The sequence below is a fragment of the Ochotona curzoniae genome, unplaced genomic scaffold (assembly GCF_017591425.1).
Source record: "Ochotona curzoniae isolate NIBS_2020 unplaced genomic scaffold, NIBS_Ocur_1.0 scaffold_2453, whole genome shotgun sequence".
Lineage (NCBI taxonomy): Eukaryota > Metazoa > Chordata > Mammalia > Lagomorpha > Ochotonidae > Ochotona > Ochotona curzoniae.
In genome coordinates, this window is record NW_024467094.1 from 582,400 (window position 1) to 653,512 (window position 71,113).

General features: G+C 50.3%; 1 protein-coding gene and 1 non-coding gene across 2 annotated transcripts; both read right to left on the reverse strand.

Annotated features, from left to right (window-relative positions):
- Positions 1-24,038: 24,038 nt before the first annotated feature.
- Positions 24,039-58,165, reverse strand: SLC47A1 (solute carrier family 47 member 1). Its single transcript, XM_041000465.1, has 17 exons — positions 58,037-58,165; positions 55,770-55,871; positions 55,036-55,104; positions 52,625-52,773; positions 52,016-52,058; positions 50,401-50,445; positions 45,264-45,361; positions 44,901-44,998; positions 44,681-44,794; positions 44,519-44,586; positions 42,742-42,850; positions 42,528-42,603; positions 40,706-40,775; positions 39,844-39,976; positions 29,000-29,094; positions 27,542-27,620; positions 24,039-24,763 (listed from the first exon to the last, which is right to left on the reverse strand). Exons 1-17 carry the CDS (start codon positions 58,163-58,165, stop codon positions 24,552-24,554), a joined length of 1,689 nt encoding a protein of 562 aa, XP_040856399.1. The 3' UTR covers positions 24,039-24,551.
- Positions 58,166-65,686: 7,521 nt separating this feature from the next.
- TRNAW-CCA lies at positions 65,687-65,758 on the reverse strand. Its single transcript has one exon. It is a non-coding gene; the product is annotated as a tRNA-Trp (tRNA).
- Between the last annotated feature and the right edge of the window lie 5,355 nt (positions 65,759-71,113).

Sequence of the window (71,113 nt, forward strand, 5' to 3'; positions counted from 1 at the left end):
CGGGTTATGAGTATCTTTTAGCCACGGTCACTGAAAACTCTTGCAAAAAATTCCCACCAAAAGGACAATAACAGCACCAGCTAACGCCACACCACGGTAGAAAATCAGCTGTCTCACTGTCAAGATCTCCCTGTCGGGGGCACCACGTACTGCGTGCTTTCTCCCAGGCCCATCAGCCTGGTCATCTGGCTCTCTGGTCTGATGACATCAGGCAAAATCACTCCATCAGGTTCTTCTGTTTCCAAAACTGGTACAACTGTTTGCAAAGAATGAGGGTGGGGGAAGACGTTAGCTCACAGACCGCTCAGGCACGGAACTGCCAAAAGAGCGTATGACAAAGCCTGGTGAGCAGCGGTCACCAATCACCACTTAGTATGCATGCAATCCCGTCAAGAAAACCTTTCACAGGAGAACCCAGAGTCAAGCCAGCCAAGTGTTAGGACAATGCCAAGCACCGTCCAACAAGAGAGTAGGCTTTTGCAGAAGAAGCAACTCTGGCTACACTAAATTTTAATCTTCCAAGAGAAACAGAGGGCACTAAAGAAACGCTGCCATTACCTGTTGGGGCAGGTATGGTCTCTTTATTCCCTTCTAGCCCAGTTCAAACCTGTGCCTAAAAACAAGTGTTGAGTACAGGGAGTGTGAGTTAGTCAAGCTAGTCGTCTTTTGTTTCCGTTTAAAGCTACTGCTGGTGGATGACATAGGGACTTTCTTAGTCCTGAAAATACCTCAAGTCAATAGACCACAACACCTTCAGCAATCCCTCCCTTGGCTCAGCATACAATGACAACCCACAAAACTGGCTGCTGGGCATTCCAAGTACGCTTGTACTATCAGTGTTCCTAAACCCAGAGCAAAGGAATCAGTTCTATCGATGAATGGTGCCATTGTGTAATAGTCAGCTGATGGCTCAACTGACTGTCCTGTACACTTGACTCACCCTGGACACAGGATTGACAAAAATAGACGTCAATTAGGCAAACCAAAGTTTCAAAACTTGAAACTAGGTACAGCTGATGGTGACAGCTATGCCCCAAACTTATCCCCAATGTTCCTGACAACAATCCTACCCGAAACCCACGACACACTCCCTCCCCATCTTCTCTCGGGCTTCAAATATTCAAAGGGCTACCAGGTCATCACAGATGCATTCCCCATGATCTTGACCTTCCATCTCTACACTGTGGGATCCTCCGAAGTGTGTTCCACAAATCACAGAGAACATGCTATCTTTTAGTAAGGAAAAAAATCAGAGAAAAAAAAAAAACTAAAAAATAAGTAATCTGTGTACATAGGCACACACTGCAATTTTTCCGACACTATTACACTGAGACAGGAAAATATTTGCTAAGCTAATTCCTTTTGTTAGTTGTTGCTCATTTGTAAAGTGTATTCCCTGGCTCGTAGGTGTACACGGTAGGAGCAGGGCCTGCTGCGACATTCTTCTATCTATTGCAGCCTATGCCAGGTGTTTCCCACCCCAGAGAGAGTCCTCAGTGTGTGTGGAGATCAGGCAGAGCCCCATTTTCAAAACAACACCACCTGTTACCTGCTGTGCAACTCGAGTCCGGTTCATACACCAGGTAGAAGAGGGCTTGAACAAACACACACCCCGTGAGTCCTGCCCAGAGGCCTGCGGGTGGGAAATGCGCATGCCCATTAGATGTTCTTCAAACACGTTGGGCAAAGCAGTGGGTAGCCAGGGACTGGCCATGGGCCTACCAGTGAGCTGTGAATATACCTGCACATTGCTGATCCATGGAGAACAGCACTGGAGCACAATGCACTGGGATGCCTCTGCTTTCATAGCTGTGAAATTACTAGCAATTTTAATTTTCTTTTTTATATTTTCATGCAATTTCCTCAAACTTTCATAGTATCAGTGTTTAAATAATTGTTTTAAAATCCATTTATTTATTTTTGATTGAAAAGTAGAGAGACGGGACCAGCACGAAGGTCTAGTGGCTAAAGTCCTTGCATTACATGTGCCGGGATCCCATATGGGCATCAGTTCATGCCTTGGCTGCTCTACTTCCCATCCAGCTCCCTGCTTGTGGCCTGCGAAAGCAGCAGAAGACGGCCCAAAGCCTTGGGACCCTGCACTTGCTTGGAAGACTTGGAAGAAGCTCCTGGTTCCTGGCTTCAGATTGGCTTAGCTCTGGCCATTGCGGCTACTTGGGGAGTGAACCATCGGACAGAAGATCTTCCTCTCTATCTCTCCTCCTCCCTGTAAATCTGGCTTTCCGATAAAAAGAAAGAAATATTTAAAAAAAAAAAAAAAAAAAAAGCAAGCAAAGAGACAGAGACGCATCAACAGAGTTTCTGTCTTGCTCAACCTGGCTTTTCAGAATCTGTTCTGTTCCCTGGGGACAGCTTTCATGTCTGTGTCCCCCAACCTGACTAGTGAGAACTCAAACACTTATCTGTGATCCCTAGCTTGCAAACGTCAGGGATACGCCCAGGGGAAAACCAAAAGCATAGTAGCCGATGGCTTTCAGGAGAGCACCAATCTTTAGTTTGCCATACCCCTCAGGACTCCACCAGAGGGGCCCTAGGGAGAAGCAAAGCAAGGCTGGTGGCAGGGAGCTTGTCAGCCTACCAACTCGCAAGGCAATGTGAACATCCCGTTGGCTTGGATATGACCACAGAACCCCGTTTCCGACTAAGAGAGAAAGGGTAGCATGTGGCATCTGAAGTTATGTTAGTGACACCTACATTGTTAAAATACAATCAGAAACCCCTCATCAGACACTATTGAAATCTATTTATGTTGGCTATTTAAGAATATTTTGTGAATGTCCGTGTTTTTTTTTTAAAGATTTATTTTTATTATGTTTTTATTGGAAAGGCGGATATACAGAGAGGAGAGACAGAGAGGAAGATCTTCCGTCCGATGATTCACTCCCCAAGTGAGCGCAACGGCCGATGCTATGCTATGCCGATCCGAAGCCAGGAGCCTCTTCCGGGTCTCCCGCACGGGTGCAGGGTCCCAAAGCTTTGGGCCGTCCTCGACTGCTTTCCCCGGGCCACAGGCAGGGAGCTGGAAGGGAAGCAGGGCTGCTGGGATTAGAACCGGCACCCATATGGGATCCCGGGCGTGCAAGGTGGGGACCTTAACCATTGCACCATCGCGCCAGGCCCAAATGTCCATGTTTTTAAAAGAAAAATGATGTCAGGGCAGCCTTTCGTCTGGCAGTTAAGCTGCCCGCCTCCCACATCAGAGTTCCCCGGATCTGATGCCTGCCTCTGGCTCCTTGCTCCAGCTTCTGACAGGTAAAAAACAGTGATAGCTTAAGTAAAGTGTTCCCACAAAGCCGCCTGGCCTCAGCTGTCGCAGGGAGAGTGGCCCAGAGGATAGGAGCTCTCTCTGTCTCTCTTCCTCTCAAATGAAGTTTTGTTTGTTTGTTTGTTTGTTTGTTAAAGATTTTCTATCTATTTATTTGAAAGGTAAAAAGATGCATAGTGAAGGGAGAGCTCCCATCTGCTGGCTCAGTGCTCACAACAGCTAGGTCTGGACCAAGCCAAAACCAGGAGCCAGGAACTCCAAGTAGGTCACCCAGGCAGAAAGCAAGGAGCCATCACCTGCTGCCTAGATTTCCAAATATTCCCAGTAGCTGTGGCTGGGCCAGGCCAAAATTAGGAGCCAGAAACTCATTCTGGGTCACCCACAGGGTCTCAAGTCCTCGAGCCATTGCCTGCTGCCTCCTGGGGTGCCCGCTGGTGGGAAGCTGGACTTCAAAGCAGAGGCGGGACTTGAACCCTAGAAAACCAATGTGGGATGTTGCAGCTGTCGGAGACTCAGACACCAGTGCCAAACGCCAGCCTCTTCATTAATTACTTTTTAGTTTTTTAAAAAAAGGAAGTGACATAGAAGTTTCATCGTTGAGATAGCAACTGAAATTGTTCTCATATCATGGCGCCAAATTGAAGAAATCCCACGGGGGCAGAGAGAAGCAAATGACAAATGGTCTAGAAGCCGTGCTATGAAGAGTAATTGCTCAACTGGGAAGGCACATCAAGCAGCTGATGTGGAGGGGGCTTCAGATCCCTGGCAAGCCACCAAAGCCTGCCTAGGGAAGGAAGCACCAGGTAAAGGCAGAGGGGTGGAGCCTTCGGAGCTCCTGCAGCTGGAGAGGCTGCATCCTGAGGTTAGCCCATCCTATTCTCCAAGGAGCAAACCGCTCACTCCAAGCTGGAATTCCCTCTTGTCCAAAATGAAATCACCAGGCATTCAATGCTGAACTCACACCAAATACTCACGGCCAGTGCGTCAAACAGACGAAAGGGAGCAAAAAGAGCCATCACTTGGCTCACCAGGGAAATAATCTCGCTGTTGGAGGAAAAGCAAGCAGTCAGTGACCTGAAACAAAGCCATGCGCCATGCTTAATCACCGCTGGTGAACTTAAACGGCTGATGTGACACACTTGACAACGGCTCATCCGATTTGCTCAAAGCAGTACCTTTCTTTTGTGCAAAGTGCATGGTAAGACATCACTCCACGGGGAGGGTATTTGGTGCTGTGGCTAGGTCTCCATGTGGGACTCCCACCTACCACATTGGAGTGCCCGGATTTGAGTCCCAGTTGCTCCACTTCTGATCCAGCTTCCTGCTAATGCGTCCCCTGAGAGGCAGCAGGGGACAGCTCAAGTTCTTGGCTTTCTGACAGCCATGTAGGCAATCCAGGTTGAGTTCTGTGCTCTCAGCTTTGGCCTGTCCCCTCAGATGAGCAGAACCAGAGGATGGAAGATCCTCTGTGTCTGTGTGTTTTGCTCTCACTGTCTTTCAAGTAAAATGAAAATAAGAGACATTTTATTCCTTAAGACATTTTTTTTTTTTAATGAGACGTGAATCATTACAAAAAAGTCTCCATCAAGGTGACATTGTAGAAGCTCCAATCACCAAAACGATTTTGAACTGGCAAGAATTGTCAAGAGTGGCTATTTTAGAACCCTGACTCTACTAAAAAATCTGCAGTTGGGACTGGAACTGTAGTTTAGTAGACTACACATCTGTCTGTGGCACCAGCACCCCATATGGGCGCCGGTTCTAAGCCTAGCAGCTCCACTTCTCATCCAGTTCCCTGCTTATGATCTGGCAAAGCAGCAGAGAACGGCTCAAGCCCTTAGGCCCCTGCACCCATGTGGGAGACATAGAAGAAGCTCCTGGCTCCTGGCTTCAGACCAGTTTAGCTTTCATCATTGTGGCCATTTGGGGAGTGAGTCAGAAGATGTGAGATTGTCTCTCTCTCTCAATCTGCCTTTTAAACAAAAATAAATACATCTTTAAAAAAAAAAACTTGCAGTAAATAAAAGGAGTGAGGCTGGTAAATATTAGGGATTCTGGCATTTCACGTCATGCTGATAGTCCATCTCCCGGCCCACAGCAGTCGGCTGGCTGCAGGGACAGCTGCCAACATCCCTGATGTGACTCATGGTGCCCGATTGGGCAACAAGGACCTTTGTCCTCCAGAAATCAAGATTGTGTCACTTGATCTGCCTGGAGGATGTTGGGGGACTGGCACAGGGCCTAGGGCTGTGCCCAGAAAGGTATTCACACAAACAAACAAAATCCAAAGTTCTCTTGTTACAGCAAAGAAAACTAGCAAAATCTCTATCAGATCATTTCAGCTTTGATTGAACAAACAACTGTAGCCTGAACAAGTAAAGACCATCATGCAGGGGTTGGAAAGGGTCGTGTTTCGCTGGATGCCACACAGGATGAATTTCACTTTGCTGAGGACTGCCCGGCCTTTGGCTGTTTGCTGAGCACTCCTAAGTTTTGATGCAGTCAGGGTCTGGCATGCAGTTCTGGCTCCTGGGATCAGCTTCACCCTCTCCAGGCTTGCTGTCAGCCCTTGTTATGTAGGACCAGGACACATCTTACTTCTAGAGCTAATGACTTTTCTCACTGCGGAAGCCAGACACTCTGCTGAATCTCCCAGCTGCCACGCGTCTTACGAGGCTGTTCCATGTTCTGGTGGGTGGCAACGAAACCTCCCTCTGGCCCTGCTCCTTTCAGCATGCTCCCCTCCTGACCTGTGGACTGGAGACCCTCTCGCAGGAACAAGGGGCCATCAAGACTCTATCAGTCTGCGCTGCCTACAGTCTGATGCCTGAAAGCCATTGGGAAAAATGTGTGTGTGTCCCAATCCTTTATTTATACCTAGGGCGACAAGGTAAATAAAGTCCCTCTAACTTTGTCTGATCATCTTCTTAGTGCTAAACTTTCCTAAGAATGTGCTGGGGCATTGGCTTGTCTAAAAGCATCAAGATCAGAGGAAACTAGGAGAGAACACTTAACACAAAATAACCAAAGCAAATGTTCTCCCAAGAGGAATCGGAGGTAGCCGGTACAAACTATTGAAACTCTTATTTATACGTAAAAGATTTTAAAAATTAAAATAATATATATTCAAATGGCACCTTATTGTATCTAGCATGGAAACAGAAAATTGGCACAGAGAGCAGAAATGTTGCCTAAAGTGGAAGGTAATCCCGCCTATGGCTACTGGCTAGGGTACAGCAGGCAGGAAGGCAGGCTGCACATGCAGTGGGGCTAGGACTGCAGTGGGCTGCTTCTGGGGGTCTCCAAGCAGAGCCAGCACTGAGCATGGAGAGGCTTCTCACAGGCTGGGTGAGGAGATGGGGTAGCTGGCTGGTGGAGAAGAGGCACATGACCATGGCCTTCATCCTCCCGAATGCATCCAGCTTCCAGCTGCACCTGCCTTCCCCCGCTGCCTGGGCAGTGAGCTGCTCCTCCGCCCGCACAAGCCCACAGAGGGCCTCAGGTACCTGTCACCGGTGAAGATGTAGGCTACCACGTCCTCCAGAGCCACCAGCAGAGTGCCCACCATCAGCGAGCAGGCACCTATAAGACATGGGAGCAGTAAGAAGTGACCATGTATTCAGGGTGTTCAATCCCACGGATGGACTTCTTGTGAAATTTTGCATCGGTGGCTTCAGAGCTCTCACACTGTGGGATAAGAGCTTCATCTTAGTGGCTACGGAAAAGGACGAGCAAGGTTACTTGGCTCTGTAACATTATTCAGTTGGTAGATAGTGACAGAAAACCAATTAGAAGCTTTAACTTCTAAGGAAGTTAAAGGGGAAGAACATTAAGGAAAGAAATTTTAAGGACCAGCATTTTGGTATAGCGGGTAAAGTTGTCTCCCCACAATGCCAGCATCCATATGCATGCCAATTCAAGTCCAGTTGCCGTCTTTGTCACCCAGCTCATGTCCCACCTGAGAAAAGCAGCTGATGAAGGATGACTCAAGTGCTTAGGTCCCTGCCACCTGCATGGGAGACCCAGAAAAAGCTCCAGGATCCTGACTTTGGCCTGACCCAGCCCTAACCACTGTAGCCATCTGGGGGAATCAACCAGTAAATGGAAGATACCTCCCTCCCACGCTCCCTCTCCAACTCTGATTTTAAATAAATACATCTTTCACAAAATAAATATTTTATTTAAGGATAGAAAGGTACTTCAAAAAGTTTGTGGAAAATGGAATCAAAAGGGAATTCTGCTTTGGTGTATAACCTTTTTGAAAGCTGTATAGATTTTTCATAATTAGGCATTTTTAATGGACTTCTAAAAGGACCTTCCTGGGCATGAATTTCAAATTCGAGGTGAGGGCTGGGAGCTTGTACGGAAATTCAGATACAGAGATTCTTGACTTAGCTACTCCATCCAACACGAGCAGCAGCACCACTCACTGGCACACAGGAGCGCCATGGTACGGGAGCACCCGGCTCGTTCAGCGTTCCCAGCTCCCAGGACGTTGCCTACTCGGACACTGTAGGCAAAGCTGAAGGGCACCTGGGAATCAGCCATCAGAAAACACAGACACAGACATGACAATTCAGGCCTGATGCACTAAGGTCCACCGACATGGAAACTCCAGACGCAAGAGATTTGAATTCTAGAACCTTCTATTTCATCTTCACTATGTGACGGGGTAGGAGGGAGGGAGCCACAAAGGGCTCAGCCTTGCCAATACACCATTTCTTCACTGTTAAGAAAGTGTCGTGGCCACCCTGGCTGCTCCCCGTTACCGAATGAGTCAGAACTTCTTGCTGAAGCTGGATTTGAAGGTTAAACTTAAGTCCTGACACCTTCTAGCTGTAGTGTAAGCTTTAGCTTAACGTAAAAAATGCAAATAGCTTGTGAGAATTAAATGTGCCACGTGCAGAAGGACTGCAAGCCAAGCCTGGTGCTCGGCTGGCACTGAAGCCATCTGATTCCCAGCACCCCCTCACCTGCAGCATGGATGAAACGTCCCATGCGCCCAAGTCAGACACCTCTGCAAGTGAAGACTGTTTAATCACTGATTGCAGAAATCTGAAACAAATAATCGTTCAGTTTGCAGAATCGGCCTTTTGGCTCTCAGCTACCATGGCACACAAACTTTGGCTTTGGCACTCCTGTTTGCCTTTCCTGATTTACATGTCAACTTGAATGATTCCAGAAGGAACACCCTTCCTATGGCTGCAGATGTGCAACCATTCTGAAAAGCACCCGTGTTGCTGAAAACACACAGTAAGTTGTAAAATGTTGGAAAGCAGTGGAGTGGAGTACACAAGAAGATTTAAGACGTGTTTGGTCACAGTATACAGAGCCTCAGCTTCTGGCTCAAGAGGAATGACTGGCTCACGTAAGAAACTCCCCTCCCTCTCAGAATGTCACTAACAGAAAATAAATGTCCAAGCTTAGTGGGAAATAAACTCACGGTCAATACTGAAAATGAGAGCGGAGGAGTTTCGGCAAGAGGGGAAGCAGGTGCCACCATCCTGGGGTAGAGTCCCTGGAGGTCAGAGCCTACAGCACAGGGACGGTCATGTGCTGGGACAGTACCGGGGGCACGTACAGAGGGTGGGCGGCAGTACCCTAGGGGGGCACATGAGCGGGATGGCCGTAGCTGGGGGTTGTATCAGAGGGGTGGCAGAAGGGATGGTCAATCCGAGCCAGTCACATCCTTACACTTGATCAAATGCTGGTTTCCAGTTCCTTTCCAGGTCAATTTTCTCAATTGACACTGTAGAGAGGGGGTCTACGTGAATGCCTGGCCCCAAGCCTGGGGAGGAGGGGGGGGGAGCAATGAAAAGCAGGATGGAAAGAAATGCAAAAACGCCAGGTTCCTTGTCCTGTAGCTTAGCAAGCCGAGCTGCAGGTGGTGGATCAGGAACCAAAGGTCTGTGTTTATCATTTAAAGTCATATCCACCAAGAGAGTGAGAAACAAATGACAAAACCACATGGTTTCAGATGATACTGCCGGAAATGAGCTTTCCCTCTGCCTCCCCCAGCCAGCAGCTGCTGGGCCGCGGTGAGTAGGAGGCTCTGGGGACAATCACCTGAACTAAAGGCAGAAGGAGTTAGAAAGTGGGACAGCGCTGAGAAACCGAAGTGAAGCGGGTGGGGGGGGGGGAAGCAAATTGATTTTTCATTTTTGCAAACTTCAGAAAGTACGAAGTACACCAAAAAGCTTGTACAGCATGGAAAACAAAGACAACTTGATGCACAGCATTTGGAAGTCCACGCACAGGCTTTTCCTAACACCTGCTTTCCACGAACTTTTTGAAGACCCCATCATATGCTGTTTAGCGTGAACTGCTTGCAGAGAAAAACCCGAGCTGTTTTTATAATAAAGCATTTTAAGAACACACAAGGGCCCGGCACGATAACCTAGTGACCACACCACCAAGTTCAGATGCTCACCTGTCAGTTTACTCCTGAGCTTCTAACAATTTCATGCATGATAATTTTCTGTTTCCTGTCTAATTAACACACCACCAAGTTCAGCTTCTGAACTCGAGTGCTCTCCCAAGTGCTGTGTCTGTTAACCCCGGCTTATTGTGGACTACTTCTCTGTCATTTCTATATGAACTAATCCAATAAGAGGCCTTCAAAGCTCTAGGCAGAGCTGTCTACTGCACTCCCCTCTCTGCCCGGAAAATCAGCCACTCCCCACTCCCTCTCACTCATCATTCTAGCATCCACAGGCTACACCGAGTGTCGGGCTCAGTAAGTAAGACACCTCTTGGGATGCCGGGGCTGGAAACTAAGCTTTGCTTTGAAATCAGCTGCTGCTCATACATGCCGTAGCAAGCAGCGCTTGAAGGCTCAAGTAGTTGAGTCCCTGCCATCCACAAAGGGGACCAAGATGGCGCTCATTCCCAGCTTTGGCCTTGACCCAGACCTGGTTGCCAAAAAACAACCAAACAAAACACCTGCCCCATGGTCCCACTGCCCTGTGCTGACTTCAACACAGAACAAAACAAAGGCAGTCTTTGTCTGGGGCTGGTGTGTTCTGAAGGCACCTGAAGGCAAAGGGAGTCAGCCCACACTGTGGTCCGAGACGACAACCCAGCTGCAATTCTTCTCAGTGTCTGGCATCCCACAGGCAAGCCCTGACCACGGCCAGGAAGCCAGGCCCCCACACACAACCAGGGTATCCTCATCTCCGCCTCCTCCTGCAACGTCCTGACACGCTCCCCCACCCCACCCATACCGCTCCCCCACAGGCCCCCCTCCTGCCTTCTGTGACTCCCTGTTAATCCTTCTGTGGCCTAAGTGGGTTCCTCTCATCCTTCAAGTTTCAGTTCAAAGCCAGACACCCTGCTAGAACCCCCCCCCCACTTCTCTTTCTGCACCTCAAATCTTGTCTGCTTTTTAAAGATGCTTACCCTCTAAACAAGGGCACTTCAGGAAATTCACAGATAATAGAGTTGCAAGATGTGTTTGCTTTCGCTCAGGAATACCAAACACAGTGGGGTTGTCAGAGAGTGCATGCTATGAAAGAGACCACGTCTGAGCTTGCTTCAAACTTTTGCTGGGGCGGAAGGGGTAAGGAGGTCGGGCACTAGGGGGTGTAGCACCATGGAGTAGCAACTAAAGCTGCTGCCTTCGGCACCAGAATCCCATGTGAATGCCAGTTCGAGTCCTGGTTGCTCCACTTCCTATCCAGCTCCCTGTCAACGCACTTCGGAAAGCAGCTGAAAATAAATGCTTGGATCCCTGAATTCATACAGGAGACCGGAAGGAAGCAGGAAGCTCCTGGTTCCTGGCTTCCAAACGGCCCAGCCCCAGCCATTGTGTCCATCTGGGGAGTGAACCAGCCTGTGGAAGATCTCCTTCTCCTCTCTCTTTCTGTGTAAGTGCCTTTCAAGTAAAGTAATAAAACTTTTTAAAAACAGACAAAAAAAAGTTTATTGAAAATGGAATTAAAGAATAAATTTCTGTGCACCAAAGTAGACTTATCTATGAATTCCATTTTTTCACAAACTCTGCTAGTTCTCTATGATATGCGCAATGCGTTTATCCACCTGGTGTTTTGTTGACCTCCGGCCACAAGAGGACAGGACTGTCTTCACCTCACCCTCCACAGTAACACAGCATCAGTGTCTGGCTGGCTGAGGACACTGTCTTGGGCATTCCTCACCTGCATAGGGGAGCTCTCCCCATTTTGTATGTGGAGACACCGAAGTTCAGAAAGGTTAAGAAAGGGCCTACTGGTCACATGGCAATGGCCGGGACCCTGACCCCGCTGCCCGCAGCTCGCCACCTCCCCCCTCTACCATGTCCTTCCTCTCCTGTTCTCCTCCCTCCCTGCCCCGCAGTCTCACCTGAGGTCCTTCCCATGAAGGCCACAGAGGTCGGCTCATAAATGATGGCCCGCGCCCCCAGCTCGGTGACGTTGATGAGCCCTGCAAGGCCAGCACACACAGGACAGTGAGCCCAAGCAAAGGCTTTCCATGTGACACGAGAGCATGCGCCAAGAGAAGCTGAGAATACACCCACGGGCAGAGCAGGATGGCAGAATTCATCATTCGTGTGGAGAACCACAAACCTCCTTGCCCCGGAGTCACCAATGGGAGACCCAAATCTGATACCTCGAACTCTCGCTCCTCCTCCACAGAGGACCCCTGCAGCGGGGGGCTTCTTGCAGGAGAGCTGAGATTACCCCGTGGGAGGTGACAATGAGGCTGTGGAATGACCAGGCAGCAGTGCCATCCATGGCTCTAGTGGTGGCTCCGTTCCCATGGTACCACTCACATGGCTAAGGAAAACAGCTTACCAGTAAAATGTCCACAGTTCCAAAAGAAAGTGTCACTGACATGTGTGTGAGAGTCTTAAAAATATGGCGAGAGGCCCACATTGGTGGGTCAGCCACAACATGGGATGGCTCACGGGGCTGTGAAAACATAACTGGGCTAACTCCATGATACGCCACCCCTCAGCAGCAGTGACCCACCCTTGTTCCCAAAAGGAAGGAGGACAGGGTAGGGGTGTGGTGTGGGAGGATGGTGAGGGGCTAGTAAACAGGTTCAATGCCTTGGTTCCAAGGGAGGAATCCAGAAGTGGCACAGCTGGATGACTTGAACTAACAAGATTGTCCTGTGTCCTCCAGAAGAGCCCAGAGAGGATTTTTAATGTTCTCACCACAGGAAATTGGAAATGCTGGACACCTGTACCAGTGACACTCACGGATCCACGGACAACATATATGGGTCTCAAAACATCACACTGCGTCTCCGAAGTCCATATGTGCAATTGTGTGTCAATCCCAAATAGATGAAGAACCCAAAGCAAACAATGGGTGCTATAGGAGCGCTATAGCACGCCCATCCCCAACCTGAAACTCTCCTGAGAAGTCTTCCCCGTCCTGGGGCCTGGTGGAATGGGGCAGGGCAGAGGGGTGAAGCTGAGCCTTCTGGAAAGCTCTGGAGATGGCACATACCTGCAAGCCAGGTGCTGATCTCAAATGTCTACCACTCGATGCACACCATGAACATGCTTGGGATGGCCAGGCGGATGTAGGAGCCCCACCCCTGCAAGCAGTCCAGGCTCCAACCTAGACAAGAGAGGGACAACAGGTGGCCGAGGCCAGAACTTCTATGCACACAAACGGCCAGAGGCCAAGGTGTCCCCAACTCCCCCAGCAAAACATACAGAGGTCTCGGGAGGATAGAGTGTGGGATGGCAGGCCCTAAGCTGGCAATCCCTGGTGAAACCCATAGGCTGCCATCTGCGTAGACCCAGGGAGATGTGCAGACACAGACACACACTTGCACAATGCAGCTACAGCCACACACAGAGGCCACACAGAGGGTCTTCAACTACAGGGCTGGCACCATGGCGCACCAGGTTAAGCCTCTGTCCAATGTGGGCGCCCGTTTAATTCCAATCCAGCTTCCTGCTTAGTAGCCTGAAAACACAGCAAAGGATGTCCCAAGTGCTCGGGCCTGGGCGAGTCCTGGAAGAAGTTCCAGCTCCAGGTGTTGCAGCTGCTTGGGGAATAAGCCATAAACCAGCATATGGAAGACCTTTCTCTTTCTCTCTCTTCCTGTAAATCTGCCTTTCAAATAAAAATAAAATCTATTTTTTTAATTAAAAATGCATGTTCCTCCTAAGCAACAAAAAGAAAACTACATCGTTAAAAGATCCCCACCCTGCAAAAAAAAAAAAAAGCCAGACCACCGAATGTCCAAGGATCCCGAATCTCAAACTCAAAGGTTCTTAGCAGACTGGGAATTATGTAGCAAGCAAACTTCCAGCTGAGACCAGCTTGTTGACAAAGCATGCCTGGGAGGTGTGAGGCGTCTTCACTATCATCTCTCCCTTTAGTGATTGTGGCCTGAAGGTATCTGAGTGCAAAGTTCTGTTAGATTCCTTTTCTAGTTAAATCTGTTTGTTTACTGGTGTTGATTCCTGTAACTCATGTTTGCTCAACACAGCACTTGAAGTTGAACTTGATTGTTTCCCCTGGTCTATGATCAGAAGCAGCTTGTATGCTATTGTTTAACTTATAACTTTTACCAGCTTACTTGCTTTGTAAAAAATTGGTGCCCCAGAGAAATCCAATAAAGTGTGCACTGGTTCATCTTGCCTTTTAATCCCCTGTGTCCCAAATTTCTTCTTGGCACAGTCATCACACCTGGAGTCCTGGTCCTCACTCGAGGGACCCCCAAGACTGCATCAGTTGGGCTTACGTCAAACTTCTGTGCATCAAAGTCAGCAGTGTGGAAGGGCAGCCCACACAGAGGGGACAGTTGCAAGTCACAGATCTGACACAGGTGCCTGGAGAGTAATGTCCAGGATACGCAAAGAACTCACGGCTCAACTATGAAATGCCTAGTCAAGATCCCTGCAGGGACATCCCTCCAAAGAAGCCTGACAAACTCCCACAAGCATGTGGAGAGTACAAGGCCAATGTCTTTGATTATTAGAAATCAACTCAAAACCATAGAGTTACACATCATACCTATCAGGATAGCTACTATCAAAGACAGAGAGAAAAAAAAAAAATCACCAAAGTTAGCAAGGTTGTAAAGAAACAAGAAGCATTGGTGAAGTGTGAGTTAGGGCGTCAGGTGGTATAGCCACCGCAGAAAAACAGTCCAGGGGTCGCTCAGAGGACTACAGGCGGAAGGAACTTACAGCTGTCCCACCTGTATGAGCGTACTTTGAAAAGTGCATGGAATGCTTGAATTTAAAATTAGTTTATTTGCGTGTGGAAAACTTTGAAATCTACACATAGTTTTCTCATAAAGTCCTTTTTTTTTTGGCATGGCATTTTGAAAATTCCTTCCTATGCATGAATTTCAAAATTTTCTGTGCTAAAATGCTTATCTAAAATATCTCAAGTATGAAGCCCTAAAACGTAGAAGACAAAGCAAAAAACAGACCAACCAACAAACAAAAACCAGAGTGGGATGAGAGGAAAAAGAGAAAGAGACAGAGAAATATCTTCTGTCAACTTGGTCACTCCCCAATGGCCACAACAGCCAGGACTGGGCCAGCCAAAGTCGGGAGCCTGGGAGCTCCTTCCAGGTCTCCCACAGGAGTGACGCGAGCCCAAGTAGTGGAACCATCATCTGTTGCCTCCCAGGCTGCTCAGCAGGAAACCGGACCACAAAGTGAGGAGCCAGGACCCAAATGGATGCTCCAATATGGAATGCTGGAATCCCAAGCAACGACTTAATGTGGTGTACCACAATGCCTACCCCGCCACAAGCTTTGTGGGGTATCCTCATGCACCCAGAAGGGCTGAAATTGGAATAAAGAGATATTTGTGCACAATAAGCAACCCAAATATCAACTGATTGACAGAGGAATCAATCAAACGCGCCATCTAAACAGAGTAGAAACTTCTTCGGCCTTAAAAAGAAAGGGGAGCATGACACGTGCCACAACCTGGACGAACCTGGAAGGAAGATGTGACACTAAGTGTAGTGGGCCACTCACAAGGTGACCAATCCTGAAAGACTGCTACTGAGTGAGACAGGAGGGAGCACAAGAGAGGGTGAACTAGAGCAGAATGGTGGCTGGCCATCAGCCGGGAGCTTTCCGGGGCTGGAGGAACAGGGGGGTGGGGAGACATAGACAAGGTGGAGAGTTCCTGGACTGACCGAATGTATGATGAGACTGCACCCAGTGTCACTGAACTGTGTGCAGAAGTCGCTGACTGCCGCAGCAGCAGGTGCGGTGGGAGCTGTTGGTCCAGGAGTTCTCAGGCACACAGGCACAGCAGTGAAATCAGTTATCGTCTCCTGGCGCCCCCTGGTGTACCAAATGAGAAAAAGGGGCGGGGGAAATATGTGAAAATTGCTGGTCTGCATATATTGTGTGGCTGTAGATTTTGAGATGGGGGAAAAAAAAAGTGTGGCTGGGGAGATTTCTAAGCTCTGGCCTGGGCGTCTACGGAGGCAGCTGTGGAAGCTGAGACAAAAAAACAAAACAAAACAGGAGTATGGTATTGTATTAATCAGTCTCCCCAGTCCCCAACAACGTGAGATCTGCACATTGGTTGGGACACCCTAAAGAGAAAACTTAATGTTTTTTCTTTTATGAAATGACTTGTGTCAAGTTGTGGTGCCTGTAGCTCCAGTACCGTGGTTTTGCTTTGTAGGATTCGTATTCTGTATTATTGCCTCAAAAACGCTTTTATACATTTTTGCACTTGCTGACTGTGAATTTACGAGAAAGGAATGGGCATTTTTGCATTCAGAAATGGAACTTTTTATAAAAACCTTCTTTGGATTATAAAATCTGACTTATTCCCCAAATTGATACTAAATTACTTAAAATCTTATTAAAGTAATATGAATATATATTTGTAATTTATAAATTACTCCATGATAAGTTCAATTACAATTTATGTCACATCACTTCACAGGCAATGTATCCCATATGGGTGCCACCCTGAGTCCTGGTTGCCCCACTTCCCACCCAGCTCCCTACTAACGCTTTCAGAAAGCAGCAGAGGGGCCCGGCACGATGGCGCAGTGGTTAAGGTCTCAAGCCTTGCATGCCCGGGATCCTCTATGGGCGCCGGTTCTAATCCCGATGGCCCCACTTCCCATCCAGCTCCCTACTAATGGTTTCAGAAAGCAGCGGAGGATGGCCCAAGTGCCTGATTCCCCGTATCCATGTGGGAGACCTAAGAAAAACTCCTGACTCTGGCCTAGCCCAGACTTCGTGTAAACCAGCAGATACAAGATCTCTCTCTCTCTCTCTGTTTCTCTCGCTCTAATTCTGCCTTTCAACTAAATAAAATAAAACTTAAAAAAAAAACAGCGAAGAAACAAAATGTTTACCTTTTTACATTAATAACGAGCATGATAAATTTTGACTAGCTTTTCATCATTGCACATGTGCCAAAAGCATTTGTGAGATTGACGCCCCAGGCCCAAAGATATTAGTCCACCATTTCACAGTGATTGTAATCAATGCATCCACTTTGGGGAGGAGTTTAAATTGCTCGTTGCTGCAGTTTTGGCTCTCTGTTGTGTAAGTCCGGCTGACTCTTTAGAAGAAAGATGATGAATTGAAGAAGGTTCCACGGTTAATACATTCACTTAGAAGACACACATCCACACTCAGAGTGCCCCTGGCATTAGAGGATGCAGCAGTCTGCTGTGATTAGCCGGACTTTGAGAAGGCCCAAACGAAACACTCGCGTTGACAAAAAGCAATGGGGACGGGCGTGTTCGCTCTGCCGCCAAACCCAAGGCTGAGGGAGAATGAAAATGAAGAGTTGGAACAACGAGACTGTGGTTTCTCTGCGCGGGCATATTCGTGACAAGCAGTAGCGACTCCCCAGCTGCAGACAGCCCAGTGTACACGTCTCGGAGGCAGCCCTCCCCGCCGAGGGCCCGTCTATGCAGCCTGGGAGCAGCCTGGGGTGGGAATGGACCCTGTGGGTGACCTGTGGGTGATGAAAATACTCTGAAACTGGACTGTGGCGATGATTGTGCACATTCCACAAATCTGAAAAAAAAAATCTTTATGTTGTGCATTTTAATGAATGGATTTTGCGGTATGTAAATTCTACCTCCACACGCCTGTAAAACATTGCGGGGATAGTGTTTCTTTCTTGTCCTTGAAACCCAAATAATCTGGAGGATGAGGAATTGTGGACTGACGAGAGGAGACGAAGGAGCACGGTTATTTAACTTCATGGCATTGTGCATTCTTATTTTTCTCCCTGTTGTTGATTTTGTTTTGTGGCTTTTCATTTAAAGGGATGAGTAGTAACTCTGTAATAGAGACTATCATATCCAGATGTGAAGGTACAATGCAGTATGCATCTCTACTTTCAGATCAAAGAGGGACTCCCAATGAAATTGTGAACTATATCTTGACGATAGGATGCTGGACTCTGCCATTGTCCAGTCCTCCCACCTCAGAACACACTTAAATAGCAGAATGATGGATTTAGGACTCTTTATGAAGAACTATACTATTGGAATCATGAAGGGGGAATCAGTTGGGGGTATGTGGGGAAGGGTTAAGGGAAATCCCAGAGCCTATGAAAATGTATCATAAGATAATAATAAATTGAAAAACAATTATAGTAATAAAAAGGCCCTCTAACGTGTTTAAAAAAAAAATTAAAGAGAATCCATTTCCCTTTCACAGAAAAAAAAAAACGGCATTGTATTTCAGAGGCTAGTTGTACATTTCTTAAAGTTTTTTGCATCCAAGTGAATAAATGCTCCCGACGAAAATCAGAATTGGTGAGGGCAACATTCAGGAAAGTTTCTTTTTTTAAAAAAAAAGGCTTATTTTATTCATTTGAGAGACAGAATGAGAGAGAGAGAGAGAGAGAGAATCTTCTAGTTAGCGGCTAAGTCCCCAAATGGCAACAGTGGCTTGAACTGAACTGGGCCGTCATTGATGCTTTCCCAGCTGGATCTGAGAATCAGGCGGGACTCCAAGCAGCGATCCAACTTGGGCTGCTGACATCAGAGGCCGCACTTGCCACACCGCAATGCCAGGTCCAGAGAAAGTTCTCCAAGAGTGTGTGGGGGGGGACTCTGCTCTCTCTTTACTAACTGGAATGTGGGAGCCCTACCAGAGCCATGCCGGTACATGAGGTGAGCTTGGGAATAGTGGAAAAACAAAAGAAAGTGACTGTGGGGGTCAGAGGTGGAGAATGCAACTCTGTGGCCTAGAGTTTGGCCAGATGATGAGGCAGAATGTGGCACACGCGGCTAAGGGCTACATCCCAGCCCCGCTCCTGCAGGGCACACATGACTCCACAGCAAGGACAGCCCTGCCTGGAGCCCTGCACCTGGAGAAGGGACAGGACCTCCCCCCCCCCGACTCAACAGCTCTATCAGTTATCCTGGGTGAGAAAAAATAAAATTCAACCTTCTTGGGCCCGGCGTGATGGCGCAAGTGGTTAAGGTCCTCGCCTTGCACGCCCGGGATCCCATATGGGCACCGGTTCTAATCCCGGCAGCCCCGCTTCCCTTCCAGCTCCCTGCCTGTGGCCCGGGAAAGCAGTCGAGGACGGCCCAAAGCTTTGGGACCCTGCACCCGCGTGGGAGACCCGGAAGAGGCTACTGGCTTCGGATCGGCATAGTATCTGCCATTGCACTCACTTGGGGAGTGAATCATCGGACGGAAGATTCTCCTCTCTGTATATCCGCCTTTCCAATAAAAAAATAATAAAACTAAATCTTTTAAAAAAATAATAATAATAAAAATAAATCTTTTAAAAAAATTCAACCTTCTTCATGGATTTATTAATTTTTTTCCTGAGATTCACAGCATAATGTAGTCCTACCATAAGCTCTATCTACAGTGTTTAATTTCTGTTTTGAAGAAAATGGTAGACTGAAGTGTTAGTATTATAAATCACAGGTGTTCATTATGTTATTTTTCATACTTTCCTGTAACTATTAAATGTTCAGTAATCTGTGGCTGTAATGATATGTCTTCAGGGCCAAAGACACAGACTCGAGGTAAACACAGTTCAAACTCATGACACCTCTCCTGACTGATGAGTCCTTAGCAGCAGACCCATGGGAAGCTCAGCAAGTTCATCAAGATGCTCAACATCACCACTCATTAGGGAAATGCTGGCTGAAAGCACGAGCCGTCATCACACACCTGCTACACGAGCCATCGCCACACACCTGCTACATGAGCTGTCACCACACACCTGCTACACGAGCCATCACCACATACCTGCTACACGAGCCATCATCACACACCTGCTACACGAGCCGTCACCACACACCTGCTACATGAGCTGTCACCACACACCTGCTACACGAGCTGTCACCACACACCTGCTTCACGAGCCATCACCACACACCTGCTACACAAGCCATCACCACACACCTGCTTCCCAAGCCATCACCACACACCTGCTTCCCAAGCCATCACCACACACCTGCTACACAAGCCATCGCCACATACCTGCCACAATGGGCCATCATCACATACCTATTACACCATCACCACATACCTGCTACAACCGGCCATCATCACATACCTATTACACCATCATCACACACCTGCTTCACAAGCCATCACCACACACCTGCTTCACAAGCCATCACCACATACCTGCTACACAAGCCATCATCACACACCTGCTACATGAGCTGTCATCACACACCTGCTTCACAAGCCATCACCACACACCTGCTACACAAGCCATCATCACACACCTGCTACACGAGCCGTCACCACACACCTGTTACACGAGCTGTCACCACACACCTGCTACACGAGCCGTCACCACACACCTGCTACACAAGCCATCATCACATACCCGCTACAACAGGCCATCATCACATACCTATTACACCATCACCACACACCTGCTACACGAGCCGTCACCACACACCTGCTGCAGTGGCTTCACCAAAAGGAGGAATGCTAACAAGTGCCTTGCCCACTGCTGGTGTGGAGCAGGAGTTGGCACAGCCACCGTGGGAAGGAACACTAAGAAGGCCTCGGACGGCTGCAAGCGGCCAGGCCCCATGATCGCCCTGCTAGTCCTGCTAGCAGGGACTGAGACCAGTGTGACAGACACCTGCAACCTCACACCAAGTGCAGCATTATTTACAATAGCTGGGATAGGAAACCTGCTTGCATGCTCATCGCATGAAAAGGTGGCTAGTATATAAAAGAACTTCAAAAGTTGATGGGAGGGCCCGGCACGATAGCCCAGTGACTAAAGTCCTTGCCTTGCATGTGCTGGGATCCCATAGGGGTGCCAGTTCTTATCCCAGCCGCTCCATTCCCTTTTATCTCCCTGCCTGTGGCCTGAGAAAGCAGTGGAGGATGGCCCAAGACCTTGGGACCCTGCACCCGCGTGGGAGACCTAGAAGAAGCTCCAGGCTCCTGGCTTCAGATCGGCTCAGCTCCAGTCATTGCAGCCACTTGGGGTGTGAACCAGTAAATGGAAGAGCTTCTTCTCTGTCTCTCCTTCTCTCTGTAAATCTGACTTTCCAATAAAAATACAATAAATAAAAAAAGAAAGCTACCTCTCTTGCTGTCCTTTTTTCTTAAAAAAAAAAAAAAAGTTGGTGAAAAACCGAAATGAAAAGACAAGTCTATTGTGGTGCAAAAAAATTTTTGAAATCCATGAGTGGCCTTCACCTAGGATGCAGTTTTTTTTTTTTTAAGAACTTTTGGAAGTGCCCTCAGATATACACAACGGAATATTATTCAGTCTTCAAAAAACAGAATACTGTCATTTAGTCACAGATGAAATGAAAGGACATCGAGCAAACTGAAATAAACCAGGTACAGGAAGATAAACACCACTGAAATCTCTTTGGTGGAATCCTCAATCAATTGGATAGTAGCATGATGAAAAAAAAAAAAAAAACCACAACGGAGTGGGAGGGGGCGCTGCTGGTCAAAGGGTACAAACTCGAGCCATGTGCAGGGTTAAGTTTTGAGACACACATACAAGATGCAGACTACCGCTTTAATACCATAGGTCAAAGTAACAAACAAACCCGGTTCCAACCAGATCACCACGGAAACGGTAAATAAGTTAGGTGATGGATATGCGAATTAGCTTGATCCAATCATTCCACGTTGTGCTGGTTGACCGCATCAAATCATTTCATTTCATTATATACGCAATCAGTAGATGGAAGGTCTATCTTTGTCTAACCTCCATCTCTCTGCCTCTCGAATAAACAAAGCAACAAATGACCCTGAAATTTTGACTTTTTAGGAACATTTTTCATAACTGTTGGATTGCCTAACAGATAAAACAAAAACCTCTGGTTCACTCTCCAAACGCCCAAAACAGCTGGAAGTGGGGCCGGGAAGAAGCCAGGAGCCCAACTCCACGCAGGTCTCTCCTGCGGGTGGCTCTGCCTGCTCCCAGGGGGCCATCAGCAGAGCTGCAGCCCAAGCCCGGACATGCTGTCACAGGAGGAGGACAGCCCCTCTCTTTCATTAACTTTTAACTTCATTTTTTTCCCCTGCAAGGCTGCGATGTGAGAGAAGATAGACATCTTCCTGACTCCAAGGGCAGGTGGGGCCCCCGACGCTGCTGAAAAGAAACCAGGCAAGGGAAGCTCAAAATTCCCCCATGGGCCCCCATGGCAGGAAGAGAACAGGAGGACGGGCTGGCGATGCAGTAAATTGGGGGTTCCTGGAAGGCAATGGAATGGTAGGGGTTTGAGCCCAACCCTAAGAATGGCAATAGAGACCAGTTGGGGGGCGGGGGGGAGCCACCATACGACATCACCCATCAGCATGACAAGACACAGGCCTGGATGGGGCTGTCCAGAAATAAGCGCTGGGGTAGTCACAGCTGGACCCCACTCCTGGTCTTGGATCATCGTCATCACCCCTGCCAATGCACGCCTTGTGTGGGGAGAGGAGGGGATCGTTGCCCTGTGCCATGCAGGGGGGGTCTGGTTTATGCCACACCCCTAGGGAGCGCCAGGAGCCTTGTGGGGTGGGGGGAGGGGACCACTGCTCTGTGCCATGCAGGGGTTCTGCAGGGGACCCAGTATCAGTGTATGAAACTCCTCCTCCTTCCCCACGCTTGCTAGAGGCTCATCTGAAACTTCCAAGCAAGCAAGAAAATAAAATGTCCCTTAACGTCAATTAGCTCATTAAACCACAGCAACAGATCTAAGGTCTGTTCACCATGCGGAAACTCAGGCCCCTTTGGGATCAGCTTAGCGCATCCCTCACCTCACAGGGTGGGAATTTTCTGAGACAGAATCTAGAAAAAAAAAAAAAAGGGCGGGGGGAGAGGGGACAAAAAGACTTGAGAGGGTGTCGTTTCAGTCCGGACAGGAGGGTGCAATAAGGCGATCAGGGTGAATGGGTTAACTTGACTAATAATGGCAGATAACCGCGATTAATCTACAAGTGAGCTGGTGTCATCTCATCATAAAGAAAAACACATGCAGTTTGGTGCTTCTCTGCTCGCCTAACCCACCGCCTCCTCCACCATCAGCCTAGCACCAAAGAGGAGAGCCCACGCAGGAGCCACGGGGCGGGGAGCCACGCCGAGACCTACAGGGCAAGGGCAGCACCTCCCGAGATGGCCAGGGTGACGGCGTCCAGCTCCACTTTGCTCAGGTGTCCTCAGAAGTGGAGCTGACCAGGCTGATGAGAAAGATCACCAACTGGGTCAGGGACTGCAAGGGAAGGACGGCGAGGAGGTGCGGCGCCGTGGACATCAGCCTGGACACCAGCAACTCCCACGGGCCCCGGGGGAGGAGCGGGGAGGAGCTCCGGACACCCCAGGTTCTCTGGGGAGCCTGCGGTGGGAAGAAGAGAAGCTTGTGGGGTGGCCCAGAGAGGGCAGAGGGAGCCACCCCAGCCTCCACACCTGCCACAGGTGTTCGGGACTCCTGGGGCGGCGTCCCGGCGTGGGAGGGGTTGGAGGAGCCTTGGGGACACGGGGAGGAGAAGGAGTGTGGTGTGAGGGCCCATCACACAGATCTAGGGCAGCGAGCGTCCATGCCCCCAGGTGGGAAGAAGACAGCTTCGGGTGACCCTGGTCACAGTGGGCCGGGTGTAGTTTCTCTCTTCTCTGATTTTGGTCGTTATCTTGTTCTTTTCATGGCAAGGCCATGCCTGGCTCTGGTATCCACCACAGCACCGGGCCTGCCAGCATCCTTGTAGCCTGCTGAGGGAGTCCAGGGGAGGGGGCTTGCTCCAGGAGACAGGGGAGCTGGGCTGCTTGCACACTCCTGAAAGAGTTGCATGGGGTGAAGCAGTCCCAAGGGTGGGTTCAGGTCGGATTTATGAGGGCGTTTCTCCTCTCCCCAACCCTTTCTCCTGGACAGAGGTTTGACTGGGTATGAAAGCAGAGCATTTCCCGTCAAGGTCTTGTTACACAATGTGACCAGACTTGCGGGAGGGGAGAGACTGAAGTCGCCTGTAGTTACCAGGGTATGAAGGTCAGATACGGTCGAGGGAGCGACCCCAGCCTCCACACCATACCGTTGGGCTGTTCCTCGGCAGCTACGTTCCCTGCCAGAGGTGTTCTGCTTTCCGTAGGCACCCCCGAATCTGCCTTCCTACCTCACAGAATGACGTAGGAGTCCTGGCACGTGGGTGTCATCACACCATCCTCCCAGGCCACCCTCCACCGTGACGTCAGAAAGGACCAGCCCTTGCTCACACCTTGTGTTTCCGGAGCCCACAGCCCCTGCGAGCTAGATCCCAGGGGAAGATGGACAGATTGGGGGGGGGGGCGCTGCAAAAACCATCCAAGACACAAGGAAAGATATTTTGTAAAATGTATTTTCAACACATTCACACATCAGGATTTTTCTTTGTGAAGGGCTTTGTCTATAGGTTCGGAACTTAAAACACAGGAAGCAGAAATGCTAAGTCACACGTCACTGCCCGTGACGACACAGGAGCGGTCAGCGGTGGGTGAATGTCCCCTTTCAGAGGTGGCCTGAGCCAGAATGAAGGCTTTCTCTTTCCGGGGAGGAGAGGGGGGATCTAGGACACAGCTGGATTACATCAAGAAAATGACCACCCCTGTGCTTGCGAGTCGGAAGCTCAAAGCAAGGCTTGACCTCATAAATGCAAGCACGAAGCCTTCTGTCGGGATTTGGACCTTGTTGGAGACACCGGGCAACCCACATCACAAGTGAGATTCTGGGGCATGCTGTGCTACACACAGTCCCATTGTTGGGGGATGGGCTTCAGGCATGTCCACCTACAGTCTTGTCAAGTGAAGATAGCTTTACTGGGACAGCACCCCAGGGCAAGTGTGCCTCAGGCGGCCCCGCCCTCTCTCCTGCCCCATCACTGAATTCTGACATACACTTTCACGAGGATCCCCGCCAGCAAGACTAGCAGGACGCCCAGCAGCAGGAGCCCCCGCCGCAGCAGCAGCTGTTTCACCGACAAAGGAGCACTGTCCACCGGCTGGGCAGGACGAGGGGGCTCCTGGGGCACCTGCTCCTCCTCCGCTTTTCCGTCGGCCAGCACGAATCCTCCATCACTTTCGGCACCTGCTATGGGGGCGGGGCGGGGCGGAGGGAGACACACAACAGCAGCTTCAAAGGAACTAGCTCAGGGAGATGTGCGCTAACAACCAAGAGTCCAGCAAGCAGCTGCTGCGGTGAATAAACCAGTGTCCTGCCGCCCACTCCTCCCCACACAGTCACCATCCCACCGTGTCCTAGGGTAACAGTCATAGGTGAAATGTTCAAGGGGCCAACACTCATAAGTATTTCAGAAACACAGCAAAGTGAATGGAGGGACTCTAACTGTAGCACAGTGGGTTAAGCTGCTGCCTGAGACACAGGCATCCGTATAGGTGCTGCTTCTACATCCCAGCTTCTCTACTTCCAATCCTGTTTCCTGCAAATGCTTTTGGGAAAGCAGTGGGAGATGGTTCAGGTGCTTCACCCCAGCGCCCACAGGGGAGACCTGGGAGAAGCTCCTGGCTTTGGTCTGGCCCAGCCCTGGTCTTTGCAGCAAGTCAAAGATTCTAACACTGCCTTTCAAATATCTTTTTTAAAAATTTTCATGGAAAACTCACCTTAAAAAAAAGTGAATGCAGGGAAATAAACTAAGCAGCAATTTGGGGCTTTTCACAGAACTGAAGAAAAATACCTATCTCCACATCCAAGGGCTTATGAGGCATCGAGCTAGCAGGACACACAACTCTACTTAGTGTCAGGACACTTAGGCAAATAAAATAAAAACAAGGAAGTAAGTTTACCAAGACAAAAATGAAGGACTATGTAACAGCACAAGAGTACAATTGGTACACTTTCTCTGTTGTTCTAAATCGTGTTTATGTGACAGAGAGGCGGGCAGTCTCCATCTAGTGGATCTGCACACGGCAGGCACCGGGAGTCGGAGCCGGGAACAGAACCCGAGCCCTGGGCTGTGAGACAACGTCCTTCTAATCTCCAGGCTAAGTGCCCGGGAGTCCTCTTCATGAGAAAAACTGGCATTAGGAACATTAAAGTGCTCTCAGAGTTCTGAAGGAAAAGTAATTTTTAAAAGATGATTTTTATGCAAAGATTTACAGAGAGAAGGACAGTCAGAGAGAAAGATCTTCCATCTGCTGGTTCACTCCCCAGGTGGCTGCGATGGCCAGAACTGAGCGGATCCAAGACCAGGAGCCAGGAGCTTCTTCTAGGTCTCCCACACAGGTGCAGGGTCCCAAGGTCTTGGGCCATCCTCCACTGCTTTCTCAGGCCACAGGCAGGGAGCTAAAAGGGAATGGAGCGGCTGGGATAAGAACTGGCACCCCTACGGGATCCCAGCATATGCAAGGCAAGGACTTTAGCCACTAGGCTACCATGCCAGGCTCAGAAAAGTATTATCTAACACCTGGACAGCAAGAGGCTGCTTTTAGTACTCAGCACATTGGTTTAGCTGTGGTCGGCGACCAGCTTTAATTTTCCCAGTTTTCATTCTGGTGTCCGATCTCCTGAGTGCAGGTTATCTTTGATGAACCTGCAGACTTATTTGAAAATTGTTTCAGAAGTCATTTGAGATGGTACCAGGGTTGTGGTGCAGAGGGTTAACCTGCCCCTTGGACACCGATGTTCCATGCTGGTTCAGTCCCGCTGCTGCCCTTCCCAGCCAGCTCCCTGCTACTGCACCTGGGAAAGCAGCAGAAAATGGCCCCCGGTGCCTGGGCTCCTGCACCCACGTGGTCTCTCTGGAAAGACTTCCTTGCCGCAGACTAAAGCATGGCCCGGCCCTGGGCTGTTGAGGGCATTTACAGAGTGAAGCAGAGTGGAAGTTCTTTTTCTGTCTATCCACTGCCTTTCAGATCTTAAAAAAAAAATAAAATAAAAACAGCCAGTATGCAAACTCACAGGAGATTAAATTATAAGGAGGAATTGGGGCTCATGACACATCACCCCAAAATACAGCTGTCAGAGACCATAATATGCCATTCCATTATGACTGATCCGGCATAGCTCCAGCTGCCTACTCCGAGACAATGCAGATACAGGAACGGCTCTGCAAAGCTGCCCTCTTGTAAAAATCCCTAAGGATTTTTTATCTGGACAGCAAGATTGCCTTCATTCCTCTGCATCTCTTCTCTTTACCTTCCCATAGCCTGGGTCACCACCGCTACTCAGAAACCCCACCCGCTCATCCTTCCCGCAGCTCTGGATCTCGGTGTCAGTAACCCCAGCCCTCCCTGAGCCTCTTATTTTGTATGAGATACATGTGCTCAATCTATCTTTTGTCAACTTACTGCATCCTAGCCAAAGGACCTAGGAAGGTGAGGGGGAGGTCATGAAGACAGAATGCTCTGACCGCTTGGCCAGAGACCCAAGGGCCTCGTGAGGCAGGTGCGAGAATTTGGTGAAACCAACAGAAGGAAAGATCATCACTCCCCATGCTGCTCATCAACACCCATGGCTGTTTGCCTGATGAACATGAGAGACTGGGTTAAAACAAACACGCCAATGGCAGTTTCCCAGGCAGGCTCACAGCATAGGACACCCAAGTAATCGGACATGCCTACAGCTTCCTGACACAAAGTGCCACACATTCCTGGAGGCTTGGCAATCCTCGATGGTCTATAGAAACTCCTGGAAAACTGTTGACCCTTCAGCCTCTGTAGTGACCTGTTCATGTGTGGCATTGAAGCAAACACAAACAAGTTCCAACTGGGTGTTACTGGACATCTGTTTCTAAACACGCCTGCCCTCTTGGAACGAAAACTCACAGCAGCGTCAGTTGCATTCCATAGAGCGCCCCTTGAGGGCCACCAAGCAAGGTTGACCCAGAACCCAGACAGAACCCGTACCAACCTGAGTGAAGCAGGTCTGAGAACACAGCAGAATTCCCGCTGGAGGCCACGTTCACCACCACGTTGGCATGGATCTGAGCCTACAAGTTGAAACACAGCTAAGTCCACAAGGCTCGAGAGCAGTGCTGTGAGTATATGTGACTCCACCACCCAGGTTAGCAACAGCCAGGCCAGGCACCTTCAGACAGCTGAGACAGAAGCTCCTCCAGGTCACAGGTGTGGAAGCAGCCTGCGCAGCGACTACAGTGTGGTCGCAGGTGGGAATGGCAGTGCGGAGGGAGGGCAAAAACAGGCACGGAGCTCACCGCAATTTTCCCTTCTTTTTTCTCCCATCTATGGCCGGACCCCACAATGACCCCCAGAATGCTAAGGAGAAGGATAACGCACACAAGTATCTTAACAAATTATTTTAGCATCATAAATAAACAGTAGGAATAGGAAGCCTTGCTTCCTGTTTTTGCTTCTAGAGTCAATACTTGTGTTTTGTTTTCGTGTTTTGTTGTTTTTGCGATAGACACAGATGTGTGCAGAGCTCCAATCTGTTGGTTCACTGCACAGGTGTTCATAATAGTCAAGGGAGCAGCGAGGAGGGGTGCCTGCAGCTGGGACAGCGAGGAGGGGTGCCTGCAGCTGGGACAGCGAGGAGGGGTGCCTGCAGCTGGGACCAGGTCTCCCATGTGAGGGACAGGAGCCCAGTTACATTAGCTAGCAACGCGGACTCCCAGGGGCTGCCTGGAGTTGGGAGCCAGAACAAAGAACCAAACCACAGCATCCAACCTGGAGGAGCATCCTAGAAACAGCTCAGGTGCAGGGCCAAATGCCTGCCCCCGATACCGATTCTTACCCCGAGACTGGCCTTTTTGGCACAGGGGATAAACCAGCATGAGATACAAGGAAGAAAAGAACCTTCTCTTTTTGTTGTTCAATGACAAAAACAAAGGGAAACAGATAAGGTTAGGGGCATCTGGTCCTTCACATCTGGATTAAATCTACTGAAAACAGGAGCTAGCACGCCACAGTAGGCTGAGCTGCCTCTTACAATGCCAGCATCCCATGTCTGAGTGCCAGTTTGAGTCCCAGCTGCTCCACTTCTGATCCAGCTCTTTGCTAATGTGCCTGAAAAAACAGCAGTAAGATGGCTCAAGTTTTTGGCCCCCAGCCACCTGCACGGGAGACCTGGACAGAGTCCTAAGCTCCCGGTTTCAGCCTGACTCAGGCACCTGACCACTGTGGTCCTCCGGGGAATGAACCAGCAAATGGAAGATCTCTGTCCTTCCCTCTGCCATTGCCTCCAGAATAAATCTTTTTTAAAAAATCGGCTAACATAGCAAACACACACACACACAACATTGGTGATGAAAGAAAAAAGTGCCTTCCAAAATGAGAGAGGGCACCGAAGTGGAGCCCACCTGTTTTCTGGAAAAGCAACTTTAACAGGGACAGCAGTGAGTGTAGTTACCTGTTGGCAGGCCTTCGTCCAGTTGAGCCGAGCAATAAAGCCTAGAAAACACACAGCCTGAGAGACGGCGCAGACCACGATCCCTAACCACAGGCCTGGGGAAGGAAAGAGCAGTGGTTACTGCAGCGGGGAGCCACTCGCCACCCTGAGAATTCATCATGCCATCCTACAGGCCACAGAGAGGAGCTACTTTCAAGTCTGAGGTGGAACCCACAACAGGCTTGCTCATTGGGCTTCCAGAAGGTTCTGGAGGCTCCCTGAGGACACCCCCTGAAGGAACAACTCATACGGTTTATGATGTCTGAAGAAATATCCAGAAGCCATTGATGGCCTTTGTAACCATAATGTTTGGATATTATGAGTTATGAGGAAATAAAATTTCCCAGAATAAACCATTGTACTCTCCTGTCCTCCCTTTTCTAGCAAAAGGGGGAGAAAAGGATGGGGACAATTTGACACCATCACTGAAACACCTCTTAGGATGTCCACAGTCGGTATAAAGTACCTGCGTTACAGTTTTCTGCTAATATACACCCAGGAAGGTGGCCCTAACGGCTCAAACCTGTGGGTCCCAGTACCCGGATTGAGACCGAGGCTCCTGACATCAACCCAGCCCAGCCCTGGCTATCACACGCATTTGAGAAGAGAAGCAGCAAATGGAAGATCTCTACCCTTCTGTATTTCAAAACCGATCAAGGCTTATAAGAATATTGCAAAGGGGCTGGGAACTAAGCCTTCACTCGTCACATACAGTGTAGCTCTCCCTCCCCCCTGCAGGAGGGCACCTGCCGGGCAGGTGCAGGGCAGACCGGTGCTCCCAAAGCTGACCCGGCAAGCCTGGAGAGGCTGACTGGGAAAAGCCTCACGGATCTCAAAGCCCCAGCCCAGACTTTACCCACGCATGGCACAGGGAGACGCAGCTGACGGGATCAGAGGTGGAGCAGTGGTAGAACACAAGGCTCTGATGCTAAAGATGCATATAATGACCAGATGATGTATAAAGCAGATCATGCAGGGGCCGGTGCTGGGGCACAGTAGGCTAAGCCTCCACCTGTGGCATGGGTCCCATATGGGTGTCCGTTTGTGTCCCAGCTGCTCCAATTCCAATCCAGCTCCCTGCTCATAGCTAGGGAAATCAGCAGAGACTGGCCCAAACCCCTGGGCTCCTGCATGTACATAACAGACCCAGAAGAAGCTTCTGTCCCCCAGCTTCAATCAGTGCAGCTCTGGCCATTGCACCCATTTGGGGAGTGAGCCTACAAATGGAGGGGTGTCCCTCTCTCTATCTTTCTCTCTATAAACCTGCCTTTCAACTAAAAATATATATTTAAGAAAACCTTATCTACGTAGGAACAGAAATTGAGTTACCTAAAATGAAGAGAATCAAAAGTTGGTGGAAAAGAGAATTGGAAAATAATTTTGATGTAAAAGGAAAGTTCAAATCTGCATAATTTTTGTCATAATACTTCTTTTTCAAACTGGGCAAACGGAGACTCTAAGATGGATTATGTCGATCAGAGGATTCTTCAGCGACCTCATTGTGCTTGGAATGGCAAGACTGGCAGCAATTCAGAACAGTTGAACTATCAAAACCACTTGAGCGGAGCCCTCGGAGCGTGCCCCACATCGGGGACCTGGGATGGGTGGGAGACTGGGTGGGGCTTCTCCCTTTACTTCCCCTATACCCCAGATACAGGGGGAAAAAATGTGGAAATAATAGTCTTACCCACTTTCCTGTAGCCCTTGAACCTTTTTACCCTAATTAACTATGTAAAGATTGTCAAGAATTAAAAAATCGAAAAAAAATTTTTAAAAATACTTCTTTTTCATCATTTTTTGTATGACTCCTCTTACACCATGTGCATGGATTTCAAAACCTTTTGGCACCAAAGGAAACTTCTAGTTCCACTTTCCATAAACATGGCAAGCATCCACGCATGTCTGTGCTCTGTGGCATGATTTGGTTCTTTGGAAAAACTGTACACCTGCAGACGAGGGAATGAGTCCAAGAACTGTCCTTCTGTTGGTACCTATCCACATGAGTAAAGCAGAAGACAGGAGCAGAGTCTTCTCCATCGCACAACACCCAGACACAGGCTCTGTCTAGGAAGACTCCACAGGAAGGAAAGCTGGGGCTCCGACAGGTGCCCAGGCAAAGACCACAGGTGGCTGCTGCCTGGGAGTCGTCCCCTGCACCCCAGGGTACACCTGGCTCCCTGTGAGCTCCCCCCCAAAACCTTGTAGGGCCTGGGTCACCTCCATCGCCATGAGAAGTCCAGACACTCTCTCCTTGTCAGGCTGGACATGAGGTCCCTCTATCAGGCCAAGTCCAAGACGCTCACACCGTAGGCAAGAGAATTTAAATGTTCTCTTTCCTGTTGTGTGTGTTCACAGATTATGTCACACACTAAAACTGTAGAAACATCAGAAGGGAGAAAGGTACACCTGTGCATCCACAACTACTGAGCCAGCCCAGGAACACAAGCCCTTCTCCACACCAAACGCCCCAGTAGACCAAGCTGTTGCCAGGAGGGGAAACCCAGCGGGACCTTCTATGACATTCAGTCCCTAAGTTTGGTCCCTACTTACAACTTACATCCACACAGAGACTGTCAGCTCTAACCAAACACACAGGAGACCCTACTTGCAGTCCACAGCCGTTTCCAGTGAGGGCCCCCTGAACCAACCCTCTGTTGCCCCATGAAGCTCTCCGCTCCTCTGCCTTGCACCGAGCTTCTGACAAATGGAAATGCTGGCCAACAACTCGCTTCCTAGCGTAAGCCCAGGACATACGACCTCTGTTTTTCTCCTCTGGTCCTTATCTCCACAGCTGCTCAGATCCACAGGGGTCAAGGTGGCTAGATTAGGCTTTTGGTTTACACACAGCTCTGCTCGTCACCACCCATCAGCCTCATGTCATGTTTTCATGTGTGATCAGCCTGCCCTTTAGAATAAATAATCAGATTCTTCTTCTTCAGGCTCCAGGGTCTTTGGGAACCAAAGATGACAGTGCAAACATTGCCAAGTCCAACAACCACAGCCAAACACACCACTCCCACAAAAATGACATCAAGAAACCCCAATCCCTACGTATCTCTTAGTGGGGTGAACTCCAAGTTCCTGAAGTATAGGCATTTAGCCAATGATGCCTAGGCACCTGCTGTGGTTCCCAAGGCCCTTTGCGAAGGCCAGGGAAGTTAAGCTCACGACCCCAGAAGGTGACAACATCAAGTCCTATCCACTTGCCTACATTGTCTAACTCATACTCATGACCAAGGGTCCTAGGCTGCCCCCCGGAGAACCACCAGGCAAAGGCCACAGCTGAACATCACACCAAGAGCAAGGCCAAGACTAAGTCACAGCCCAGGCCTGGTTACTGCACCTGCAGCCCCAGTTCCAGCTTAGGCTCCTGCTCCCAAGGGTGCCCGGGCCCCCACAAAGGCTCCACAGTAACAGCTTCTGTCTGCCAATCCAAGGGCAGGAGGACTGGCGTGACCTCTGCACCTGTCTGTCTGGGCTTAGTGTCCTCCTGTGCTGTATGTCCAGATAAACCTGAGGAAGAAGGAGGAGGAGGAGGAGAAAGTTCTGAACTAGTAATCCATTAGTAAAGCAAGGCACTGGTACACTCATTTGAGTCTTTTTCTAGTGACACAAAAACTATACACTTGCCCTGATCAACTTCACAACAAAAAATAATCAGCTATCTCCCGCTATGATTTAAACATTTAGAATTGGCTTTCTGTTCATTTCACCATACATCACTTAAAAGATTCTCTTAAGGACAGGTATTCGACCCAACAGTTAAGAGACCAGCAGGCTGCAGCAGGTAAAGACTCCAGTACTTGGGTCCCAAGCATCCATGAGGATACCAAGTTGAGTTTCTGATTACTTGCACATCTCTCTCCCTTTCTAACAGATAAGATATAGGTAGGTAAAAAGAGAGGTAGCTATATCGATGGATAATTTTTTAAAATATTTCTATCTCATGCAACCAAGGAACCCCAATCAGACAAATTTTCCATTGTCACTGTGCATTTCTTACGCACAACAACTATAAGGAAACTGACTGGATTCATATGTAGTATCTCATGGCATTTAGGAATTTCGTAAGATTCCGGAGCCAAGGTCCAGGGGTCTGCAAGTTTGAAGACCCCATCCCCACCCCAGGGAATTTTGATGACTGTTACGATGGTCAGTGCCTGTGAGAGCCTTCAGCATCCAGCCACCCTTCCAGCACTGGACACCCCACCACAGCCACACAGCCTTCAAAGCCAGTTTTGACTATGCTTTCTCAGAAAGATGGGTGGAGGCACTGAGCTGATCTTCTCACAGAGCCCTCGTCTCCCCAGGATCCTTCCCGCCCCAATTCTCGACTCCCTCAATGCTGAAGACAGCGGGCGTGCTTCTGACGATGCATACACGGGTGCTTCGGGTACAGAGGGTTCTATAGTTTAAAACAACGCCTCTTCTTCGAAAAGCTGAACTCGTAGAAACAGAAACTAGGAGAGGGCGGCCAAAGGGGGATGGGGGCAGAAGGAAGAGGAGGTGACAGGAGGACTAAGTCAGGAACTGTACTGCTCAGCAGGGCAACTGCAATCAGTGATAATGTGCCTTATATTTCAAGTGAACTAATGTGTGTGTGTGTGTGTGTGTGTGTGTGTGTGATATAGTGAATCACTAGTTCACTCCCCCCACCCAAAAAAAGGGTACAACAGCTGGGACAGGGCCAAGGCCAAAGCCAGAAGCCTAGAGTTCCATCCAGGTCTCACACACACAGGTGGCAGGGCCCCAAACATTTGGGGCATGAACTGGATGGGAAGTGGGGCAGCTAGACTTGAACCAGCACTCCTATGGGATGCTGGCTTCACGGCAGGCAGTGGAGACTGCTGTCCCACAATGACAGCCCCCTAACATTTCAGATGTGTCACCACAGATCCAGCAAGACAGGGTGACAGCTAATGACTGAGATCTAATCATTCTGTGTGTGTCAGAGGTACACAATGTTAATTAAAATGCCAGAGGTCTTCAAAACACTAATGAAAAATTCTATGGTAAAAGAAATATTTATGGATTTCTACCTTTTTGTACCAAAACAAACTTATCTTTTATTTTCCATGGACTTTTGGAAGGACCTTCCCATAAAAGATATAAAATGTAAAGTATCTCTTAATATTTTTTTACTGATTACATACTGCAATGTAATACTTTGGATATACAGTGTTAAATGAAACATATTCATCAAAAAATAAAAGCAAAGGAGATCACACTAATATTTCCATTGGCCACACCATTGGCATAGCCGACTTAAGAATAATGCCAGAAAACTCAAATTAAATAATTTTCTGAACCGTGAGGCAAGTCCAGTGAACTCTGGGAATTCCATCCTGGAAACACGTCCCATATTTTCAATTAAAATATTATTGAACTTGACAGAAATCTGTAACCTCAGTAAAAATCCACGGGCTGGCAGTCTTCTTACGGGTTTCAGATGACTTGAAACCCATCCAGCACTGCTGGGTCAAAACAAGCCAGACTTCATCCCAGAGATAACACTTGGGTTTTGAGATAATCACCAGCAAACTGCCAATGTATTCCAAATGGTTATCTTAGAAATCAAAGCCATCTGTTTCCCTTCTTCAAAAAGATGACCTGGGGTAACTTCAGATCCTGCGGGTTAAATTCTTTCCTCTCAAGGCAGTAAGGCCAGGAGCACCCCTGCGCTCTGAGCCACGCACACCATCACACCCACACCCTTGTGGGGAGCCCCCGCAGCACTCCGCTGAGACAGCTGCACTCCGGGCAGCTGGGAGATGCCGGGTGGGATGGGGGACACACAAGAAGGGCACTGACCCATCCCTGGCTCTCTGTGAGCACAGGGACTAACACAAGGGGCCTTCATTTAAGAAGAGCGAAGTTCCCAAATCAGCTAGAAAGAGGTAACCGCTTCTGATTCTAAAGCGGGTTTGTGTTTTAAAATGCCTTGGTTTAAAGTTTTCAAAGTTTGTTTCAAAACGTAAATCCAAAGAATTGGCACATAAAAAATGGTTCCAAGCCTGAGAATATGTTCTTGGTGAGAAAATTATAAAAGAAAAATTATTAAGGAAGAGCATTGCTGTGGTGGTAAAAATATTTTGTCCTACAAGAATATGGCTAGAAAAAGCTAGGACAAAATAGTTAAAGGTTTAATTAAGCATGTTGAGAAAGAGGTGAGGAAGTCATAAACTTTGAGGAATGAATCTTGCAAGTTTTATGTGGAACTGATTATAATATTGTTACAGAGTTGCTTAAGCATATGCTGACATTTAAACTGATATCTGTTTACAAAAAGCCTTTAAAGTGTACATCTGTGGGAGCGCTCCTAAATACCTGACAGTGGAAGTCTCCAGTTTTGAGGATTGTTAATAGAAACAAATTGATAACTTTGTCAATTGTCTATCCAGCTTCAGTAAGCTCTATTGTTGATATTTGTGTGGGTCATTTTATCTGATCTGTTACTGTTTGAATCAACCTGCTGCTTCTGATTTTGGGGATTCCTCTATGGGCCCCTAGGACTCCCAAAATCATAAAAATATTTGTCAAAGGTTACATCTTTTAGTTGGTAAAAATAACTGTGTAGAAAAATTTGATTACAGAAATGACTTTAGAAAACCTTGCCAGTGGGGGAGCCAGGAACGGTTGATGTAAAAATTTACATGAGAGGAACTCCCAAGAGCTCAGTCTAGATAACAAATAAAGAAAGAAATGCTTTTTCCCCCAGGTCGAGGAACAAAAAGTAACAGACTAAAGGAAAGGCACCTACTAGATGAACAAATTAATTGTTGATATATAGATTCCTCAAACCCTCCTTCCGGATCCCTAAGTGACCATCTGGCTGTAGAGTTATCAGTGGTGATGGTTAGGCACTTAGGCCTAAAAAAGTACAGGAGTGTGCAAAACCCTACAAGTAGTTTTGCAGTGCTATCTGAAATACAGATGTCTCTACTTGCTTAATGTTTGATAATTCAAAACATAAATACTTTGTTTTCTAGGTTTCAGCAGACCAATTGTATCCATTAAAGCTAAAGTTTAATGATAAACTATAGTTATGGTTTATTCAGATTACTAGAAACAAGATATAACTCTAAACAATTGATAACTTTAAAATACCTAAGAGAATTTTCAAGAAGTGGTTACAAGAAGATGTTGCTGTTTTTATAATGTGTGTTACCTGATGTGCAAACACATGTTTACGTGGCAAGCTATGTAGTCATATGGCTCTATGTATAAGAGTGTTCAATGATAATTCAAATGTCAGGGAATGTTAAAATGCTCCCACATGAGAAACGGTTCTTACAGCAGACTCATAGACTGGCAATCTCGAGTAGCACTCAGTGCCTCAGAATCAGCCCAAAAGGCATTCTGGTCTGACAACAGAGCCAGCAAGAGAGCAAGCGCATCAGGTGTGGAAAGCCCAGAATGCTGCTGCAAGAGTGTCACTCCGTGAAGGGCCTCAGTGGTCCACGCCCCAGTGCAAAGAAGCAGCCATCAAAGATGGTTGTGCTCTTCTCTCAATAGAGAGGAGAACTTCCACTTTGTGTGTGTGGCCTTGTCTAATGCCTTGTGGGGTTGGTATGGATTCAAGCGGCTTCCACAGCCTAAGCATCGTGTGTCAGGAGCCTCAGGTCATCACTGACGTCACACATAGGAGTGCTAATTTATTAAATTCACTAGAGTCACTGTGTACTGACATTCCATGCAGCACCTATATCTTCAGAGTTACACTAGAAATATTATTAATATTCATAAAATTTTCTAAGCAGTGTCTTATAGATCTAGAAAGTCTTATTAATAAGAGGAGCTTAGCATACAGTAGCTCTCGATGGTCTGTAAATTGGCTAGCATATGACTGCTCAACCCGTGCCACAACTAGGCCCTGACAAAAATGGTTGCCATTTTCCTCTCCAGTTTTTACTAGGCCTTACTAGAATAGGAAAATTCCATAAAATCTTATTAGAATACTATAAACCGCTAAGTTATTGTACATGAAAACCAGTTTGAATCTTTTGATGTGATCAGTAAGTTTTAAAACAAATTGTTTTCAGTGCTGTGCCTTATGTTCTAGGCTAGATGTGTCATCCTAAAACTCTTAGGACTTACAACAATTGGTAAAGTAAACTCTCCTTGACACAAAAGCTAAAACGGAGGTCGCCTCAGCCCTTATTTAGTGGAATGATATAAGTTTGTGCCCCTCATTGTTGCAACCAGAATTCTGCCATCCATTCCAGACTTTAACAAAGAGAAGCCTTTCAAATGCCAGGCTGTACATCAAACACCTGATGACTTCTACCTTCTATCAAGAACGGCTAGATGGACCCCTACTGCTACTGTCACTCAACACAGCGCCCCCTCTCAGCAGGAAGTAGCTAAGAGCAGCCAATGATGTCCCCCTTCCCTAAAAGCAGTTAAGGTCCAGTCCTCTGGAAATGTAAGAGCCAGATTAAATGATAGACAGTTAAGGTTTCTGGTTCCTAGTAAAACTGTCTTGTATAAAATTTGTAAAGGACCATACCATCCAATTGCTAATCCTCTAACAGCAGTTTCAACAACTACCCCTCACTGAGAAAGATTCCTCAGTATAAAACAAAAAAAAGGGGCGGGGGGAGGAATGTAAGAGTGTGGGTAAAATGCTATCGTTGGGCAGTGTGAGTTTCCTTTGTGTGGAGAAAACTGCTACTTTGCCAGGCCAGGAGGCGCCTGGAGCTTGGGAGGATTCCGCTTTAGTGATAAATCTGTTCTTTGCTGTCCTGCAACTTTGTGAACCCAGGTGCAGGGGGGCAAGGGCACAATTCTTCTCCGGTCCCAGGAACAGGAGGAAGATAAGGGTGTGAGAATGGGATGAGCCATACAGATAATGGATATGAGAACAGAACAGGCTGTTCTGAAGGCCATAAAAATGAACATGTCTAAGGTTGTTACTTTCGATGTATTTTCCAGCCCAAAAGGGCCTATATAAGCTTCTGTCTTGGGCTTTTCTGGGTCCAACCGTCCCACTTGGATGGCCTACATGCCCCAAGTGCAGTCTGGCCCCAGCACGCTGGCACAATAAACTGTTTGCTGTTTGCATTACCAGCGAGACTCTTTGTCGTTCTCTGGGGGTTGACTAGCTCGCGCCCTGATGTCCGGGGCCTTTAGCCTGGACTCTAACAACACCTGCAAACTTTCCCTTGCCTCAGCCAAACCTCTCTGGTGATGGCCAAGTGTGCCAGAGCCTCAGTTCTACAGACTCACAGGGTCTCACCATCCAAGAACCATCTCTAAAAGAATGGCATGAGGTCCACGAGAGAAACAATGCCAGGTGCTTCTTCCATGGCCCTTATGGTCACCCCCTTGGAGAAATGAGGACTAGATAGCTCAGGACAGGGTACACGTGCCAGCTGGTGCAACACCCTCTGTGTTGCGGGGGAGCGGGACCCCAGAGTGGAGCAGGTGGACAGGAGGAGGCTTGTATCCCAACTCTGGAGACCCCTGGATCTACAAAGAAGGACTATCAGTACGGGCAGCAAGGACTAAATTCCAACTGCCAAAGAGACCACTGGGAATCGAAGTGCCTTTGGAGGCCAAGAACTCTGAGGTCACCCACCCCAGCTGGGATCTACCACATGGGATGGAAGAAGCCCAAATCCTTCCACGCAGGACCAAAGGTCATTGGAACAACAGCTAGGAGCCCTGAGTGGTCTGTACACACAGAAGAACAGCAAACTTCCTTAGGGTCTCGGGAGAGGAGCTTTGAGCGGTCCCTACTTAGTTCCAACTTTGGATCCCCATCCTCTCTGGCAATGACCATCAGGGTCGCTCCAGAGCCTCCTCTCCAAAAACAAACAAACAAACACAGTCAGAATAGACAGAGAACAATAAGGAAAGCTTAGAACCAGACAGGAAACAGTCAGTGTGGACTCATATATACCTTACTAGGTGGGACACAGAGATTAGATACTCCTCACTGGGGAATGGGAGAATTCTCTGCACACCCCTCCTATTATATAGTTCTACACCTCAACTGTTGTCATATGCCTTGCTAGAGTTATAAGCTAGTTTAGACTATCCTAAAATCAGCCAGGTTCAACAGAATTATGCCTCAACGCTATGGACTGCTAAATACTAAAATGAGGATAGACACGAGACAGCTGAATAGTACCCTATAGCCATTTTAAGGTGTATAGAGGCTGGTTATATATAATCCAAAACCAAAATGTCAATGAAGTAGTCACAGGATGAGGTTGAGAGCTTGCATCTCGTAACATATTGGTTACTCAATACCATGACAATTAATACCATAATGCTGTAAATTGTCATTGATGTTAAGTTGGGGCCTTTTATTGACCAGGATGATATTCTACCAGTTCTACCTCCAGACCAGAGATGATCTCCCCAAGAAACCACTGAATGTATCTGGACAATTAGATGCTTGGTATATGCTTGCAATGAAAGACTCTCAACTGAATTTGATTTGTAATACTGCAACAAGGTGGAGGAATCCACCATGGGGGGAGGGGAGGGGAAAGGGTTTGGGGAATTCCAGAGCCTACGAAACTGTGTCACATAATACAATGTAATGAATAATAATAATAAAAGAAAAAAAAAAAGATCCTGTGTCAGCAAGAGTCATGTCATCATGTAGCCCTGGGTCCCTGACCAAGCTGAGGTGGCCCTCCCCCCCACCTCCCCCGCCGCCCCCGGGTCCTCCTCTCCTGCTCTCTGTCACCAGGCACAGAGGGAATGTAGCAGAGCTTTGGAATTCCTGTGTTCTGTTAGCCGTCTCCTGGACCACAGTAACCAAGCTCTGCATTGCCATGGTTAAAGCTTACCGATCACTCCAAGCTTGGCCGCAAACATGAGTGCAATGCCAATGGGAAGCCCAACCACGTAATACCCAATGGCGTTAACGAAGGCTCCAAACTTCTGATTTCCACTTCCCCTCAGGATGCCGCCGCTCGTTCCCTGCAGGCACACAGCATCACCCGTAAGTGTGAACATGGGGTTTCCCCAGAGACTCCCATCTCCCAGGCAAAACCAACCTCTCCACGGAACCCTGATCTAACAGCCCATGGCCACATGGCAGCCTTGCACTTCACTGAGCGTGGCTAGCAGTATTCCATTTCACTACGGACCCTAGACCTTCCTTCCAGTTGAAGTTACTGTCATCAGAAGAAATCTATAGGAGGATTAGGGTTAAGGTTCACAGACAATAAAAAGATAAACTTGGGGTGGGCACGTGGCACAGCTGCCCACAGCTCAGAGTGCCCAGTATGAATCCTGGCTGCTCTGTTTCCAATCCAGCTTTCTGCTAATGCATTCCAGAAGGTGGCCGGTGATGACTCAAGTACTTGTGTGTTTCTGCCACCCATGTGGGAGAAGAGATGGAATGTGGGACTCCTCGCTTGAGCTCGGCCCAGGCCTGGTGGTTGCAGGCCTCTGGCCCAGAACCAGCATGTGGTAGCTTGCTTTCTAGTACTCTACCTTTTAAGTAAAATAAAAATAAGTCATACCAAATAAGTCATACCCTCCGCCGCTCCATACCCATTTTCCATGAACTTTCTGAAGATCCCTTGTATGGGTCTCAAACTTATTCACAGAAAAATAAGTATTTAAAATTTTCTTTTCATTTTTCATGAACTTGGGGGAGTGTCCTCATAGATAGAGCCCAAGAGATTACTACACGATACCTACAGCAAGGCTCTCGAAGAGGTGGGAAACCGCATAAATCGGGGTCACCCGGGCCACCAACGCGATGATGTCTCTGTCGGGGAGATACAGCACATGGTGATTACTAAGGAACAAGCAAGTGGCAGCGGGGAGCCCTGCAGTCCCACAGCAGGGACCTTTGTGTCTAAGCCACTCCGCAAGACTTCGCTTTTGCTGTACGCACACCCCAGCCAACAGCCGAGCCCGGCACAACTCTTTTGTCCGGCCCGTACATCAGTTCAACTGTGTCGAATTACACAGTTTGTACAACACACACCTAGTCCGTTGGCTCACATAGACGAATAAAATAAACTGGTACCTCTCCCTATCCCTGAAACAGAAGTCTGAATTCCCTTACCATCCTTCTAAATGTTTCATCTATTTATGTATTTGACAGATGAAGAAAGAACTTCTAGCCAGTCTCCGGTCCACTCCCCAAAGGCCGAAAATGGCCAGGGCTGGACCAATGCTGAAGTTGAGAACCAACAGTTCAGTCCAGGTTCCCAAGTGGGTGTCAGGAACCCAACTGCTGAAACCATCAGCTCTGCCTCCCAGCATCTGCATTGGCAGGAAATAAAGCAAGAAAGCCGAGCCAGGCATTCCAAGGTAGCACAGGAGTGCCTGAACCCCCAGGCCAGTCACCTGCCCCTGCGCAGTTTGTCACTTGGCGTAGAGGAGCTTCTCTCTCTCCCATGGGATGAGGTCAAACAGGATGTCTCCCTGTTTCTACATGTCACAGAACAGCCACCATCCCTAAAGAGCACAGGGAAAACTCCACAGAACACAGGGGAGATGAACAGGAATTCTTCGATGCTCCATCTGAAACAGATGGACTGTCCCTTCGAAACGTTTGGGACCAGGAATATTGCAGATTTTGGAGGCTTTTGTTTGTTTGTTTGTTTGTTTTTTCAAATTCTGGAAAGTTTGCAAAGACGATACAAGTTGAATGTCTCTAATCTGAAACACTTCAAAATCTGGAACTTTCTGTGTGTCACGCCTCTGCTCAAAAAGTTTGGGATAGGTCAAGCGTTGTGGTGTGGCAGCTTAAGCCGTAGATTATGGTGCCTGCATCCCATATCGGAGTGCCAGCTGGAGTCCTGACCTCTCTGCTTTTTATCTAGCTCCTAGGAATGCATCTGGGTGGGAGGGAGAGATAGCCCCAAGTACTTGGTCCCTGCCACCCACACGGGGGACACAGCTGGAGTTCCGGGCTCTTGGCTCCCGGTTTCAGCCGGACCCAACCTGGGTTCTTCTGGGCATTTTGGAATTGAACCACTGGATAGAAGATTCTTTCTCTCTTTCTCTCTTTTCCTTTCTCTAAATAAAATAAACCTTTACATAAAAATGTTTTGGACATCAGAGAATTGGAATTTTTCAGATTTTTAGGCTTGGGGGTAGTCACAGTGTAAAATGACTGTTCAGAAAGCCCGTTGGTGAGACTTTAACTCAATGTGGTTTGAGAAATATATCACACAACAACTACAAAATAGGCAGTTGGGCATACACTGAGACACACCAAGCTCATTGCTATTAGGAATAAAATAATGAACTGAAAAAAGTCACAGATGGTCCCAGGTGAGGGTTTCTATAAAATTCATTAGTGTTCCAAACCCTACCAGGGGTGCTTACATTGACACTTCAGATCACAAGCCAGTTCCTGTGTATAATCGGTGAATTTTCTGATCTTGCAAATGACACACACCCAGTCCATCACGCATCAGTCCCAGGGAACCCCAAGATCACATCCATCCCACTTAGTCATTTCTCTAGCCCAGATTTCACATGGCAAGAAAATCCCATCACGCACCGGTCGCTGGTGAAAATGTAACCCACAAGATCCTTGCAGCTCAACAGCAGGACACAAAAGATGATGGCAACAAGCTCTGGAGGCAGAAAAAAAACAGCACACTGAGCAGGGACTCCCTAACCCCCGACCCTCACCCCCAGAAGGCGGGGACCCCTGCTGCATAAGCAGATGCTGCCCCACCGGGCTCCTCCCAACATGTGGTCAAGCCCAGCACCTGTGACCAGCAAGGCAACCACCGAGGACTTCTTTGCTTGCTCGATGTTTCCAGCACCCAGTGCGTTCCCAACCCGAACGTTGACGGCCACACTTAAGCCCATGGGGATCTAAGATGAAGCAGAGAATGATAAAGGGAGCACATGGAGACAGAAAGACATCCTTCACCTGCTGGTTCACTCTCCAGTTGGCTACAATGGCCAGAACTGGGCCAGGCTGAAGCCACGATCCAGTAGCTTCATCTGGGTCTCTTACATGGGTGCAGGGTACCTAAGCATTAGGATCATCCTCTGCTGCTTTTCCAGGCCTATTATTAGGGAGCTGGATTGCATGTGGAGCAGCACCTGTATGAGATGCTGGTGCAAGCCCCCTCACTCCATGGAGAAGAGAGCCTTCTGTGGAGCGTTCGCTCACTGTAGATTTGCCATCGCCATGATCTCTGAAGTTACCATCTGACAAATGCACATGCTTAAGGAAAGACGATCAGGCACTCATCCACACAGCGATGTTGCTTCCGCTCAGGATGACTGCAGATGAGGCTGAAGGAGTAACAGAAGGGACGAAGTCGGAATCCCTGCCTGGAAGCTCACAAGCAGGGACAGAGCGAGAGCTCCCAACAAATGGCTGCTTCACCATGAGAGCGAAAGATGAGAGGCAGCGGGGAGAAGCTTGGCAGAATCCACTTGAGCCAAGCAACCCATTTAGGTCGTCCATGTTGGGAAGCGTCTCGATCACAGTGTCCTCAGGGGAGGCCCTGAGAAGGACACAGACTGGGGGTTCTGGATCTACTGATGAGGGGCTACCAGCTGTAACACGGGAAGGGAAATTGACAGGGGCTTATTGTCCAAAACGCTAAGCGGAAGCAAGAGAGCCTACAGCTGTATCCCAGCTTACAGGACAGATGACACAGCACGTCTTTCTGCTAGAGGAAATACTGTCAGAAAGGACATTACCAGGACCTCCAACAGCACCCGAACAGACCGTGCAAGCACAAAGCAACACGGGTGCACGGATGGACATTTACACAGACGTGTAGATACCACGGGGTGAAACATAAGGAACCGGCGAGTCTGAGGACAGGGCATGCGCACCTGGGAAATGGGAACACCAATTCCTACAAATGTGCTAGGAAAAGTGTTTGGCAACACGTGCAAAAGCCTTATGCCGGTATATCTAAGTCTCACTTGCAGTAACTTCCTCTTGGGGGCTGGCGCTGTAACTCATACAGATGCTGGTTCAAGTTCCAGCTGCCCCACTTCCTGTCTAGCTTCCTGCTAACGGCCTGGGAAAGCAGTGGAGGACGGCCCTTCAGAAGTGATGTTTTCAGTTGAACAAGGCCAGAGAGAAGCCAAGCGAGTCTGTCATGCGCGTATTCTGCTCACCCACACAGCCACCTAACACCCAAGGTATTCACTTTCGGGCGATGGTGAATAATGCTGCTAGGCACACCACATACAAACACCTGCTCCTCTCCTCCCCTGAAGGCTTTATGTATCTGTCTCTCGGGGGTCACATTGTCAAGGATGCTAACTTACATCTGTCACTCTTCACCCCCCCCCCCCCGCTCCATCCTCCCACCCCCTGGGCATTTATGTTGTGACAGTTCCAAGATTCTAACAGATCCAATGGGAACTGGGTTAGGATTTGTAGGACAGACGGACTCAAGAATGGCCCCCTACTTTCATCAGCCACTCCCCACACTGTTACCTAAAGGGATGAACATGTAAGTTCAAAAAAAAAAAAGTCTGGCATCTCCACCAATGCTCTCAGCTACTTACCATGTACACGATGACCGCCAGCTCATACGTGACAGACTGGGCCCCCAACTCCACCATGCCCAGGATACCTAGTGCAGAGACAGAGAGAGAGAGAGCTGATGCCCTGATTGGGGGCAAGACCCCAAGCCCCCACTAGTGGGCATCACGCATCCTCCCACGGACCGCTGAGGAAGCTGCCAATCTCATAGGCCCACCACTCCATGCACATCATGAGCATGCTGGGGATGGCCAGGCGAAAGAAGGAAGCCCAGTCCTGCAGGCACTCGAGGGACCACCCTGCAGAGGAGACAAGGAAGAACACACATATCAGGCCATCGGGCCACACTGCAGCCCGAGATACAACTCATGCACATCCCAGCTCCAAGACAACAGGCTTCTTTACCTCCCCACGTAGCTTGATACAGCCTGTTCCTGAGGATGTAGAGAAAGAGGAGGAGGGCCAGCGTGAACTGGGCTACCGTGTTGGCCAGCGCAGAGCCCCTGGAAGGAAGGGTCACTGTGAGGGGAGCCCTGGCTGGGCTGCCATCTCCATCCACCCACCCATCCATCCATCCATTCATTCATCCATTCATTCATCCCGAGCGGCATCCCCTCTGCTCCGGCAATGTGTTCAGAGTGGGGGGCAAGGAGTCCACGCAGTGACACAGATGCTAGCCGAAGGGCTCGCTCATCTCCCCACTCCCCAGGGAAAGGCCACCCACCCAGGGATTCCTCTCTGTGTGACCCAAAAGCAGGGAAGACTCACATCACCCCCAGATGTAGCTGATGGACAAGCAGGTAGTTGGCGAGGGCATTGACAAGGTTGGCTGCCACTCCAGTCACCACCTGGGGCAGGACGATTCCCTAGAACAAGCAGACAGCACAAGCCAGTCGAGAGCTGCAGCGTGGGAGGGTATCAAGCAGCTGGGTATCAAGCAGCCCAGGAGAGCTCAGCTGCTGGTACCTGACCGGTCCTGCTCAGCTGATGGGCCTGGCCAGTCCTGCTCCTTTCTGCCCTCTCCCTCCTCCTCTTCATTTATTTATTTGAAAGGAAAAATACAAAGAGAGAAAGAGGGAGAGAGATTTTTGCATTCACTGATTCACTCCCCAAACGGCAGCAACAGCTCGAGTTGGGGCCAGTCCTAGAGCTAGGAGCCAGGAGCCAAGAGCTTCTCCCAGCTCTCCCACACGGGTGCAGGGTCCCAAGGCTTTGGGCCATCCTCTGCTGCTTTCCCAGGCCACAAGCAGGGAGCTGCATGGGAAGTGGAGCTGCCAGGATACAAACCAGCACCCATATGGGATCAAAAAGGACGCAAGGTGAGGATTTAGCCACGAGGCCATCATGCCGGGCCCCAGGCAGCAGCTTTATCTTACTACACATCAGCGCCAGCCCCTTTCTTCTCTCTTTAAAGCATAAAGTACAGAGTACCAGGTACAGAGGGGACTGGGCAGGGAGTGAGAAGGTAGCAGCTGGATGGAGGAAAGTGGGTGATCTCTGAGACTACAAACACTGGCAGGGGGTCAAAGTTTAGACAAGCCATTTGCGACATCAACTGGGAGGTTGAAAAGACAATATCAACCGACCAAGATCGACATTCAGAAATGAGCGTGTGGGACTAGTGTCTTTCTGGAATGTGGAACAGGGCATACCTGCTCAGGGCTAAAAACATGGGGGAGGATGGGGGAGGGGAACAACCTGGCTGTCTGGTGTCTAAGACTCAGGGCACCTGGAGGTGGCATGGGTTCAGTCAACACAGCAACACCAGCATCTCATGTCAGCACACTGGTTCCTGTTGCTCTGCCCCTGATCCAGCCTTCTGCTAACACACCCAGAAGGACCCAGAAGGTTCTGGGACTCTGCCAACCACATGGAGTTTCCGGCTCCTGGCTTCAGCCTGGTCCAACCTCAGCCGTGATGGCCATTCCATGCAGTGAACCAACACTTGGATAAAAGAGATTTCTGGGGGCCAACATGGTGACTCCACAGGCGAACCCTCCACCTACAGCTCCCAGCATCCTTTATGGGCATTGGTTCATGTCCCAGCTGCACTTCACATCCAGTTCCATGCTTATGGACTGGGAAAGCAGCAGAAGATGCCTCAAGTCTTTGGGACCCTGGAACCCTGTATCTGCATGAGAGAATGGGAAAGAAGCTCCTGGCTTCTTTGTTGTTGTTGTTGTTTAAGATTTATTTTATTTTTATTGGAAAGGCAAATATACAGAGAAGAGGAGAAACAGAAAGGAAGATTTTCCATTCATTGGTTCACTCCCCAAGTGGCTGCAATAGCTGGAGCTGCACCAATCTGAAACCAGGGGCCTGGAGCCTCTTCTGGATCTCCCATACAGATGCAGGGTCCCAAGGCTTTGGACTGTCCTTGACTGCTTTCCCAGGCCACAAGCAGGGAGCTGGATGGGAAGTGGGGCTACAATGCAAGGTGAGGACTTTAGCTGCTAGGCTATTGCGCCAGGCTTTGGATCAGCTCAGCTCCAGCTGCTGCAGTCATTTGAGTGAGGAGTGAACCCAGGGGATGGAAAATTTCTCTCTCGGGGCCCTGCGGTGTGGCCTAGCAGCTGAAGTCCTCTCCTTGAATGTGCCAGGATCCCATATGAGCACTGGTTCTAATCCCAGAAGCCCCACTTCCTATCCAGGTCCCTGCTTGTGGCCTGGGAAAGCAGTCAAGGACGGCGCAAAGCCTTGGGACCCTGCACCCGTGTGGGAGACCTGGAAGAAGTTCCTGGCTCCTGGCTTCGGATTGGCTCAGTTCTGTCCATTGTGGTCACTTGGGGAGCGAATCATCAGATGGAAGATCTTCCTCTCTGTCTCTCCTTCTCTCTGTATATCTGACTTTCCAATAAATAAATAAATCTCTAAAAGAAAGAAAGAAAGAAAGAAAAATTTCTCTTTATTTATATAATATTTATTTGATTAATAACTATTATTTTAAATAAATAAAATAATTACTTTATAATATATAAAATGTATCTCTATTTATTTATTTAAAATAATTAAATCTTTTTTAAAAATCTCTTTCTCTTCCTCTTCCTCTCTGCCACTCTGCCTTTGAAGTAAATAAAAAAAAACTCTTTTAAAAAATAAAAGAAGGCAGGGACGACGTGGTGGGAGGAAGGTCCTGGCCCGGACTTTGGATTTCCTCCGGTCTCAACCCGACTTCCGAGTTCCACCACCCCTTCAGGCTCCTCAATGAAGTGTTTGCACCTCAAAAAATAATAATAAAAAAAGGATAAAGATACCTTAGAGCAAAAACATAAAATTAAAGCAAAAAAAAAAAAAAAAACTGTTGAAATAAGGCCCACAAGCAGGCAGAGATGAAGTCCAGTGCAAAAGGCAGAAAGGACACCATTCCCCCCAGGCCAGAAAGGGTCCCAGCCTCATTTCTTTTTGTATTTAAACTCAGTTTTCTGATTTGGAAGATAGAGTGATAGAGAGTTCCCCACCCACTCCTTGGTTACTCCCCAGGGCGGGGCGGAAGGCAGGAACTGCAGCCAGGTCTCCCACCTGGGAAGCAAGGATGCACTCCGGCCATCCCCACCATGGCCTCCCAGGCTCCGTTAGGAAAAAGGGGAGTCAGGGCCAGGGCGCTGAACCTGGAACTCTGGGCCTTAACTCCCAGGGGAAATGCCTGCCTGGGGGGCAACTTTTGTTCTCCTATTCACTTGGCTGTCTGAAACCCTAGCTCTCAACAGATGACCTTGGGTAAATGAATAATCAGACCCTGAGCCCCCAAGGCAGCAGGAGGGCAAGGGAAGTCACCACCACATTCAAATCCAGCAGCTTGGTGTTGGAGTGAGGCAGGGCCAGGGCAGCACCAGGGAGAGGGGTTGAGCCCCTCCTGGGAAGACACAGAGGACAAATGAGAGCAGGTGGGACCCAGGCGCAGGAGGCGGGAGGTGGAGTTAGGGGTGAAACGTCTGTGAAGGACCAAACATGGGGAAGCAAAGTGAGTGGGGTCACCAACCAACCTGGGTCTGCAGGAAGGCACAGAGCAGCGCCGTGGGCCAAGATGTCATCTCCCTTGGAGGCTGGCACTACGGCATAGTTACGTGAGCCACCTCCAGCAATCCCACATGGGTACTGGTTCAAGCTCCCGCTGCTCCACTTCCAATCTAGCTCAGAGAGTAACCCAAGTGCTTGGGCTCCTGCACCCATGAGGGAGACCCCCAAGGAAGCTCCTGGCTCCTGGTTTCAGCCCGACCTAGCACCCCCTGGCTCCTGCAGCCATTCAGAGAGTGAACCGGTGGGTGAAAGCCCCACCTCACCTCCATGTCCCTCTGAAATGTCCATCTCCTGCTCTCCAGTCTCCAGCTACTCAAGGACCCCAATGCTAACGAATTCTCAATAATCCTGGGTAATCGGGTCACACCTGAAGACTACAAGGCCAACATCCCAGGCGGTTTGCATCCCGGTTGTACCACTTCTGATCCAGCTCCCTGCTAATGTGCCTTGGAAAGCAGTATAACAGAGCCCAAATGTTTGGGTCACTGCAACAATGTGAGAGACCCAAAAGAAGCGCCAGGCTCAGGGCCTTGGCCCCATCTACTGCATCCATTTTGGGGGAGTGAAAATTCTTTTTAAAAGATTTATTTATTTGAAAGGCAGAGTTGCAGAGAAGGGAGAACCAGAAACATAGAGTTTTTTCATCTGTTGGTTCACTATCTAAATAGCCTCAATCGCCACAATGGTCCAGCCTGAAGCCAGGAGCTTCCTCCAGGTCTCCCACATGGGCAAAGGAGCCCAAGGACTTGGGCCATCCTCCACTACTTTCACAGGCACATTAGCGGAGAGCTGCAATGAAAGCAGAGCAGCCAGGAATTGAACTGGCTCCTATGTGGGATGCCACACTGCAGGATGAGGTTTAACTCATTACACCACAACCCCAACCCCAGTGAAACTTTTTTAAGGATAAGCTATGGGGGAAGCTTCCTCTTCTCCCATCCCTGCCTTGTCCTTCCCTGTTTGTGTATGCTCAGACAGCCTGTCCGTCAGGTCAGGATCCACTGCCCGAGCCGGAGACCCTGTCTACCTGGATTTATTTTGAAGGCGGTCGACAGTGTACACGCTGGCATCGTGGTTAGACGCCCATGCACTCAGCCATCCCACTGCTGTTGGCGCAGCCTGACATGAGCTATCTCTATGCTTGGGGCCTGCATATCACCCCTGGGGTAAGTGGGGGTTCAGATTGAATACAAGCAGACAGGGTGGCTCCTGGGAGCCCGACAGCTGGCTCTGACCCCTCACAACTTCTGGGAGCACACAGCTGTACCTTTCATCTAGGGAACAGAATCAAAAAGCACAGCCAGGGGGCTGTGTTGTGGCTCAGAGAGTAAAGTCACCACCTGCAATGCCAGCATCCTACATGAGCACCAGTTCAAGCCCTGGCTGCTCCACTTCCAATGCAGCTCCATGCTTACAGACCTGGGAAAGCAGGGGCAGGGGATGGCCCAAGACCTAGGACCTCTAAGCTACATAGGAGACTCAGAATGGAACTTCAGGCTCCTAAATACAGCCTGGCTCAGCCATAGCCTTTAAAGCCATTTGGCTAGTGAACCATTGGACAAAAGATCTCTCTCTCTCTCTCTCTCTCTCTCTCTCTCTCTCTCTCCCTCTCTGTTTCCTGTAACTCCACCTTTTAGGTAACATTACTCTCAAAAAAAAAAAAAAAAGCAAAAACCAGAGCCAGCTCCAACAGTAACATTGCCAATGACAATATTTCCAGAACCAAAAATAATGTGTTCCTTTCGTAATAAGCCCAACAGCCAGAAATGGTTATCAGTAGCTCGCACCTGACTCTGTGACCCCTGAGTGTATCCGAAGCACCCATCTTCCCAGCCGCAGAGGTCCAGGCTCCCCAAACTTCCCAAGGGACAAGGACAGGCAACATTACCTGGTTGAGCAGGTATTTCACTTGTAAGGCATAAAGGAAGGTGGCCTGCAAGAGAACAAGAGAGAAGCCTGTCCCTACAGCTCAGTGGTGCAGCCTAGGCCCCCAGCAGGGAACGGGATCCCGGGCTGGCTCAGCTCCTCCTGGGGCTGGGCTGCCTCTCTCCATAGAGAGGCTTAACTAGTTAGACCACAACACTAAGCCAGGGTCCTCCAGGCTAAGGGGCCCATAAGCTCTTTTATTTTATTTATTTATCTTAAGATTTATTTATTTTCACTGGAAAGGCAGCTACACAGAGGAGGACAAAGAAGATTTTCTGTCCATTGATTCACTCCCCAAGTGGCTGCAATGATTGGAGCTGCAGCAATCCGAAACCAGGAGCCTGGAGCCTGGAATTTCCTCGCGGGTGCAGGGTCCCAAGGCTTTGGGCCGTCCTTGACTGCTTTCCCAGGCCACAAGCAGGGAGCGAGATGGGAAGTGGGACTGCTGGGACACGAAGCAGTGCCCATATGGGATCCCAGCACGTGCAAGGGGAGAACTTTAGCTACCAGGCCCTCCATAAGCTCTTTTATGGACAAACCTGACTCAACCAACCTCTACCTGGCAAAAGAAGGTGCAGTGTGCTGGGTGCTCGGAAAGAGCCTTGTGAGACAGGACAGGCACCCCAAGCCATGTGGCAGGGGGCACCTCCCTGCAGACCAGGCCTTCTTCCTGTGTGCTAGAGACCACATGTGAATGCTCCCAGGATGCCCTGAAGAACACGATGGCAGGGAACAAGGCAGAGGGCGACTGCTACGGGGTCAGCTGCGTGCCCTGGAGTCACCCTGACGCCTGACTGCAATGTGGCGCACCCAGAGATGCAGTAAGGGGAAGATCAGAGTATACTGAGGGAGCCGGGGCACAGGGGGCAGGTTGGGGGGCTACCCCATGGTCAGGGGCTGACCATGCATGAGCAGCCAGCCAAGAGAGACCCCAGGAAAAACTAGCACCCTACTGGCACCCAGAGCCTGGACTCACAGCTTCCAGAGTGTAAACAGTTATGTCTGCTAAGGGCTCTGATGTGGGTCATATTTTCTTACTCGTAAAAATAAGTCTTTTGCGCTTCTCCATGGGTGACGCCAGAAATTCCTTTAATTACAGAAGCTCAGGGAAGTACCCTCCAGAAATTGTCACTTCGGGAGCTGGTGCTGTGGTGCAGTGGGTTAAACCCGCAGTGCTGACATCCTATACAAGTGCTGGGTCAGGTCCCAGCTGCTCCACTTCTGCTCCAGCTACCTGCTCAAGTGCCTGGAAAAACAGCAGAGCACGGCCCAAGTCCTTGGGTCTCTGCACCCGTGTGGGAAATGCAGAAGAGGCTCCTGACTCCTGGCTTCCGCCTGGGACCCAGCTCCGGTCAATGCAGGGTGAACCAGCACATGGAAAATCTCCGCCTCTTCCCCTCACCTCCATCCAGGTATTTCCTGCGAATGCCTGTGTTCCTAACAGCATAAATAGAGCCACACTTCCTGGTTGAAGCCAGCAGCAGCTAGGAGTTCCACGGGATACAGGTATCACAGCACCCGTCGCCAAGAGCCCGAAGAAGCAACGTGCCAAGCCCCACCCCACCCCAAACACTTACGGGCAGGGCTGGAATGAAGATTGTGACATACGTCTGGGTGAGCCTGTTTAGAGAAAGAGGCAAAACCAGCATGAGAGTCCTCCCATTTCACCAGCAAACAGGTAGGACAAAAGAGGTCACATTGCCCTCCCCTCTCCGCCAGCCACTGGACGGAGCTGGAGAGAAGCACCCCTCCACAGAGCCTGGCGTCTTACAGCCTAAGCAAGTTCTCCCAGCTCCTGCCAGGTCTCCCAGCCCAGGACAGGGTTTTCCAGCTGACTCCCTGTGGCATGGCTCTCATGACCCTGGCTCCCGTCACAGCAGCCCTTTGCACTTCGCCAGACCCAGTGAGTGGAACTGATCGCAGGCTGGGCCAACTGCACTAGAACCCAGGCATCTCAGATACAGCCCGCACCTGCTGACAGCGCAAGCCACCAGCCAACCGCACACCAAGGCGGCTTCTCAGACATTTCACTTCCCCAGGAATTAGCAGGGAAGGAAGGTTCTAGATTGTAGAAGCCAGCCATGGAAAAGTGCTAATGGCCTCTGCCATCTCCCATCTCCAAGACTGCACTGGATGGGGCTGCGCGTGCCCCCCCCCCCACTCAGTCATGGCCTGTGCCAGCCTACCTGGACACAGCCGGGTCCTGCCTGAAGAGCAGCAGGAGGGGCTGCGTGTTGAGGAAGAGGGCCCAGCAGGGCAGGCAGCAGAGCAGCAGGATGAGGGTGGCCCGCTGCAGGACGACGCCCACGTGCTTCAGGTTCCGGCTCCCGTAGGTCTGGTGTGCACACGGCCAGACACAGTCATTAGCATGGAAACACACACACCCCTGCCAAAAGTCCACCTTCAGCCAGATCTCATCCAGAAACACTCGGTCCCGAGACATTGCAATATTCTCTTTTGTTGCCTTTGTTTGGAAAGACGGAGTTACAGAGAAAGAGAGAGATCTTACATCAGATGATTGGCTGCCCTGGTCAACACTGAACCAGGTCAAAGCCAGGAATCAGGAGCTTCCTCCAGGTCTCCCATGTGGATGGCAGGTGCCCAAATACTTGGGCCATCTTCCACTGCTTTCCCAGGCACATTAATAAGGAGCTGGAGTGGAAGTGGAGCAGCCAGGCCTGGAACCAGAGCCTGTATGGGTTGCCAGCACTATGCCACAGTGCGGGCCCCTCCGTGTTCTTTCAGAGGGAGGGCCCTGATGGAGAGAGAGGTGAGTGATCTTGCAGTGCGAGTCTGTGAGGTCAGCCGAGGAAACGCTGGTGCTGTGGCTGGAGTCACGCGTGGCACAGCGGGTTGAGCTGCCACTTGAAACGCCTGCATTCCATATTCAAGTATTGGTTCCAGCTACTCCTCTTCTGATCCAGCTTCTTGCTAATGCATCCTGGGAGGCGACAGTGATGGCTCAAGCGCTCCTACCACTAACGTGGGAGACCCCGATGGAGAGACCGGTCCCTGGTTTCAGCCTGGCCCAGCCTGGCTGCTGCAGGTGCTGCTGGGGTGTGAACCAGCAGAAGGACAGTTTCCTCTCTTCCTCCCTCTTTATCTTGCTATTTCACACACACACCGTTGCCCTGCCTTTCAAATAGGTGAAAACATCCAAATAGACATTATATTCAAACTAAAGCTGTGAACTTGGTGAAGACATCCCGAAATGAACTAATCTGGGGAAACAACTAGATGACAGTTTCCAGAAGCTCCTCCTGCGGGAGTGGGTGTCTAGCCTACCAGCCAAGACGCCCACATCCCGCAACGGGATGCTCGGGTTCTGGGTCCCTCCTCTTGTCAAGGCACACCAGATGGCACAGGGACGGTTCAAGCAGAGGAGCTCCTGGCACACACGTGGGGGACCTAGGTTCTCCCCCACCTCCCGGCTTTGGTCTCAGCTCGCCCCAGCTGGGGAGCGTGTGGGGTCAATGGGAGCCTCTCTCTGTCTGCCTGCCTCTCTCTCTGCCTCTCAACAAAAAAATAAATAAATAAATCCCCATGTAATGCTAATGATCCATGAGGGTTGTACATCATGACATTTGTTTTAAAAACACACACACACACATTCTCGGACACCCTCTGGACCAACTAAAGCAGACACTCTGGGGTCTGAGACTATGGTGCTAGGCCTGTTCTCACTGGAGGGGGCACCCACACCACTGGAACAAGCAGACAGCACCACCAAAAGCCAGTGGCTGTCCAACCCCACAGAGGTGGACTAGGAGCCATCAGCAGGCTGCAGGACCCACGTTTGGAAGGCGGGCTTGGTGGTGCCACTGGCCTGTGTGCTCACACCCACCACAGCATCAGCAAGGGACATGCGGTAGTCAACACACTGAACAGAAGCAAGCCTGGCATCGGCTGCTGCGGCCTTGCTCTAGGCCCACGCAAGTGCTCTGAGCACAGGGAAGGGAGGCTGAACCAACCACACAATTCCAGCTTGCTCTGGGCCTCTAGGATACACCTGCACCCGAGCCACAAGCAGCAATGATCCTTCCTCCGCCTGCAGGTCTGGAGCGACCCTGTCCTAACAAAACTTACAGGTGATTCTGATGCAAGCTCAAGTTGAGAACCACGGGGACTGCACGAAACCTTAAGATGTGTACAAGGGACTTTATTTTATTTTTTGGAATGGTAGAAAGACAAAAGGAGAAGAAAATCAGAAACATCCACCACTTCACTCTCTAAAACTGGGACCGGGTCAGGATAAAACCAGGGAGCCCGGAAGCAAAACTGCATCTCCCACGAGAGTGGCAGGAAGCCCGCTGCTATCTCCCAAGCTGTGCATTAGCAGGAAGCTAAAGCCAAGAGCCCAAGTCAGGCGGCACTCCACAGGAGGCGGTTACCACCATACCAACCCCCCTGCCCTATAGAGGTTCTTTTCCAGAACATTCCCTGCTTGGCGTCAGTGTGCCGTAAGGGCCAAGCGACTCCCGAGGGCTGAATGAGACCCAGTCACATGCCAGAGAAGGCCCTTGTGGGTGCCGTGGATGCAGGTGGAGCAAGGGGTTCTTTCCACATGCACCTGAGACTGTGTCCCTCCCACACACACCTGGGAGATGAGCGTGTCGCAAGCCGAAGACAAGCCGAATCCCACAGAAACACCCATGACGTTGATAACCTGGAAGACATAGCAAGGATAAGGTCTCACCGAGTCAAAGGAGGAAAGAAAGGTGATTCTATGTGTGTGTGCGCGCATACGCTCATCGGTCGGCCAGCATTGCATCAAGTGACTCTGTTGAGTGGAAAGACAGACCTTATCCTGTGTCTGTGTGTGAGGGACTTAAAAAACCACACCCACAAAGCCCCTCTGAGCACAGACTGGAGCTCCTGTCTGGGCCAGCATCACACATGAGCACAAACAGGAGAGGGAAGAAAAAGGAAGTTCTTAGCGGCTCTCTTGGTCTTCCCGGTAATTGCAAACACATGACAAGCAAAGGAGAAGCAATCCAAGACATTTCTCTCCCAAATATAACGGCTTGTTGAACTGAAGACCATCAGAAACACAAGAGTGCTCTCTGCTTCTGCTGCCTACCCTTTCCCAGCCCCCCGAGTCCCCAGAGCTCCCCCGCTTGTCTCAAAGCAAGACAGATTCCCAAGGACTGCTGGTCATCCGCAGTGAGACCACCCAAGTGGCCTGACGCTTCTCAGATGCACTCGCCCACCCCAGGGTCAGCACCAAACCCTGGTGCCCCTGCAGCTCCGGGGAGTCCCGTGCCACCCCCAACCGCGCCAAGCCAGACAGCGGCACACTTCATCACCCAGGTGAGACAGCCCCACCCGTACCGCAATCGCCAGCGTGACAGCATTCAGCTCCAGTTTGCTCAGGTGGCCGCAGAACACCGAGCTCACAAAACTGACCAGGAACACCATCAGCTGCGCCAGGAACTGCAGTGAAAGAGGGACAGACATGAGGACAATCCCATCCACCATGGCACAAAGCGGGGAAGGCAGTGACAGCCCTGGGATAACCCTGCCCCTGTCAACTGCAGTCAGAGGATGCGATGCTGGCATCTGCTGTCGGGGTACCACTTCCCATCCAACCGCCTGCTAACACGCCTGGGAAGTCAGCAGCAGATGGCTCAAGTGTTTGGGTCCCAGCCAACCATGTGCAAGACCAGGAAGGGCTTCCCAGCTCCTGACTTCCTCCTAGTCTAACCCCGGATGCCCACAGCCCTCATTTGGAAGCAGCTCATATAGGCACCAGTTTCAATGCCAGCTACTCCACTTCCCAGTCCAGCTCCATGCTAATGAGCCTGGGAAAACAGCAAAGGACGGCTCAAGCGCTAGGGCCCCTGTGCCCACACGGGAGGCCAGGAGGATGCTCCTGGCTCCAGCTTTGCCCAGCTGTAGCCATTGTGGCCATTTGGTGTGGGGAGTATTGAACCAGCAGGTGGAGGTTGTCTCTATCTCTCTCCTCCTGCTTCCTCTCTCTCTTTCCCTTTCTCCCTCTCCCTCTCTGTAACTCGGCCTTTCAAGTAAATACACACTTCTTACAAAAACATCCCATTCTGCAAAACCTAAAGCCAGGAGCAGCGGGGCCCAGGGGCGCGAGGGTGGATGGTGAGGGGGACAGGGCACACACAACAGGCTGGATGCTGGAAGCAGTTGGGCCACACAGGGCTTCCCAGGGCCGCAGCAAGGGCCAGGACAGGGGTGACAGGCTCAGGGGTGCATTGGAAGGAGACTTCAGGGAGTACAGCACCCGGGCAGCCTGCGGTCAAGCTAAGGTCAGGTCGGGAGCTCAAAGGAGATGGAGTGCCCAAACCAAAGACCCTGGGGCACAGTGGGTAAAGCTGCCACCAGTGGTGCCGGCATCCCATATGGGAAGTGGTTCCAGAGCCAACAGTTCCACTTCCCATCCAGCTCCATGCTGTACCTGGGAAAACAGCAGAGAATGGCCCAAGTCCTTGGGTCCCTGCACCCAAGTGGGAGACCCAGCTGAAGCTCTTGGCTCCTGTCCCATCCCAGTCCACAAGGAATCGAGCTTCTAGATGATTACTCTGGAACTCACGGGGCAGTATAGCAAGAAGTTGCTACTGACAAGCAGGAGGCACAGAGGAATGCCTGTGCTAGGGATCCACAGAACCAGCACCCCACAGTCTCCCCACAGAGCCATCTCCCAAGGCTCCCCCCAGTGCAAAGCAGTTTACTTCCAACTCCCTGCTAACGGGTCTGGGAAAGCGGGAAAGCAGCGGGGAATGGCCCAGGTGCCGAGTCCCTGCACCTACATGGAAGACCTGGAGGAAGCTGGCTGCTAGCCGTGGGCTGTGAATGCGTTCAGCTCCAGCCATCCACGCCATTTGGGGAGTGAAACAGCACACAGATCTGTGTGTGTGTGTAACTTTGCCTTTCAAATAAAAATAAATTAATTTTAAAAAAAAAACTTATCTGGAACAAAATTGTGTGGGGTAGAGTGCCCTGTGCCCTGTTTCTCTCTCTGCCCAAACTTCACATAACAGGTGCTTCAGACAATTTGAGGGGGCGCGGAGGGGAAGGGAGAGTGAAATAAAAGGTGTTCACTATTTTGTGCAGAAATTTGAAAGCTTTATAACCAGCATTTTCCATGAAATTTTTCAAAATCTTCCCGTGTCATAGTTTGGAGAGAAAAAAAAAAATGGGGCCCAGAAATAAATTTGCCGTTTGAGTCCATTTTTCAGGAACTTTTGGAAGTATCCAGACCTGAATCCAAGACACACTTCCACCCCCTTGTATGTTGCAGGATAATTACCCAGGTCGCTGAGCTCCCGGGACTTCGATGCTCGTTTTCAAAGAAATCAAGTTCAGGCAACTCCAGATGCACCGCCCAGACAAGGCACCCACCCCCGGGGTACAGCGGAAGCCCGGTCCCAGTGAAGGTCCCAGTGAGTGCTGGCAGCTTGCAGCCCCGGGTTGCTGCAGAGGCTCCAGCCCGCGCGCCTGGGGCGCGTGCCAGCGGTGCCAACCGCACCGGAGGGCATGTGCACCAGCGCCGCGGCGTGCCAGCAGTGGACACAGGGACGCACGCCCGACTCTGCGCCCCCCAACACCCCCGCCAAGGCCACCTGACTCACCGCGGGGCCCGCCAGCACCAGGAGCGCCTTCAATTCTTTTCGGAAGTCGGACAGCACCAGGCGGCGCAGCCCTGGGCGCTCGGGGGCGGCCTCTGGGCCTCCGGGCCCGGGTTCCGCCAGAGCTTCCATGCGCCCGGCACTGTGTGGTCTGCGAGCTTAGGGCCGCCGGAGGGGACGACAAAGGACAACCCCCACCACAGTCCCCGCCCCCGGTCCGCCCAGCGCGGGGAACCTGAGAAACTCCCGGACTCCACTGTGCGCAAGGGCTCAGCAGGGCGGATGACCTCCTGCACTTGACCGGCAAAGAGCTCTTAGGGGAACTAAGGGAAGTGAGGGGTGGAGCGGGTCCTCCGCTGGCCGGGGCTCTGCGCCCCTCTTGAAGGTTGAAGGGACTAAGAGTCCCAGGGCAGCCACCGGAGGCGTGCAGCCAGGTGTGCCCCCGCGAGCTGTCGTGGGAGCCTGCACCACCGCAGACTGGGCTGGGAACCTTGCCTCTCCTTGAGTTTTGCACTCTCCTTGACTAGAACAAGTTCCACGTCAAAGGACTTGGGATTAGACTCGGATGGAGCATTCCCCTTTTTTTCCAAGGAGCAGAGTTGGTGTGCAGCCCTGGTGTTCCAGGTGCTTGCCCATCAGCTAGGTCTAGGGGAAGGCATGGCTGGTAAGCCAGGGGCACGCAGGTGACACCTGCTACCCTCAGACAGCGGCCTGAAGTGCCTCCTGGAGCCTGGCTTCCTACGGTGGGAACTCCACGGCCAGAGACACCCAAGTCATGCCATGGGCAAAAATCCCTTCCGCTGTAAGTGAGGCAGTGGAAGCAGTAGGAATGGGGAGTGGACAGTGCTTGGCTGCCTTAACCAGGAAGTTTACGTTCAGGGATTTAGAAATAAGATCCTGGGGCCTGTGTGGTGATATAACAAGGCTAATCCTCAGCCTGCAGCCTGTGCAGCCACTTGGGCGTCAGTTCGAACCCTGGCTGCCTCATTTCCCGTCCTCCTCCCCGCTTGTGGCCCAGGAAAGCAGCACAGGATGGCTCAAGTGCTTGGGACCCTGCCCCTGAGTGGGAGATCTTGGAGAAACTCCTGGCTCCTGGTTTTGTATCAGCCCAGCTCTGAACATTGTGTCTTTTTTTTTTCCTTAAAATTTATTTACTTTTATTGGAAAGACAAATTTACAGAGGAGGAAAGACGAGAGGAAGATTTTCCATCTGCTGGTTCACTTCCCAAGTGGTTGCAACAACCAGAACTCAGCCAATCAGAAGCCAGGAGCCAGGAGTTGCTTCCAGGTCTCCCACGTGGGTGCAGGGTCCCAAGGCTTTGGGCTGTCCTTGACTGCTTTCCCAGGCCACAAGCAGGGAGCTGGATGGGAAGTGGAGCTGCTGGGATACGAACCGGTGCCCAATATGGGATCCTAGCACATGCAAGACAAGGATTAAGCCACTAAACCATCACGCCAAGCCTCTGTTTTTCTGCCTCTTCTCTCTCTAAACATCTTCCTTTCAAATATGTAAATAAATCTTTAAAAAAAAAAAAACCTAGAGACAAGCTCCTGGGTGTTCCCCAAGTCCTCTCCTCTCGCCACCCTGTATGACTCTGCCCCGGGCTTCCTTCTCCTTTCTTCCTGTGTGTGTGGGGGGGGTGGCCTCTCACCCCGGAAGCCAGAGTGTAAGGCCCTCCCCTCTTCTAACTCCTAAGAAACCAAAAGCCAGAAGTGGGGAGAAAAGCTGATCCGCCTTGCTGAGGCATCTTAATCAACTCTGGGCAAGCCATGACGCTGGCCTGAGGGTCTGTGATTGGCGGGACCTGGTCCTGCCCTCAGCCCGGTCCCAGAGGGAGTGGGCAGGGCCAGGGTTTGGCCCAGCTGCTTGAGCCCCTCCCTGGGATGACAGTATCTGGTGTTGGAGTGCCTGGGTTTGAGTCCCCGCTCCTCTGCGTCCCATCTCATTCCAGCATCCTGCTAATGTGCGCCCTGAGTGACAATGGCTGTTGGCTCAAGCACTTGCGTTCCGGCGCTCACATGAGAGAATGACGGAGTTCTATACTCCGCGGCTGAGCCACTACTATCATTTCAGTAATGAATGGTGAATTAGTGGAAGGAAGACCCCCGCCCCCTCTAATAAATAAATATTTTTATTAAAAAAAAAAACATGAGAAAGTCTTGGTAAAAAAAAATGATCTTGGGGCCAGCCTCATGGCATAATAGATTAAACCTATGCCGGCAGTGCCAGTATCCCAGGTAGACACCAGTTCCAGTCCCGGCAGCTTCACTTCTGATTCCACTCCCTGCTTATAGTCAAGGAAATTAGCAGAGGATGGCAATGGCTCAAGCGCTTGGGTCCCCGCACTCACATGGGAGACTCTGAGCAGGCTCCTAGTTGTGGACTGGTCCAGCTCTGAATGTTACAGCCATCCAGGGAGCAAACCAGTGGATGAAAGAGCTCTTTCTACCTTTGTCCACAGCCCTTCCCTCCCCACTGCCTCTCTCTGTAACTCTGACTTTCGAGTAAATTATAAATTTCTTTAAAAATAAGATCAGCTGAAAAGGCTTGCATATCAATTGAAATATGCAAGATAGGAACTGAATTCCAAGAGGAAATGCACGAACTATTATATCTGGAAATGGACCGAGTGGCAGGCACAAAGTCAGAGAGGACCGAGTTGAATTCACCGTACTGTCAACTCCCCGGGACAATGGGCCCCTGGACTGCCCCTGCCTCCATGGCACAACAGACAGTTATCTCAAGCCCACGTGGGTCATCAGCCAAGATGCATTGCAATCTACGAGGTGAAACGCAACACTCAAAATCACAGATATAGACAGAGCATGAAGGTCACAACAAAATAAAACTTAGAAATCGATCACGTGAAGACAGCTGGGAAATTATTGACCCAAGTGAAGATTCCAAAAAGCACCTAGGCCAAAGAAGAAACCCAAAGAAACATCTGTTAAATTTTGAACTAAATGAAAAGTTAGGATATGACTCATCTGGGATCGGCGCAATGACCTAACGGCTAAAGTCCCAGCCTTGAATGTATCAGGATCCCATATGGGTGCCAGTTCTGATCCCGGCAGCCCCACTTCCCATCCAGCTCCCTGCTCGTGGCCTGGGAAAGCAGTCGAGGACAGCCCAAAGCCTTGGAACCCTGCACCCGTGTGGGAGACCTGGAAGAAGCTCCTGGCTCCTGGCTTTGGATCAACTTAGCTCATGAACATGCTGGTCATTTCAATTGCTGGGTCAGCTCTGTTTCCAGTCCTGTCTTCCATGTAAACCAATGGTTGTTGCGGTTCAGCCCAATCCTGCCCATTTCATACTTGGCCCTCATGCAAACCAGAGGGAGCTGCCGCCTAGTTGGGGCGACTGCTCATAACCCCCACCAGGCCTGCCCCCTACCCTGGTTCCCATGCTTGCCACTATGTACCGCAGACTTGTTCATCCTGTCCCGCATCCCATTTAGCACTTATACACATCAATGGGCATTGAAGCCTAGTTCACATAACCAGCCCTACTATCCAGCGCACACACATACTAGTGGGTGCCTTTCTGTCTAGCCACCCCTGCCCCAGTCCTGGTTTTCATGCTCTCCAGTGGGAATGGTAACCCAAGAGGGAGGTGCCCACTATTTCCCTCCTAGGCCACTCCTACTCCCAGATTAAATACTCTCCAGGTGGTTCTGGAGTTTAACTCGACAGATATAGCCCCAAGTGCCAGCTCCTGCCAGCTAATGATGTGGTAAAGCCCAACCAATCCTCACCCACTCTAATTTTGGCTTGCACCAGTCGGCACAGGCAACTGAACCTGGCTTTTCCCTGATCTAGCTCACATGAGGCCCACAGGTGTTGTAGCCCTGCCTGGTCTGGTCTGGTCCCATCCCAACTCACGCTCTCCAGTGGGAGTAGCTGTCCAGCAGGGGAGCCCTCCACATTCCCCCTGCCAACTTTGCCCCCTCCCGCCCTGGTTCTCATGTGTGCTGCTTGGGCACTGCGGCCACATCTGGTATGGCTCACTTCACCTTGGCATTCCATAATGTACATTGGTTTGTGTCGCGACCGAATCTGGCCCGACCCACACTTTGTTCTGGGGATTGGATTCACCAGCGGGTGATGTAAACTGGTTCAGCCTGGTCTGCCCCCAACCTGTGCCAAATGTATGCCTGTGGGTATCTTCCTCTGGCCTAGTCTGGGTTGCTCCCTATCATGGTCCTTGCACTCACCTGCAGGGACTGTGTCCTGCCAGAGGAGTTCCCCAAGCTCCTCCATCAGAATCTCTCCCTATGCCAGATCTTGTGCGTATTAGTGGGTCCATGGGCCAGCCCTACTTAGTCCACCTCCTGTCCTGGTAAGAACAGTGGCCTTTCCTTCCTGGCCTTCAATCCATTCTGGTTCTTATTGTTGGATGTTTCAGGCCAGCCAAGGCTTGTCCATATCCAGACACTGCTCACACATGGTTCAGTAGGGGTAGAGACCTTGTCTAGTCTGTCCTACATCTACCCAGGTTCTCCAGAGCACCAGATGGTGCTGGCGTCTGGTCCAGTTAGGCACACCCAGCCCCGGATCACACTTCTGCCAAGGGAGACTGCAGCCATATCCAGACCAGAACGCAGCCCCCACTCCGGCCCCCACGTTCTCCCGTGGGAACCTCAACCCAGCAAGGGTGTACTCTCACAGCTCCCCAACCAAGCCTATTCCCAGCCCTAGATTAGGCACATATCAGTGGTTGCTCTGACTCAGTTGGCTTAGCCCCTCACCTGTTTCAGCCTTTGCCTTCGATGCTGTGGCCTAGTATCCCTGGCTCATGCAAACCACTCGGTGTAAGAGCCTAGTTTGGCATGACCTGTGCTCCATCCTGATTTCTGTTCTTCCTTGTGAGTTGAGGTTTACTCGGCCCTGCCCGGTCTGCCCCCTTCCAGTTGCAGCTCGGCCCACCCCACATCCTATTTTAGGATGCACCTTCGGATGTTGCTGCCTTGACCAGTCCAGACTGTTGTCGGTTTCTCTACCCGTAAGCGATGGCAGGTTCCATGGTCACACCTAGCTCAGCCCACCACCACCCCAGCTTGCAAGTTAGCCAGGGGGACTTGTAGTTCCACAGGATTGGGCCCACACTTCCCCCACAGAATTTACCCCCAGACCTGGTTCTCTTGAGTTCTGGTTAGTATCTTAACCCTGCCAATTGTGATGTGTCCCCTGTCCCACCACTCAGTCAGGTACTGGTCCCTAGCCCTGCCACACAGACCCCCATCCATAGCTTTCGTGTGGACTGGTGTGTGGCAGTCAGTGATGCTCTACACTAACAGCCCATCTCAGGATTCCCATGTGGGCTGGTGAATCAGTCTGGCCTAAATCAATCTTATGGACTCTCTCCTTCAAACGAACAGGCCTTGCCAGAAAGTTCCGTGACCCCATTGCTGGGAATCACCCAGAATTCATCCCTCACTTACACTCACACTGGCCTTACCCACAGATGTCCCAAGACAGCAATTACACATCCTAAAAACCCCAGAGCTTGCTGCTGGGCGGCCAGCAGACAGAGCCTGGCCCCACTTGGTGAGCTGTCCTCCCAAACCTAGGACTTGGTCACCACCTGGCGGCAGTGACTTTGGCCTGAGTCCCCAGCATTGGGTCTGGCCTGGCTGGGGCACCCCCCACAGGTGCCACACTGCAGGGGGCTCCTTTTGCCCCAACCTGCTCTTTCATTTTTAATAATAGATGACAGCATCCAGTTTTATATGTATTTTTACTGGAGCTATTTAAAAGAATAGTGTAACACAATATACCAAGCACTAGCAAGTACTTCAGGTTGTGGTGAGAAATTTAGACGCACGGTTATTAATGTGCACAGTTTATAGGGTTTTCTAGAAGTTCTCCCAGGGCTGGAAGCGCTGCGCCCTGGGAGTGAAGCGGTGGTCTTCCCGGGCTTGCCGCTTGCGCCCTCTGCTGGTGGGCTGAGGTTGGCTCTTAACGCAACCGCGCACCCCAGTTCTGGGGTCTCGGTGGATCCAGGGGACCCTGCAGGGGCCAGGCCGCCTGCGACAGGGGAGGTGAGCCCGGTGCTGATTTGCGTGAGGCCTTCAAGGCACTCCGAGCCCAGAAGCGCAGACGAGCAAGCTGAACACACAGAGGTTGCTTGAATTGTCGAGGGTCACGCAATTGGGGTAGATGCAGAACTGAGAGCCAAGTCCTCTTTCCTCAATATTTGCATAAAAAAAGAGTCATGGAGGGGAAGAAACATATATGTGTATGTATATGCAGATCCAAAGGCAGAAGTCAGATGGGTCATCATATGTACATATGAATTTATTCATTTCTTCCCTGTGTTGGTTCACTCCCCAAATGGCCACAGTGACCAGAGCTGGGCCAGGCTGAAGCCAGGAGCCGGGAACTCCAACCCGATCCCCCATCAGGGTGGCAGGGACCCAAGCATTGGGGCCATCCTCCACTGCTTTCCCAGGCCGTAAGCTAACCCTCCCAGGAAAGCAGAGGATGATCCAAGGGCTTGGACCACTGCACCCGTGTGAGAGACCTAGAAGAAACTCCTGGCTCCTGGCTTCGGATTGGCCAGGCTCTGCTTGCTGTGGCCATTTGGGGAGTGAACCAGTGGATGGGAGCTCTCTTGCAGCTTATCTTGTCAAAGAAATAAAAATGTGATTGAAAAGAGACAGAAACTGTGTCTCCAGCCTTTCTTCCCAGTCCGTGAGGGACGCCCTCTCCTCGTGGCTGGGGGCTGGGTGTGACTTGTGCCCATCTTTTTAACACAGATAATTAATAAACGCCTCCCAGGTATATACAGGCTGAGCATCCCCTAATCCAAAAATCCCAAATCATCCTAAATGCAAAAACCTTTTAAGTTCTTCCACAACGCCACAGATGGAAAACGATGCCCGTGACCTTATACGGTCCACCTTCAAAAGGCTAAAAAAAAAAAAAATAGCGCACACAACTCCACTCACTGGCCTGGGTTGTGGCACAGCAGGTGAGGTAGCCGTCTGCCACACAAGCATCCCACGTGGGCACTGGTTCAGGTCTCAGCTGTTCTACTTCTGATCCAGCTTTTTTGCTAGGGTGCCTGGAAAAGCAGCGGATGGTGGCGGGATGCCCCCCGTCCTCAGGACCCCTGAGCCACCCAGGCAGAGTTCCAGACTCCTCCCCCGCTTTCTCTGCTTCAGCCCTGGTTGTTGTGGCCACTTAGGGAGCGAACCAGCAAGTGGAAGACGTCTCCTCCCTTACTTCAACAAGCAAACAAAAACCTTCAGGTCATGTGGATAAAGTGTAGGAAACATACATTTCTGAGTTTAGCCGTGGGCTTCACTATTTAAATGCAAATAATCCTCAAATCTGTAGAAGTCAATTGTCCCCAAACCGCTGTAGTTTCAAGCCGTTTGAATATGGAATACTCCAGCACTATTAACATATACACATGTGTTAGCATGACTTTCGTGTATAAAATATCTACGCAGTCTCGTTTTATTTTTTTGATATGTCCATCTCTCCCGAAGGATAGAGTGACACAAACAACACAGTTTCTAAATATCAGTGAAGTGACTAGCCGAACACAGTGTGTAACAATTCAGGATTCCTTTGTATGTCTATTTCTCACGTATTTCTTTAGCATTCATCTGTGCTTGGCCAAGGGAAAAAAAGAACCACAGCCACTGACCCCGACGTGACTTGAACACGCAACCTTCTGATCTGGAGTCAGACGCGCTACCATTGCGCCACGAGGTCACAGCCAACGCCTGCCTCTGTGTCGTTAAAGGCCTCGCTCGCTCCGCCGCCGGAAAGGTGCGGGCGGCCCGCGCTCCTTCCGGAAGTGCCGCCCTGGTTCACCGGAAGAGCCCGCCCGAGGCGGAGCACCGGGCACCGGGGCGGCGGGGCAGGGCGGCCCTGGGAGGGCGCGGGGTCCAGGACTTGGGGCGAGGGGAGTCACCGGGATGGGGCGTCGCAGGGATGGCGCCCTGACACCCCCGCAGCCCCAGGACGGGGGGACGCCGGCGTCGGGGCGAGGCGGGCGGCTGAGGGCGGCGTCCCCGCTGCCGCCTCGCAAGATGGCGCGGGTGCGCGGGGAGCCCCGGGACGCGGAGGAGCTGCCGTGGGGGAAGCGTCGGGCGTCTGAAAGATGCAGCTGTATTAATTTTTAACTCTAAGAGTTTGAGGAAAATCAGAGAGCAGTTTATTGGGAGAAAATGACAGTGATGGGGAAAATAATCTCACCATCCTCTTGCTAATATTGTGATGTGCGGTTTGTTTGTTTACTGGGTGTAATCCCAGGCACTTCAAAGGAATTCGTGCAAAAATGAGATTTAAAAAAATCAGATGTTGGCATGCAGAAAAAGTTTAGTTTTTTTTTTAATCTATGGCTAACCCTTTTTTAAAAAAGATTTATTTTTATTGGAAAGTCGGATATACAGAGAGAAGGAAAGACAGGAAGATCCCCCGTCCATTGATTCAGTCCATAAGTGATCACAACGGCCAGAGCGGAGCTGAACCCAGAAATTCTTCCAGGTCTCCCACATGTTAACAGGGTCCCCAGGCTTTGGGCTGTCCTCCAGTGCTTTCCCAGGCTACAAGCAAGATGGGAAGCAGGGCCACCGGGATTAGAACCTGTGACCCTATGGGATCCCGGCACATGCAAGGCAAGGACTCCAGCCACTAGGCTACCACACTGGACCCAGTGGCTACCTTTTTTTCTTTATTTCTGACAATCATCACGTAGTTAATTAGGGCAACAAGTTTCAAGGGCTACAGGAAAGTGGCTAAGACTTGATGGTTACCGCCGTTACACAAAGTGGGTGGACACCACAGTGACCTCCATCAGGGTGGCACAAAGGCCAACAACATTCGCTGTCCTGTCAGGGCCCAAGCAGGGCTGATGCCAGCACTCACGTCAGAGGGGGTGGGGTATAAAGCCTTTGTCCCGGCCACCCAGCTTGTCCTTCCCATTTGTGGTCCTTTCTTCTCCTGTTCATTCCGCCACCGCATGGGAAAGGCCCAGGAATGGACTTCTCTTCGCATAATAAAGGTTGTTTGTACTTGGCTGATATTTTCTTTCTCAGGTGAACTAATATTTCCACATTGTTTTTTTTCCTGTATCTGGGGTAAAAGGGGAGATAAAGGGAGAAACCCCACCCAGTCTCCCACCCATCCCAGGTCCCCGATGTGGGGCATGCTCCGGGGGTCTTGCTCAAGTGGTTTTGACAGTTCAACAGTTCTGAATTGCTGCCGATCTCGCCGTTCCAAGCAGAATGAATCCCCTGATTGACATAGTCCACCTTAGAATCTCTGTTTGTGGCTACCCTTTTTAATGCACATTTACCACAAGTATTTTGAAGGTTCCTCCTTCAAAAAATTATAATTCTGCTCTCTATGAAATTTTTAGTCCCAAGGGGTATGTGTGTGTGTGTGTACATAAGTAACAGATGGCTCACATCCCTAGAAGCAACTTGTAAGCTTGAATAAGTCGCATTGACACCCCTTCCCTGTCACTTCCCAGTTCATTTGTAAGATGTGGAGAGTGGAATATTGGCCTCATTTCTGCACTGGTGTGGCCCCTATGTTTGAATTCACAGTTTTCCCTGGTGTAATTCTTAGTGGCTCCTTGTCTTACTTGTTAGCACCTTTACGTCTCTGTTCTGGACAGTATTTTCTTTAGAGAGAGAACCCATGGTTTCATCCACTGACTTCCAAAATGCCAGCAACAGCTGGACTTGAGTCAAACTGAAGCCAGGAGCTCCATCCGGGTCCCCCGATGGGGTGGCAGGAACCCCACTACTGCGGCCACCACCTGCTGTACTGGCCCACAAGCTGTAGCAACAGGAAGTTGGACTCTGGGGTGAAGTCAGGCACCCCCACATGCGATACGGGCCTCCAACCTGGGACCTGACCACTAGTCCAAATACCCTCCTCTGAAGACGTCATTCAGATTCAGTAAATGTGACACCCACAGGGCGCGGGGTCTTTGGGCGAAGGGAGGATCCGGAGTGTGCCTCTGGAAAGCAGACATTCGCGGTGCCTGGTGCTTCCAGTGAGGCTTGCGGGGGCCGCCGGGGGGCGCCCGAGCCTCGGGGGAGTCAGGAAGAAAATCCGGGCAGTTGTTTTGTCTGTGGAAAGGTGTCACACTAGCAAGCACTCGGGTAGGAACGTGGGGTCCCCATGTCCCCTTCCGGAGGACCTGGCTTGAGACCTCACCACTTGACGTCTCACCAGCTCCCTGCAAACAGCCACATCAAAGCGGTGTCTGCTCCCCCAAAGGCGCAGAGGAGTTCCAGGCTCCCGGCTTCTGCCTGGCCCAGACCTGGCTGCTGCAGGCATCAGGGGAATGGACCAAAAGATGGAAGTGCCCGTGGGTCTTCTCTCTGAGTTTCAGATAAAGTGGATTTTAATTTTAAAAGTGTGGCAGACCTTTGGGGTTAACTGTGGCTGCCACCAGGCTGTCAGAAAAGCCGGGACGGAAGTGGTCTCCGATTCTACCTCTGAGTGACCAGAGCCAGCCTGCTGCTAGCTCTCAGACCTTTTTCCCCTCTCCTCTTGTGAAGCCCTCCAGTATACCTACCAAATGAAGTCATGCTGTGCCTCACCTCCAAAATTAGGGGTCTGGAACTTTCTGGAAGGAACGCCTCATGCCCAAGGGAAAGACTTCCACATCCAGAAGTTTGAAACCCCTGCTCAGTTTTATACTTGCACCTGTGGCATCCTGGTCCCTCTTCTCCTGGGATTATGGACTCAAAAACGACATTGTGTCCTGTGACGGGGTATGCCACTAAACCACAGCATGACCATATGACCAAGTGAAGGGACCAGAGGCAGGTTAGCCTGGCTTTAGCCATCCTCTGCTGCTTTCCCAGGCGCATTGGCAGGGAGCTGAGTGGGAAGTGGAGCAGCTGGGACACGAACCCCGTATGGGATCCTGGGCTTGCAAGGTAAGGGCTTAGTCATTGAACCATCACTCTGGGCCCTATTTATTATTATTATTATTATTAATTATTATTATTAAGCATGTGAATGCACCTGCCTTATGCAAACCACAATAACATTTTTTCTCTTTTTACCTCTTGAGATCACCACCCGGTAACCTCATGTCCACATGAGCACCGCTATGGGCAGCAGGCAGAGAAGGCATGGCAAACTGCGCCCTACAGCCCAACGGGGAGCCTGGCCTGGTTGCGGTTGCTGGGAGTCCCTCCTCTGCTCTTACTGGGAAGCACCTCAGTAACAGAAAGTCTGAGCCTTGCCGAGGTGATCGACACCGCCAACTCTTGATAGCATCTTTCTTTCCAGTGCCACCTGCCCCGATGCTGTTGTGAGCTCACCTATGATTCTCCCAGAAGCTCTGCCCCAGTTTCCATCCCTGTCAGTTGCCCATCTGCCTTTGAGCATTACAAAGAAGGAAAAAGGTACAAATTCAAAAACACAAGAGCGGTAGGTTTTTCAAAACGATGTCAGTGAGGGTTTTGTTTTTTTTTCTTTTTTTTTTTTGAGCTGAAACCTACTTCCTAGACATCACCTGACCAGACACGTGCACGGCTGGCAACAAGAGCGTGGGAAAAGAGGCCCAGCTGGAAAGCGTCCCGGTGGCTGCGTGCAGGGATCTGCAATAGAAGAGATGCGAAGAAAACCCACAGTTTGCGTGCTGGAGGGGGCACATCTACGAGCTGGAGCTGGAAGTTTCCTCCTTCACGTCATCAAGTCTCCATCCCCTTTGGCCCCTGTTCCATGGCCATGGTGGGGCTGTTTATGTTAGGGAGTTCCACCATTAACCCAAAAGGCCAGACGCAGAGTCACACAGGAGGTTTTTATTCCAGCGGTAGAGGTGGCAGCGGAGAAGGGCTTTATTTCTGCAGGAGAGGCTGCCACGGGGAAGTGAGAGAAAGCAGGGTAGAGGATGATGGCGGAGTGTGTATGTGTGTGTGTGTGTGTGCGGGGGGCGGGGGGGAGACCACAGAGAGGAAGAGAGCTTTTACAGCATAGAGCTGGGTATTGGCAGTACAGGGTGTGGGGATTGGCAGGTGCAGCGTTAGGCGGGAGCCAGGGATACGCGACCACAAGGGATTGGTGGATACAGCTGTCAGGGAACAAAATTGGGCGTGGAACCAAAGAACCCAAAAGCGAAACATAAGGGAGCTGAAAGCCTAAAGGAAACGACTATTTAAAGCAGCGGCGGGTCTAAAATGGTGGGGGGTCTCAGCAATCTTCAGGGCTGATGTTCTAGCCGCTCCTCACAGTGTAGGCTGGCCTGAAGCTGTAGCTACCGCCTCCTTTACACTTTCCTGGGTGGCCGAGATGCGCGCACTCCTTGGTGAACTGTGTTGTTCCAAGAACCACCTCAGGGGGCCAGCCCTCTTCTCACTGGAAGTTTCTGGAAAGAGTGGCTGTGTTCGCCCCCTGGTGAACACGCACAGGTTGCACCAGTCGCATCTTTATTATAAACAGTGTGGGCTGGAACCTTGCCGGCCTGTGTGGATGCGACCTGAGGCGCCTTCACATTCCCAGCTGTGAGCAGGGTGCTAGAAGGCAGCTGAGATGGCGGTGGTGGCAGGGGTGCCACCTGCTGGACTCCAGGCTCTGTCCCTTCAGCCTGAGAAGGTGCGGGCCCCTGGAGGCTGCGGGCTGCCCTTTGCGCCTCTCAAGCCCAGGATTCCACATCTTGGTCACCATTCTTTTAGAAAGAGGAGGTTTGGAAGACTGGGGGTGGAGTCGAGATGATGAGGGGAGGGGCGTGGCTAATCAAGGACACGCTCATTTGTTTGAAATGTTGATGGGAAACTATCTAGTATCATCAAAGATTTCTGCCCTCCGTTTTTAAATTGCATCCTTTATCTTGACCTATGGTGGTGGGGGTGGGGGGTGAGGATTCTGCACAGAGCGAGCGTCTCCTACCTACCCTGCCACCCACGTAATGTCCAGAAACTGCAAAGAGCTGCTTCCTAAGTATGCAAGCAGGGCTGGGAGAGAGAGGAAGGGAGCTCTTCCATCCACTGGTTCACTCCCCGAGAGGCCAAGCATGTTCTCTTCTAGGTAAATATGCAGTAAGGCAGCAGTTCAAAATAAATGCAAAAATGGACCTTCTAAAACTGTCTCCATCAA

What these genes read in the sequence shown, in the direction of transcription:
- SLC47A1 (XM_041000465.1), bottom strand. Translation starts at nt 58,165, where the DNA reads ATGGAAGCTCTGGCGGAACCCGGGCCCGGAGGCCCAGAGGCCGCCCCC. An exon ending in CTGTCACGCTGGCGATTGCG is followed by an intron (nt 55,105 to 55,769) that starts GTACGGGTGGGG and finishes TATGTCTTCCAG; the next exon opens with GTTATCAACGTCATGGGTGT. An exon ending in GGCCAAGCTTGGAGTGATCG is followed by an intron (nt 29,095 to 39,843) that starts GTAAGCTTTAAC and finishes TTCCTTCCCCAG; the next exon opens with GCCTGTGGTTAGGGATCGTG.